We start from the raw sequence: 72089 nt of genomic DNA on the forward strand, positions 1-72089 counted from the left end.
TCTCCTCTACTCCTCCTCCTCCTCTACTACTCCTCCTCCTCTTCTTCTTCTTCTTCTTCTCCCCCTCTCCTCTCCTCTTTCTTCTGCCTCTCATCTCTCCCTTGCTGCACTCGCCTCTACCCCTACCTGTCTGGTAAGGTAAATACACTTGATAAACAAATCCGTAGGATAAAGTATTTGTACCCCTTCAAAGTTTCAGGGGCATTTTCATGAGCCCATAATCATTTTAAGACCAAAAGAAAAATTAGACAGCAACAATTAAGCAAACTTAAAACAACAACTAACCTTGAGTGACTCGACCTGCATATTTCTTGGGTCTGCCAACTGATCGTTTGACTCGTGCAGAGACCTCACGAGTCAACTCCCCACCAGTGTTGTTAAGGCCACTCTCTGTTGGACTACTGTCAAAATCTGGAACTAGAGAGAAGAGGGACAACAGGTAGACACAAAGAATCAAGCACATTAACGTAATTCACCTTATCAAATTTGGTCAGTTATTCAAATTGGGGGGGGGGGGGGGGGGGGGGGGTAAATGGTCAATACAGTGGGAAAACGCATACCTGTTGACCCAGCAATCTGAAAGTTTGTGTCATCATTATCTCGGAGATTGAACTGGGAGCTTGCAGATCCAAACATGGGATCTTTGTCACTAAGCATGTTCTTTAGCGAGTCTCCCAATTGATTGAGACTTGTTCCAAACACATTGATTGCTTCACATTCCAAGTTCTGGCCTATTAATAAGGAATCCAATTGGTCACTGGGAATTAAATGGTTAAAGGTGTCAACTATATCCATGAATGCTGTTGCCTTTGTGTTAGCTCTGCAGGAACAAAAGAACAGACTACAGATTAAAACATAGACAAAACAATAATTATATGATGACATCTGAAACCGCTCATGTACAGCAGCATTGAACAAGCCTGACTGCCAATCTGTATCTAATCAATGTTGATTACTAGAAATTTTTTGAACATTTGGTGCAGACAATTGAGCTAATGTTACAGCTATCAAATATAAAGCAGCATCAGTTAACCAGAGAGTTGGCATGCTAACGTTACATGTATGAGGATGTTCCACAGCTGTAGGCTACTTACTGTGATGACTGACACCTCCTGAAATCTTCATTACAGAACACCTAACACGATCAACGTGAAATTCCGTATATCTAAAAACGAATCGATGAACACAATAAGATTTAATGGATAAGTGTTTTTTTAACATGTTGCAAATATAGCACTAAACTTTGAGAGGCGGACACGGGTTCAAGGTAACTGCAGACAAACAATCCATCAAGTATCACTAGCAATGCATGGATATCCTAGCTAACGTTGCTGTAGCTAAGCTTGCTAAACCGTTAGCGAGTTGGGGGAGGGATATGGTTGTTCTCCCCCCCCCCCCCCCAAAAAAAAAAACGACACTTGGTGAATGCAGTGGCTTAATCGTTGCATAAAGTATTTAGCTAATGAAGTACATATCAAACGGTAAAGGCTGCATGTTGGCTAGTGGTGGTAGTGGTAAGCTGGCCAGCTAGCTTGCAAAGAAGCTTGTACAGGCCTGAGTACAGCAGCCAACATTTCAGCTGTGTTTGCTAGTAGTAGTAGGAAGCTAGCAGTGTATTAGTGTAAACAATAATAGCAAGGTTTATGAGGGGCTTAATTCTACAACAACACATTAAGACAATCCCACTACCCTTAAGAACACAAAAATAAATTATGCTGATGTAGTTTTTTAGCTGCTGTAATATGATGACAGACAAAAAGTTAGGCCGCTGCATGTTTGTTTGCAGCCAGCAATTAGCGTGCTAATGCTAGCTAGCTAGCACAGACGCAGCAATGATCATGCCCCCCCCCCCCCAGTTTCATATTCTATTCAAGAGATGCATCCACCGGAGTTTGTGAGTGACATGTATAATGGCACGAACCTATTACCTTTCTGTCAACGCCTGTACATTTCCGAGCGATTATATTAACTCTAGCACAACACAGTGCTAAATCCCCGATACTTCCTTGAGCTCCGTCGCCATTCGGTCAAGAAACGTTTGCCGTCACGTGGCTCGTGTTTACAGTGGGCTTGTTCACGAGTGTCGGTTCGATTGTCATGTCAGACAGCTGCCATCAGATCTAGTAAAATAGCTTTCAGTATTTCATAATCCACACAAGACTACAGGTGTTGTCCCTCCACAGACGTAAAACTGAGGCTGAAATTATAGTGCAATATTTTGAAACTGAATCTTCCCAATCTGGCAATGTTTGACTACTGGAGGGCATCATAGGCAAGGGAATGGCTTTATAGGGAAATCATATGAGCCACAGTGTGACATTGAATTCCATTTCTCAGTCATGGTTTAAAATAGTCTCAGACTTTCCCTCGTCTCGATTTAAAAAGTCTGATTAGGGCTAATCTAGACCTAAGTGAAGTCTTAAAGGTTTAACTTCAGATTAGTGCAGTTTGTCAATGGCAATATTGGGAAATGACCCATGAACACCACAGAGTGCAACCATTTTAGATGTGCAATCTAGTCTATGATTAAAAGGCTTCATCTGCTTTTTCATTTGTGTTGAATTCATGCAAACTGTAGTTCAGGTTTTCTTTTACCTGGCTACTGTTGCAGAATCATGCAGATTTTTCTCAATAATTATGTGTTTATACACACTTAGCTTCAAGGTTTGTTTATTTCAAATTAACTAATATTCAGTCAGGACACTTACATCGTTTAATGAAAATGGTAATACATTAGGTTGGCATAATTGGATGGCTCTACTCTGATATAGCTCCCCCATAAACTTTTAAAATCCCCCATAGGTAGGTAAAAACACTGAGCGAACCTGCAGGTGGAAGCTGGGGTGGTGGGTGGGATGACCAAAATGAACTTGCATAGCCAGTGGCGAAAACACTGTTGCATAACTCGGATCTTTTAAGCCTAGTCCTGTGAACATGTGATGTGTTGCTTTCTTTCATACGTGGATACAGCTGTCCATCACCTTCAGCTGTCTGTCACCTAAACTTCATTTCAGTCAGGACACTTAATTACACTTATTCGTTTTAATAGTGCTCTGAATATCCACTCTGATATAGCTCCCCGCCTGAAATTAAACAACATTAAATACAATATTATAAGGAGCCCAAAAACTTTTGAAACCTCAAACAGAACCATCCAACACCAAATGCAACAGTGTGTATCAGAAAAAACACCTTCTTCAGTGCAGGGCCAAATGAACTTTTGAATCCTGGATCAGACAGAGGTCATTCTAGCTTTATGTGAAACTGTGGTAGAAAATCCCAGAATGAGGATTGACAGAAAGTTCAGTGATAGCCTTTCTTAGAAATCGCTTATGACATAATGGTTAATAGGATTAAGATGTTGTTATTGATACAGGAGTAAGAAAAACAAGTTATTATGATGTTGCAACTATTATGTTTTTGCCAAAATTACAAGGATGTCAAAATTATAATGTTCTGATCCAATTTTTGTGAGCCAATGGGTTTGGGGCCAAAGGGTGGATATTGTTCACCTGTTTATGTATATAATGAGGAGACATGATCATAACTTCTTTGGGATTACTCTGCAGAGACCCCAGTTTGTTCGTGCAAATATTATTATCTGCATTAATAAAACAGTGTGAACCCTCTTGGAATAACTCTCCTCATTTGTCCACTTCCACCCTTCCGCAAAAATTGGTGACAGCCCGACGTGATATTGGATAGAGTCTGCTGCCAAAGCCAAAAAGGACGGGAGATTGGAGCTGGTTCTTCTGCACATAAAAAGTGGCCACAGGTAAGCATTTTTCCTTATTTGTAGTATAATCCTGTGCAGGTGAATTGCTCTGAATCCCTGTTCAGGCTTGGTAAGCATCAGAACTCTCCAAAAAGTGAATACACAATTGGTTATGTGGAATGGACGGTTTATTCAGAGGAGAACTAATGTGCATGCACTAATAAAGTCTTACTGCAGTAAGTAGCCTTGAAGAGACCCGGGGTTGTTTTTGTTTTTTGTTTTCTAAAGGAGGCAGAAGATAAGCCTTGGGGGTTTGTTTAACATTTGTTTTAACATTTGCACCCTAAAAAGGTGAGACTGCAAAAATCCATAAGATGGATCATAAAACTGTATGAGCTGAGTCCAAGACAGGGGTCTTGGATGATACAGACGTAAAAAAAGGCGTCTAGAGCTTGTCCCAAGTCGAGCATATCTTATACAAGTGTGAGGAAACTCACTAAATAGATGAACGTGCTGGGAGAGGCAAATGTGAAATTGCAAAAAAGAGATTCAAAAAAATCTGATTCAGCACGCAAATCTCGAAAAATACAGTGCAGTTTCTAGTGAGACGGGTCCTTATAATTGATGTTTTAGAACAAATATATAGAGAGTGGGTGTTGAAAAAATGCAGAGTTAAAGCCGACAGTAGAGAGGTCGATGTGAGATATAGAGAGAGCGTTTTTTCACACCAATGAGGGTATTTTGAGGGATGTTTTTGTGCAGAGTTGTTGTTTAGAAGGATTTGTGTGAGATAAAAAGAGAGTTGGGAGGGGCTGTTGTGTGTGCTCTAATGTGAGTAAGGGAATTGTGTGCCAAGCCGTGGCTACGGGCCGGCTCTCTCTCTCTCTCGTGCTCACTCACTCACTATTTCTTCACACACGCACATTCTAGAACTCACTCACACACACACACACAAGCATCATACATACACACTCATACACTCATGTACACACACATGCACATATACACACGTAAGCTGGCACGCACTCAAGCGTAAAGACAATATACTCATACTATAAGTCACAGGTTAGAGTATACAGTACACATACAAATATATCTGTATACAGAGCTATAACTACAGGGCTTGCCAGAAACGGCGTGCTGGAGGGGGAAGCGAGGAAATAGGGAGATTGGCAGGACGCCTGTCTGGTACCTGGTTGTAGGTTTGGTTTGAGCCACTCAATTGCTGGGGAGTTTGGTTGATGGGACAACCTGGCCAAGTACTAAATTTTCCGGTTGAACGGGCAATTGTCTGAGTGCTTGGGTGGCACGAAAGGCTGCGTGTATTGTGGATCCGGTACTGGATGGTGGGCTGTGGGGCAACATGGCCACTGCTATGGCAACAGCGGAAGAAATAATAATCAAAGCAGCTCCTCAGTTGGAAAAGAAGATAAGAGAGGTGGGCCAGAGATGGGAGCGAAGAACCAAGAATCTCACTACCCAATGGCCAAAGGGTGGCACATTTGATATATGCCTGTGTGAGGAGATGGCAACCCTCATAAAGAATCATAAAGTGAATGAAAAAGGAAGTAAACGACTGGAAAAGAGAAAAGACGAACTGGCTGTGATAGAAATGTTCCTGAAACGAGGAAAAGAGTGGGCGAAGACAACTAAGAAATGCAAAGAAGTGTTGAAGAAGGAGGGGGAAAAAGCTTCTCCACCACCGTATGGAGCCCAGATGCCGGTAACCAAGGTCGACATGATGGGAGATTATACGCAGTTGGAGGAGATTGGGGGACCTGGAACCATGCGTAATCTCAGATCCGGGAGACTATATCCAGAAGTGGTAACCCTACCGCGAGCCAAGAAAGGGGCAAAAGGAGGATTCCAACCAGGAGTGAAGAAAAAGATCCTCAAGGCAGAACGCTGGGGGGCCGGCGAGAATGCTGGAAGCGAAGAGGAGTCGTCGGACAGCCAGACAGAGGAGGAGGAGGCTCGGAGAGACCTGGACAGAAAAAGAGAGTCACCCAAAAAAGGAAGATGGAGCAGAAGGGGGTGATTCGTCCACGATCCACGATGATCATTGCTGTAGGAACTCAAGTTCATGATGGGGATTTGTTCAATAGGCAACGTGGCTTGCTGTGGGAAGAGCTGAGGCGACGGTATCCTGCCCGGATAAGACCAGGATTGATGGGTGGTGCATTATTGGGAGAGACAGAAAACCCTGGGGCCTATCTACATAAGCTGCAGAAGGAGTGGAGGTGTGAACTCGGTCAGAATCCCGAGGATGACCCTCTTCAGAGAGCCATGTTCTGGGAAAATGTGCTGAAAGGCCTACCTGGTCCAGTGCGCAGCAGATTGGAAGACATCGTGGGGCTGCTGGACATGGAGTATATCCTGTTCTGTGACCATGTGACCCATGCAGTGGAGAAGCTCAGGAGTCATGAACAGAAAGTGATAGAACTGAGCTGAGAAAACTCACTCAGCAGCAACTCAACGAAGGGAAAAAGAAAGTGGAAGGAGTGGTAGGAGCACTAAGTCAAGGCCCTCCCCTGCCAACACCTGCATCTGCCTATAGCCCCCAGCCTCAAGTGATTAACAATTATGGCTCTGTTCAGCCCCAAGTAGGGAGAGGAAGAGGATGGGGGCCACAGCAGAGGCAGAGTTCCAACAGACCGGGTTGACAACAAGGAAATGTCTACCAAAATCAAGGGCCAAATGGGCGTAGAGGAACGCCTGGTCAACTAGAGGTTTGTTGGGGATGCGGACGGCCAGGACACCGAAGAAGAGAATGTAGGATTAACCCTTGGATGTCACCGCCGCCGCCTGGAAACCAGCGGAACCCAAATGGGCCACGAGGCCCCTCCAACAGGTGGGAGGACCCCAATCAAGGTTACTAGGGGTGCCCAGAATATCTGAGGGGGGAGCATCAGCTATCCATGGTCTCGACAGCAGCTGATGAAGAACCTATGCTGCAGGTTCAAGTTGGAGGCAAAACAACACCAATGATGGTGGACACAGGAGCCGCGTACACTTGTGTGTCACCATCCTATGCCTCACATCTCCCCGGTCAGGACAATTTGTCAGGACAGTTGGATTCTCGGGAACCACGCAGCTGATCCCCAACTCAGAACCTGTCACCCTCAGGGTGGACTCCAGAGACATTACCAGTTCTGATTTCGGAAAATACTTCTATCAATTTGTTGGGAAGGGATGCCATGTGTAAACTCGGATGCAAAATACTCTGCACAGCTGATGGAATTGGCATGGAAAGTGGTGTGTATCAAATGACTTTGCAAGCCCAAAGCTGTGAAGAGTCCACTGTCTTCTGGCTGGGGGGCATCAAGGATGAAGTGTACAGCATTTGCCATCCGTGGGAGCCTTTCATAATGGCTCAGATCCCCCAGTCCAAAGAGCCAGAGCTGAAATCTCACTGCACGTTGCAATATTATAAGAAGAATGATGAAAAGAGAAATGAGCGCTGGCTGAAAGGACAGACACAGCGGGTGCAGATTGATTCAGCTTCAATAATAATAGGAAAACAAGGAGCTGCTCTGACTGTGTTAAATAATGAGTATTTAAAAGATCAATTTAAAATAGAACATGCAATCCCGCATGTTACGCTAAAAATAAATCCGGAATATGAGTCTAAACATTTGGGGCCCATGGTAAAAGAGGCAAGCGAACAAAAGTGGACTTCGACACAGTGTCCACAAATATGGCATCGTGAAGACAAAAACTACATTAAAATTATGATATCTTTTTCGGCTCTAGCTGTGCCACAAGTGGTTAGGTTGCCTAACAATGCTCACATTATGGTAGAAAGCGATGAGGATTTGTTTAGCGACATGCTGTCTCAAGTACCAACAGAGTTATGGTCTCAACACAACAGATGTAGGGCTCATTAAATCAGCTCAACCTGTAGAGATAGTGCTTAAACCAGGGTGTAGGCATAACATATGGCAGTATCCTATGAAGCCAGAGGCAGAGCAGGGTATTATAAGTACAATAGAAGGCCTGTTGACTGCAGGGGTGCTTATACATACGCGCTCGGGAGCTAATACTCCCATACATCCGGTTTTAAAAGCAGATAGGTCTAGGAAAGACACAGCCAATAGCTTACTATTCAACTGCCTTGTCACCAGTAGAACAAGGGCTGCCGCCTTGCTATCAGGGGCATACATTTGATGTATGAAAAAGCTTCCAGTATAACCATGGGGTATGACATTCACACACATCACAAGTTGGCAAATTTGATTGAGAGGGGTAAATTTGTGTTGACTAATCAGCGTCTGCAGGCATATACTAGGTTGTTGCAGTACCCAGATGTGACTATAAAAACATGTAGTACAGTCAACCCTGCAGACTTGATACAGTTGAAGTCGGAAGTTTACTTACACTTAGGTTGAAGTCATTAAAACTCATTTTTTAACCACTCCACAGATTTCATGTTAACAAACTATAGTTTTGGCAAATCTACTTTGTGCATGACACAAGTCATTTTTCCAACAATTGTTTACAGACAGATTATTTCACTTATAATTCACTATATCACAATTCCAGTGGGTCAGAAGTTTACATACACTAAGTTGACTGTGCCTTTAAACAGCTTGAAAATGTTCAGAAAATGATGGCTTTAGAAATTTCTAATTTCACATCATTTGAAACATCATTTGAGTCAATTGGAGGTGTACCTGTGGATGCATTTTAAGGCCTACCTTCAAACTCAGTGCCTCTTTGCTTGACATTATGGGGAAATCAAAAGAAATCAGCCAAGACCTCAGAAAAAACTTTTTGGACCTCCACAAGTCTGGTTCATCCTTGGGAGCAATTTCCAAACGCCTGAAGGCACCACATTCATCTGTACAAACAACAGTACGCAAGTATATACACCATGGGACCACGCAGCCGTCATACCACTCAGGAAGGAGACACATTCTGTCTCCTAGACATGAACGTACTTTGGCCCGAAAAGTGCAAATCAATCCCAGAACAACAACAAAGGACCTTGTGAAGATGCTGGAGGAAACAGGTACAAAAGTATCTATATCCACAGTAAAACAAGTCCTATATCGACATAACCTAAAAAGCCACTCAGCAAGGAAGAAGCCACTGCTCAAAAACCGCCATGAAAAAGCCAGACTACAGTTTGCTACTGCACATGGGGACAAAGATCTTACTTTTTGGAGAAATGTCCTCTGGTCTGATGAAACAAAAATTGAACAGTTTGGCCATAATGACCATCATTATGTTTGGAGGAAAAAGGGGGAGGATTGCAAGCCGAAGAACACCATCCCAACCGTGAAGCATGGGGGTGGCAGCATCATGTTGTGGGGGTGCTTTGCTGCAGGAGGGACTGGTTCACTTCCCAAAATAGATGACAAAATAGATCATGAGGAAGGAAAATGATGTGGATATATTGAAGCAACATCTCAAGACATCAGCCAAGAACTTAAAGCTTGGTCTTCCAAATGGACAATGACCCCCAAGCATACTTCCAAAGTTGTGGCAAAATGGCTTAAGGACAACAAAGTCAAGTTATTGGATTTGCCATCACAAAGCCCTGACCTCAATCCTATAGAAAATGTGTGGGCAGAACTGAAAAAGCGTGTGCGAGCAAGGAGGCCTACAAACCTGACTCACTTACACAAGTTCTGTCAGGAGGAATGGGCCAAAATTCCACCAACTTGTTGTGGGAAGTTTGTGGAAGGCTACCCAAAACGCTTGACCCAAGTTAAACAATTTAAAGGCAATGCTACCAAATACTAACTAAGTGTATGTAAACTTCTGACCCACTGGGAATGTGATGAAAGAAATAAAAGCTGAAATAAATATTTCTCTCTACTATTATTCTGACATTTCACATTCTTAAAATAAAGAAGTGGTCCTAACTGACCTAAAACAGGGAATGTTTACTTGGATTAAATGTCAGGAATTGTGAAAAACTGAGTTTAAATTGATTTGGCTAAGGTGTATGTAAACTTCCGACTTCAACTGTACATCTCCCTCATGAGGGTGAGCCGCATGACTGTGAATCAGAGGTGCAGTCATTTATTAAGTTGAGATCTGATTTGTGTGCTGTTCCATTACCGTTAGCGGAACTTATCTTTTTTGTTGACGGATCATGCTATAGGGATTTAGAGGGGGTGAAAGCAGGTTATGCGGTAGTACAGCTAAGTTCAGATGATACTTTAGTGACTAGACAGTCAGGACAGTGTGTGCAGCCATGTTCTGCGCAGTTAGCGGAGCTGGTGGCGCTAACGGAAGCTTGTAAATTAGCAAAGGACAGTGTTGTGAATATTTATACTGATTCAGCTTATGCTCATGGGGTTTGTCATTTGTTTGGGGCAACGTGGAAAGCTAGAGGCTTTAGGGAAACAGATGGTTCACCAATCCAGCATCATGACCAAGTAATAGCACTTATGGAGGCTATGATGCTTCCTAGAAAGATAGCTATTGTAAAGTGTCAAGCACATAAGAAAGATTCCTCCCTGCGGACAAGGGGAAATAATTTAGTGGATGAAGCTGCAAAGTTGGCGGTTAATGTAGACTCAAAAGCCATCATGATGTTAACTGCCGAGCTAACAACTGAAATTACAGAGCAAGATTTGGTTGATATTCAGGATGCGGCTCCCCAGGCCGAGAAAGACCTGTGGAAGCAGAGGGGAGCGTCTCAAGGCTCTGATGGTGTTTGGAGGAATCATAATGGGTTATTTGTGGCTACAACTGATCTATTGTCTTTGGTGATTCCCGATGCGCATGGTATGGACCATTGCGCAAGGGGGGAGGTAGTAAGGAAAATAGCAAATATGGGACTATGGTCTCCTAAATTACAAGCACAGGTAGATGCAATACTGGGCAGATGTCTGACATGCATAAAAAACAACATTCGAAAAGGGATAACCACCCCAATTGGGCATATACCAATACCAGAGGGACCGTTTAGACATATTACAATGGATTATGTAGATATGATTCGACCAATACAGGGAAAGAGATATTTGTTGGTTATTGAGGACAGGTTTAGTCGATGGGTGGAAGCAGTACCAGCAAAGCATAAAAATGCGGACACAGTGGTAAAAGAATTTTGTAGAGAGGTTATCCCCAGATTTGGCATACCGAGTATGATAAGTTCAGATAATAGAAGGGAGTTTATTGACAAAACGGTAAAAGGGGTTTACCAGAAATTGGGAATAAAACAGAGACTAGGATGTGTGTATCATCCACAATCACAAGGAATTGTAGAAAGAGTGAATGGTACGCTGAAGGCAAAACTAACAAAAATTTGTGATCACACTAAACTCAACTGGGTGGATGCATTACCTTTAGCACTCATGGCCTAGTAGAGTGTACCGCAAAACGCAACTAACACCGCATGAAATGCTTACGGGTCAACCCATGCCTGCGCCGGCATATAGGCATTTGCATAAGGGACCGGGGTTGGATGTGTTAGAAAAGGATATAAAAATCTTTGTGCAACAAATAGCTCACATCCACCGAGTTATATATTTACAGGAAAAGAAGAAGGAACCGGAGGAGCCAGAGGCACATCCAATCCAGCCAGGAGACTGGGTGTTCATGAAGGTCTTCCGGCATAAGTGGAACGGCCTCCGACGTTCAAGGTAATCCGGTCAACAGGGACAGCAGTCCAGGTAAAGGGTTCACCCACGTGGTATCATCTTAATCACTGTGTTAAGGCTCCGCCAGAGGAGGACGTAAGAGTTGCAGGTACCAGAGCCGAGGGGAAGGATGAAGCTGGTCCAGGAGCTGATCTGGAAGCCGTTCCAGAAACCGGACCTGGAGCAGCCGGAGTCAGGGGGCAGGAGCCGAGAGAGAGAGAAGAGGTTCTTGGTGGCGGAGGGAGTGATGGTGGCAGTTGCTGTCCTTGGGCTGGTAATGGTACTCCTCCGCTACACCTGGCCAACCGAGGCCGGGGAGAGTCTCGACAGTCTGACTATTCTGACCCCTCTTTCAACAGAAGCTCCTACCAACCAGACCCCACTGCCGAGCCTGGCTGGAGGGGCCACCAACTGCCAGACGCAGCCATCCCCCATACCACAGGTCATCCCAGCCAACCTGTGCCAACAAGGCCCGGGTGCGGTGAGGAAGCAGGGAACCTCACAGCTGAGTTCCCCACCATCAACTTTGCCGACCTTGGCTTCAGTTTTGGGTTGTGGTGTCGAAATTGAGCTCCCAGATGGTGATGCAGTCCAATGGTCAAACTCTCAAACAGCCTGACTTGTACCCCGTTCCTGACTGGGCTCCAACAAAGCCACGGTCAGAGGGGGGTGAGGACGATGAGGACACTTCGGTGTAGTCCTCCATGTTGTGATCCACTAAAGTGTGCTGGTGAAAATATTGAGAGTCGAAGGGTCTGTGGGCTGAGATGTTGCATGGACTGGAGGGACTTTGCGCCTGTTAGGACACTGGGGGACAATCATATCTCCAAGGAGAAGTGAAGAGGATATGCCACTACAAAGTTTCTATTGCTCTGGTCCGGCACTGCAGTTGCCTAGTGTTTTTAGGGCCAGTAGGTGGTGGAACCAATAAATTTGACATCTGAAAGAGGATGTTGACCATCGTCCGAAGACTGTTTCCAAGTGTATTTGTACTTACACTGACATATCCCACATAACATTTTCATAATTTGTTGTTTACTTTTGTTGTCAGTATTAAACTGGACTTAATATTGAGGGAAAGGAGTCATGCTAGGGTTTTACCTACTTCCCGCCAAACAGGGAGATGTTTCTCAGGCAGTGCTCATATCTGTTGTTAAACCTCCATCTTTTTGATGATCACTGATATCAGGGGTTAGCGTTTTGCTGCCCAGGTGGGATGGACTTTGGCAACAGATAAGGGATAGCTGATTGTTGAGTCTATTACTCTCATACACTCATTATTCATTACTCATATGTCATATCTGCAAATACCCAGCTGATTGCTGAAGCTATTTCTAGTTGTTTCATACCTTAATTTTTAATGATGAATGATTTCCGTGGCTGATGGGACTTTCCAGTCCCAGAAGGGGGAATATGTGGTAGAAAATCCCAGAATGAGGTGACAGAAAGTTCAGTGATAGCCTTTCTTAGAAATCGCTTATGACATAATGGTTAATAGGATCCAGATGTTGTTATTGATACAGGAGTAAGAAAAACAAGTTGTTATGATGTTGCAACTAGTATGTTTTTGCCAAAATTACAAGGATGTCGAAATTATAATGTTCTGATCCAATTTTTGTGAGCCAATGGGTTTTGGGCCAAAGGGTGGATATTGTTCACCTGTTTATGTATATAATGAGGAGACATGATCATAACTTCTTTGGGATTACTCTGCAGAGACCCCAGTTCGTGCAAATATTATTATCTGCATTAATAAAACCCTCTTGGAATAACTCTCCTCATTTGTCCTCTTCCACCCTTCCACAAAACTAAAACTGTGTCTGTGTTCTTACCCGGTACCTGCTTAGCAGGGTGACCCTCCCGGTGTCCCCCTGCACCTTCTTCAGTGTGGGGAAGAATGGCTTTACCACCTGGATCAGACGGGGGTCATTCTAGCATTATGTGAAACTAAAACTATGTGTCCGCGTTCTTACCCGGTACCTGCTTAAAGGGGAAGTTTACCCGAAATACCATTTTCATGTGTATTTCTAGTCAATCCACGATGCATACTGCTCATCGTCATTTCGCGTGTAGCTGCATCATAGCTATCGAAACGCGAGGTCTGTGTTTACGTTCTAAAAAAAAGTCTCATACCGTGTTAAAATACGTCAGACGAGAGTTTTTGCAATCCGACCCTGCTCTACAATGCCAGTGATTCCCAGAGAGCAGCAGGCCCTAGCTCTAGCTCTGTTCAACAGAAGGACCTCACGTGGGAGGGAGAGGGGAATCAAATGGGAAATTTGGAACATCAGGACTGATGAAGGCATTTAAAGCGAGATATCTTGACTCAGAGGTCGTTTTCAAACAAACATTTTTGTGAAAACAACAAATCCACAGGGTACAATTTCGCGTTAACAGGGTGACCCTCCTGGTATTATAGGGTAGGGTCTTTTAAATGCTTTACAGCCCTTTAGAGATAGCATTTTTGCTTCTTGCTTTTAAGCTATTCACACCATTCCAACTTTAAAACGTGCAGAGAGGTCTAACTTGAGTTGCTTACATTTATATTTTTCAAACTCATTATACTTTTTGAAATATTCAGCTTTTTGTAACTCAAAAAACTAGCTTTTAACATGGTGAAATACGTGACTGTTGTTGCTAGGCTACCTGATGCAGTGCCTTTGCTGGCAAGGTAGCTAGCAACGATTAGCGATTATGCTAACACAAACTTCGTAAGCATTTCTATGCTAGTAACGTTTAAGGGGGTAAAACACATTAAGAAAGTGTTTCTTTCATACAAACATTGTGTATATTTATTTCAGAAACTGCAGTGGAAGACATCATCATTTTCCAGTGAAGTAGCCGCCATCTTGTTGTGAAATTTGTTTGTCCCGCCCCTCTGTCAATTTGATTGGTTTCTTGGTCCAAAGAACTGTTATATGTTACTACATTGGGCCAATGAGACCATAAACGATGTGTCCCTCAATAGTAACGTCTACTATTCATTACATAAAAAAATTTCCATACCATTTATACTTTTTGCGCTGTACCCCATTTTGCCTGAAATCCTATTAATTCCTATGCTTTGCTCTGAATGGGGACATTTCAAAATGTATCCACTTTTTCATATTTTAAGCTTGACACCTCAATTAAACTTACATTTACATTTTTGACATTTAGCAGACGCCTTTATCCAAAGCGACTTACTTTAGACAAATGTACTTGTTGTAAGTGAATCATCTGTACATCAGTCATAAGAAAGAAAATCTATGCTACGACCAGGGGCCAGGATTATTATTTTTTTTTTAATTGTTATTTTTTATTTTATTATTTACATTAGATAAACTTTAAATGTGTAGGCTGACTCCAGTTAAATAACTCCCATTCATAGTTTTCATACTATTTAGACTTTTTAAACTTTACGCCTTTTTCAGTTGCATGAACGAACATGGGTTTCTATGAGGATCATTGGGTTCTTATGATACATTCTATCTATACCTCCCCTCTCTCATCTATCCAGATGAGAGACCAGCTTGTATTTATCTATCCTTCTCTCATCTATCTATCTTTTCCTCATCTACTGTATCTAACTTAATTTGTCTATCCATCTGCAGTATCTATCATCTATCAATTCATCCAACCAACCAACAAACCAACCAGCCATTCATTCAAGATTCAAGATTCTTTATTTGTCATGTGCATACAAGTATACAGTGAAATGCAGAAGTGACAGTGCCACAGAGTAGTGCAACAATACGTTTTAAAATAGAATAAAATAAAATAGAAGTACTATTTTTTTTAAATATATAAACAGTATGAACAGTATAAACAGTATAAACAATATAAACAGTATAAACAGTATAAGCAGTATAAACAGCGGTGAAGCAATGTACGCAATGGAATGGCAATATACAATGGCAATGACAGGTTGACAGTACAGATAATTACAGTGGAGGATGAGTCTGCAATGGATGATTATGTGTGTGCATATGTGTTATGATGTCAATGAGTGTGTGAGTGACTTGAGGGGGGCACTGGTGGGGTCATCGTTGATGATCCTGATGGCATGGGGGAAGAAACTCAGTCTTAGTCTCTCTGTTCTTGCTGCATGACAGCGAAGGCGTTTGCCTGACCGCAGCAGCTGGAACAGTCCGTTTTTCGGGTGGTGAGGGTCCTTCATTATCCTGCAGGCTCTGGTCCTACACCTCCTGGTGTACAGGACATGGAGAGGGGGGGTTGGAGCTCCCATGGTCTTCTCTGCCAGGCGTACCACCCTTTGCAGAGCTCGCCTGTCCTGGGCCGTGCTGTTACCGTACCAGATGGTGATGTTGCCAGCCAGGATGCTCTCCACAGCTCCAGAGTAGAAGGACTGAAGGATCCTCCGGGAGACTTTGAATTTCCTCAGCTGCCTGAGATGGAACTGGCGTTGCCTTGCCTTTCCCACCAGTGTACTGATGTGGGTAGTCCAGGTCAGGTCTTCTGTGATGTGGACTCCCAGGTATTTAAAACTGCTCACCCTGTCCACAGCAGTCCCACCGATGTCCAGCGGTGTGTAGGTCCTTGGATGTTGTGCTCTCCTGAAGTCCACAATCAGCTCCTTTGTCTTGGAGACATTCAGGATGAGGCTATTCTCCTGACACCAGAGTGACAGGTCTGCTTCCTCATTGTTATCTGAGATCAGCTGCACTACAACTGTGTCGTCCGCAAACTTGATGATGGAGTTGTCGCTGGACTTAGCCACACAGTCGTGGGTGTACAGGGAGTAGAGGAGGGGGCTAAGGACGCAGCCCTGGGGGGACCCTGTGCTCAGGATGAGTATGCTGGAGGTGTGTCTACCCACCCTGACCACCTGTGGCCTGGCCGTCAGGAAGTCCAGGATCCAGGCACACAGGGGAATGTTCAGTCCTAATCTTTTCAGCCAGTCTGGTGGGGACTATGGTATTGAACACTGAGCTGTAGTCTATAAACAGCATTCTCACATAGCCCCCCTTCTGACTGTCAAGGTGAGAGAGAGTGGTGTGGAGGACCTGGGAGACTGCATCGTCTGTGGATCTGTTTGGTCTGTATGCGAACTGCAGTGGGTCCAAGGTCGGAGGGAGGGAGGAGCAGATGTATTCCTTAATCAGCCTCTCAAAGCACTTCATGACCACTGAGGTTAGAGCCACGGGTCTGTAGTCATTCAAGCAGGCTGGGGAGGTGATCTTGGGCACAGGGACGATGGAGGATCTTTTAAAACAGGTGGGAACTACTGAATTAGCCAATGATAGGTTGAATATGGTAGTGAACACAGGAGCTAGCTGGTTAGCACAGGTCTTAAGTACTCTCCCAGGTATGCCATCCGGGCCAGCAGCTTTCCTAGTATTCACCTTCAGCAGAGCCCTCCTCACGTCGTGTTCCGTCACGGAGAGTGCTTGCTCTGCCCCAGCGTGTGAACTCCCATCAGCCGCGCTAGCCAGCACTCTGACGTTGATGTTGTTAGCCGGCGCGCTAGCGGTGGTGTTGCCAGCCTCAAACCGTGCATAAAAAGAGTTCAGGTCTTCTGCTAGGGAGGCATCTGCACTTCCGGTTGAGGGGTGTGTGTTCCGGTAGTCTGTAATAGACCGTAGTCCTCGCCATAGGCCCCTGGTGTCGTTGTTCTCCATCTGCGCCTGCATTCTGTCTGCATATCTCCTCTTGGCGGCTTTCACCGCCCTCCGCAGTTTGTAGGACTCCGCTTTATACTCCTCCATGCTGCCGGATGCCAGGCCGGAGTTGTAAGCAGCGGTGCGGGCTCTCAGAGCGGCGCGGATGGAACTGTCGACCCAGGGTTGGGGTAGATCTTTACCGTTCTTGTTGGTACAATGTTATCGGCTAATGTTGAGATGAAGTCCAAGACAGTATCTGTAAACTCGCTGACATCGCTGGAACTTGATTGAAACATATCCCAGTCGACGTCACTCAGCGCGTCTTGTAACACGGCCTCTGATTGGTCGGACCACCGCTTTCCCTCTCTCTTCACGACCACTACCTGTTGGATCCTCTGTTTGTAAACAGGCATCAACAAGATGGCGGAGTGGTCTGATTTCCCAAAGGGAGGGCAGGAAACAGCTTTGTACCCATTCTTAAACTGAGTATAACAGTGGTCCAAAGTTCTATCTCCCCTGGTGGCACACGTGATGTGTTGGCGGAAGTTAGGCATAACTTTTTTAAGGTTAGCCCTGTTGAAATCACCTGTTACTACCATCGCCGCCTCAGGGTGGTTGCTCTGATGCCGGCACAGCGTATCATGTAGGGTCGATAGCGCTGCCTCTGTGTTGGCCTGTGGTGGAATGTAGACGGCTGTGATGATAATTGAGCTGAACTCCATCCAACCCACCAATCAAACCATGTTTAACTGTATCCTCTACTAAAATAAGACTCTCACTTTCTTTCAACAACCCAGCAAATCTATCATCCAAACTATCTTTAAACTTTTTCTACTACCAACATAGGACTTTGCCCACAGAGTTTCTTCCGGAACTTGTTTTTCTAGTTGCCAATATTGTTGGGCTGGGTTTAGGGGCTGGTGAATTTTGATACAAAATATTTTACACCCTCACAATTGGCTCATTTTACTTTTGGCAATTCAATTAGCAATGCACCAGCAACTGGGTCTCCTCTTGCCATTGTGACATGATGGTTTGCCATGGTCTTTCCATTGTTGCAAAATCTAATTATTCTTTGACAAAACCTTATACGCAAACACAGCTGAGTGTCAGATTTAATATTGAGAGGTGGAACTAATGTCAATTACAGACGTGTCACAATAGGAATTGCAAAATTAATAGTTAATTAGGTTACATTCCCCTCTTAATAGTTTCCGTTAATTAAAGCCATTTTGTGATTTAGCTCCTCTTAGAGCAGAATGTCTGGCGACTGAAACTTTAGAGGACTTACTGTAAATCATCTCCCGATTATAAGAAAAAATGATAAGAGGCAAAGCTCTAAGATTTTGCAAAGTCAATAATCGTATCTGGCTCACAGCGCTGAGAAACTCTTGAAATTGTAATTGAGTGTAGTTTTTTTTGTGTGTTTTGTGCTGCACTGTGCAGTAATATAGATAGGGTGAATTATACTGCTTGTTCATTAAAAGGGTATGTGTTTATTACAATAGGTCCCCTCCATTGATGGTCCACTGTGTTGGAAAGATGAAAAGATGTTTATGAGTGAACCCTGCCATTCTAATGGCACACAAAAAATTAACGTTAACCATAAACTTAACACAACCCAACTCAACCTATACATAACAATTGAACCCTTGACACTGAGATAGGACATTTGTCCACTCCAAATAGCTATTCTCCATGATTTCTTTCTTTTGAAATAGTGCTCATTCTTTCATCTGAAATACATTATTGCCACCCGATGTGGATTGCCACAGTTAACCGGATAATACATTTACACAAACATCAACTTCTGTATTACCATGTTAAATTAATGCAAATGCTGTGAAGTTTTGACATGCCTATTGACAATCAGTTTAATTGGTGAGCAGTAGGAGGAGGTGATTGAGCAGACTGCGGCTGTAGTTCTCTGATAAATAAGGCAGTGTCTGTGGAGGGTCAGTGGGGGCTATTGTTTGTTGGAGTGTCCTGGCTGCTCTCTCTCTCTCTCTCAGCTGTTTCTTTCTTGGTCAAATGCACTGTTCACAGCTACAGTGCAGTTCCATTCGGCTTTGAAATGTTTCCAGTACTTTACGGGTAGTTACGGGTGGTATGGGTAGTCTGGCTTTCATAACATGTTTTGACAATGGTGTCAGTATGGCTTAAGTTTTATTCAAATCAATGTAAAACAATGCCACCTGGAAATATAGGAATGTAGTTCTGCTATAGACTTACAGTTTCGACTACATACCTTTTTATGCTTGCCTGTACTTAGGTAAATGTGACAGGACAGCGATGTGTCGCACAAGTGCTAAGTTCATTAGTCAGGTTTACTTTCTGATTTGTATTAGGTCATGATATGGTTTACTTCTGACCTCTTAAGCTGGACGGGACCAATTGCGAGCCTAATCTCTGCTTTAATTTGATATGTTTAGATGTCTGATCTGTTAGTCATAACACAGTAAACTGCATAGGCGAATGCCATATATCACTGGAAAGGTGGGGATCTTGGCTTGCCAATGGTGCTATAACATCTTTGTTTTCGGTGACGGCACAAATGACATCACCTTCCATACATGGGCCGCGCTTCCACTCGCTTATAAGCCAAGATGGAGACTCCCAACGAGCGAATTGTTCTGAATACTCGAAAATATTAGAGAACATACACATTTGGTACTGGTTGGACGGTATACTGGTTATAAGTAGCAGGTCAGTGTTGTTTTCTGTGAAAGTCAAGTGAATCTACAGCCCAAAGTGAATCTACAGCCCAAGTGTCTGTGTTTAATCAGGCCTCATATGTGGGGTCAACAGGTTGTGATTTTCCAATCAGGAGGTGTGAAGGTGATTATTGTTCATATTACTGTGCTTTATTGTATATAGTTCATTTCTGTGTTGTTATTTTTTGATAGTCATCCAGAATTTTCTACAGTTGGGTGGATTGATAGGTTTTATTGATTGTATTATGTTCTTTGCACATTTCTATAGTTCTTAAAGAAAGTAAAGCATTTGGACACTTTGGAGAGATTTCACGACACCTGTGTCACGGTTCCATCTGGACACTAGGGGGTGGCAGTGACCATCCCATGAACTCTGACACAACAGGTGCAGCCTATCAATTAATTAGTGACATTCTCCATTTAAGTTGTGTGTTTTCTGTCTCCCAGTGTGGCATCTTGAAACTTGTTAGAGGTTTGTTGCTCATGACCCTCTTGTGGCATATTGTAGAATCTAGTTGCCAATGTGCTAGTGATTTAAGTTGAATAAAGTACTTTTGTTTGTTATTTTTCTGAAGTCCATTCTTGTCTACTCTGTGGATTACTGCAAGTAAAGTGGCTTTACCTTTCAACTGCAATCATTCATCTGGTCTCCTCTCTGCGCCTGGGTGCTACCCCCCACACCTTACATCCTGGGAACCACTCACAAAAGGCCTTAAAACTTCTGTTCTGTTAGCAGTAGCAACACAAATCTTTTGCACATGTTATTCAAAAGTTGCTGAGGCACTGTCTTCAGCTCTTGTGATCTATAATAGACTTGTCAATGTTCTGTGGAAGATGACTTTGAAAATGAGAGTACATTTTAGATATTTTATTTGCACTTTGTCTTGTCGTGTAGTATGTTATTCTGAACTATGATCTGAGCATATCCACACAAACTTCAAGGTGTTACCTATCAAATGGCATCATGCTTCTGCATCTAATCATCATATTACTGATGTTATAAGCAGTTTAGTTTGTGTATGGTTTTTAGGTGGAAATTAGTCAAATAGGGCCTTCAGCTTCAAACATATGTATGCATGTGTGACCAATGTATTTTCTTAACCTTTTTCTCTTTAAACAGGTAAAAATGGGGGTCTCTCTGCGCTGCATGGATAATCGTGTCCAGGTGGGAGGAGGTGCCATAGTGGTTTCCCAGACGGGAATGGGCAGCTAAATTCACTACAAAGCGAATGGCCTTGCCAGCAGTGGAAGGAGAGGTTTTGTGGTATGGTGTAAACCCAAAGGAAGAGTTTAAGGAGACATTAACACAATAACTGCTTTGTTTGTAGGTTGTTTTGTGTGGTTTTTTTTTAGCAAAAGTGCTTTTAGTTGGCAATGCCTTCCCTATGCAACTTAACCTTAACCACTCAAAATGAATGAGTGTGTTCGAGAGCATCGATTTTGAGCAGTTGATCAGTGCCTTTCAATACCTGTGGCATAATTAAATGTCAGACTTGCTAAAAAATGTAGACTGCATGAGATTTAGAGTCATGAAATTGAAGTTGCGCTGTGCAGCCCCACATGTGCTCTTCATTGACTGCATGGAGCTGTGAGTGACTTCATTGTGGGAGGCACTTTTCATGACCAATCATAGTAATGTTTTATTGATGTGTACCTGAATCAGGAATAGCCCTATATGCCACCATTTGTAGACTGTGGTAGAATATAAATCATTATGGAATTATTTGAGACATCTATTGATTGCACATGTACAGTATATTCAGTTGATTGTGTTATGTGACGGTTATTCAAACAGACTTCATGGAACGTTCTATTGACGATTTTATAAACAATAGCAGCCATGTTCTCACTACCATGTTTTCAAGCCATGCTCTCAGAATTTCACTCCAATTGTCCAACTTGATACTGCACTGCCCCCGCCTGGTCTTGTCTGCTTTCTCGTCAGTTTGGCTTTTCGATTCAAACACGCTGAATGCCTAATAGTGCCTAACTCTAACTAACTGCCACGTAAGTCAACATACTATGTTGTTGCATCGTGTTTCTTTTAATGTATAATATATTTAAGTCGTGCTTCTTGGAAGCGTGCGCTTTCATGCAACAGTAACGTGCAGATGTGCATGTTATGGTGGCCTTGTACTATCGTTTCTGCCTACATGTTTTGCTAGGAGACTGTTGGTTCTGCTTATATTATAATTTGGAAAAACAACTAACATCAATAAAGCAATTAATTAACCAATCAAGGCTATTTCTTTTTACTGAGATAAAAGGAAACATCCTACAAAATAGACTAGGCTCAACTCTGTGAGTAATCCTCCTCAACCTGCTGCTTCCTCCACTGGCTACCAGAGGCCGCCATGGACTCCTTTATTGTTTTCCTTTTTTTATCTCTTAGTTAATTGACTACACCTGTGCCTAGTTTTAAGTCCATTTTATAATCCTGGTGTGTCCACCACCTTTTGTTCAGTCTTGAGCTTTCACTCATGGATGTACCTGTGTTTCCCTCCATGTTAATTAAGTAAAGATTAAGTTCGATTTTGCAACTGGAGTCCTGCCTCCTTTCTGCACTTGGGTCTGCTTGAACCACCATTACAATTTATTCATGTCAGGTGCGTACTGGGAAGTCATTTGCCTTAGTTCCCTTTATGGCAACAAGTACTTGACCTTTATTTATCCAGGGAAAACACACTGAGACCAAGGTCTCTTTTGCAAGTGCACCCTTTTTGCAATGCAAATACAATTACAAAACAACACAGTAAATATACAGTACAACACAGTAAAATCCAAAATGTACACTAATTATTCAAAACAAGAGCACGCCTCTGTGAGCTGGTCCCTAACCAAAGACTTACAATGACTGTGCTCCAACCTCAGTCTACCCTGCAGCTAGTTCCAAGTCTGAGGAACACCTAGCTAAAAGCAGTTTTTCCTAATTCTGTGAACACCTGTGGGACATTAAAAGGTAGTAAGTTCTGAGAGTGTGTCTGTTCACCACAAGGTCACCATGAAAGCAATGATGTGAGGTAAAATGGGAGTTTTGAATGAACTGCTTTATATACAAATAAAATACAATGAAAAGCCCTTCTTCGAAGTCAAAGACTCCCAACCCACAGACCGATACAAAAGATAATGGTGGGTGCGAAAACTAACCCTAGAAATGATAAACCAAGTCTAGTGGTTTAAGAACGGAGGCTGCAGTGTGCATGTACAATTTCACCATAGTCAAGGACAGGGAGCCAAGACAATCTTACTCGTATTCTCAAAGGTGAAGCAGGACTTATTTCTATACACAAAAACAATTTTAACTCTCATATTCTTGATCAGTTTTTCAACAATCCAAATACCCAGGTACTTAAAATGAGGGACTTAAAATTAGGGAAATGAGGGAGTTTTGTCCAACAACAAAAGACCTAGAATTGAACCTTGCAGAACACCTTTATTAATATTGAGAAAACTAGACTGAACTCCATCAACTGAGATACATTGAGTCATATCCTGCAGATAGAAAACCAATTACAGGCTGACTGATGCTAACAAATAGCAGATAACCTCTGCAATAGGAGAGCATGATCAACAGTATCAAAAGCCTTAGAGAAGTCAATATGAAGAGCTGCACAATGCTGTTTCTTATCCAGAGAGATCACAATGTCATTCATAACTAGGGAAGCAGCAGAGATGGTGCTATGTTTTGTCCAGTCCTAAAACCTGACTGGTGCGCATTTAAAATGCAATATATTGTTAATTGATCAGAATTGATCAGGGACTCACTTAAGCTAAACAAGCTAGGGCAGTAATTATTCAAATTGCTGGAATCACCCCCCTTAAGTAGAGAAAGTACATTGGCCATCTTCCATACATTGGGAATGGTACCAGAGAGAATTGTCATGTTAAAAATATGAGCCAGAAGTTCAGCTATTAATAGAGCAGAGAGCTGCAGGAGATACAGATTTTAATCTGTAATCTTACACAATTCATCAAGCACTACCTTAAACACGGGTGGAGAATATAGGGTCATTGTTAGCACAAGGGGCATCTATCAGTCTAAACAGGCTACCTAGCCAGATTATCAGAATCTGAATTCTTTTTTTTGGCCAAGTATATTTGCACATACAGGAAATTTACTTGGTGAGGTTGGTGCATGGGACATAATAAAACAATACATAAGAAAATATTAACAACAATTTACAAAATAGCAAAATATTAACAAAATAGCAAAAACAAATTTACAAAATAGAACAATAAAACAATAAATTGTGTAGGCTGTGCGAGGCTAAGTGGCAATGAGGCTAGAGGCTATGAAATGGGTATGGGGCATGTACACTATAAATTAGAATAATTTTAAATAATTATAAATTACACTGTCAGTGCAGTGCAGTGTGTGTGACAGGGTGGGGGGGGGAGTGGAAGTCCCAGAGTCAGTGAGAGGCAGGGAGCTTGTTTGTGAGCCCCACTGCCATGGGGAAGAAACTGTTCAGGTGGCGCGAGGTTTTGGTCTTGATAGACCGGAACCTTTTGCCAGATGGAAGTCTATGGAAGAGGTGGTGACCAGAATGGGAAGAATCAGCTATGATCTTTCCTGCTCTCTTACTGGTCCTGGAGTGGAACAGGTCCATGAGAGACGGCAGGTTGCAGCCGATGACCTTCTGGGCTGGCCAATCAGTCTGATCAGGGATATTTAAATCATTGTTCTTTTATGGTAAATTTAAAGACAATATAAGGGTGGTGATCCCACACCTAGGGGAAAAGGTCACAAGGACACCAGAGGGTCTTGGAACATCTCAGAGGGGTGAGATCAGATAAGTGGGGTACAAAGCCACACAGCTGCAGAGTGATCTGGGGACAGGATAAGATGGGTAATAAACACAGTTGTAAACAGCCAGGACAAAATAGCCTAAGTCAATTGATCTCTCAAGTAGACTGACAGACGCCAAGTCAAAGGGGGAGTAGCCCCTGGATGACGAAATGTAGTTCTTAAATATCATTGGTATAAGTAGACAGGAATTTGAATGAAGGGCGTTGACCTGTGTGATGTTTATAAAAGGACAGGTAACGGAAGTGAAAGGGGTTCAACTTTGCAAACCTGACCCGGCTTCGTTCTCTGTGAATAAAGTCTCTGAATGAATCAATAGCTCTGGTTAACGGTATTTTATTTCTAAATACTATGATTTAAATTCTACTACACTTTCAAATAGAGATACAATGTTGGTAAAAGGCTTCACTTATTCTTTTTTTTTTTTTATCTGTAATGATATTCAAATTGGATAAAACGTGTTATGGTAAAGAGGGAGAGGAACTATTACGTTTCAGTGATTTTAACTGGGACTCCCCTCCCCCCCCCCCCCCCACCAAAATTGGACAATAGAAGATTGGAAAAACGTTGCCTGGTCTGATGAGTCTCGATTTCTGCTGCAACATTCAGATGGTAGGGTCAGAATTTGGCGTAAACAACATGAAAGCATGGATCCATCCTGCCTTGTATCAACGGTTCAGGCTGGTGGTGGTGGTGTAATGGTGTGGGGGATATTTTCTTGGCACACTTTGGGCCCCTTAGTACCAATTGAGCATCGTTTAAACGCCACAGCCTACCTGAGTATTGTTGCTGACCATGTCCATCCCTTTATAACCACAGTGTACCCATCTTCTGATGGCTACTTCCAGCAGGATAACGCGCCATGTCACAAAGCTCACATCATCTCAAACTGTTTTTTTGAACATGACAATGAGTTCACTGTACTCCAATTGCCTCCACAGTCACCAGATCTCAATCCAATAGAGCACCTTTAGGATGTGGTGGAAGAGATTCGCATCATGGATGTGCAGCCGACAAATCTGCAGCAACTGCGTGATGCTATCATGTCAATATGGACCAAAATCTCTGAGGAATGTTTCCAGCACCTTGTTGAATCTATGCCACAAAGAATTAAGGCAGTTCTGAAGGCAAAAGGGGGTCCAACCCGGTACTAGCAAGGTGTACCTAATAAAGTGGCCGGTGAGTGTATGTGCCACTGCAATGCAATGTTCCCCAATGCAATGTTCCCCAGGCAATGCAAGCTGTGCAGAGCCAAAGTATATGAATTAGGGCTGTCAATCGATTAAAAAAAAAAAAACTAATTAATCACACAATTTGCTGTGATTAATCGCGATTAATCGCTATTTTTCTTCTTAAGACTGAAGCTTGTAATAATGGATATTTAAGGAAGTATATTTAAATTCAAATACTATTGTTTAATAGCATCTTTTTAACTTTGAACACAGATTATCTCCTGTGAACTACAGATTTCCAATAAAACCATCAAGGCCATCAAAATTGACTGTCAGCTTGAAAGGCATATTTCTTATATGCACTAACACAAATAATAACAAAACCCAGGCCTATATGTTAAAGGGGACATATTTTACTCTTTTTTGCCTATTCAAAACTGTTCCCTGGGGTCTTTATGTTATTATGCTAATTGGGCGGCAGTTTTTCGCTATCCACTTAGCCAAAATATTAGTTCTCACTTCGTTATTCGCCCACGAGTACCACACTCCTGTAACGTAGATTGGCGAAGCCCTGTAGAGATAGTTTGGGTAGGGTGTTTTGCTTTGAGGGGATATTTCAAATACGAATTACTTCTGTGATAATTAAATTCGGCTTTGCAAACTGTGCAGATTACTTTTGTTTTCTCCAAAGATCCGTTGGGCAATTTTTTTAAGGGAAACATTCCTAAAACCTTGTCCCTCTCCATCTTTAGCCAGGATGGCTAATGGCTAACAGTTTGGTGGCACACGTCGTCACATAATTTTTAACGCATTAAATATTTCGAATTAACGCAAAAATTAACTCGTTAACATAACATAATGCATTTCATAGTCCCACCTAGCCAGATCATGGGGAAAATGAAGGTGAAAATGTAAGCAGACAATCGGCCCCAGACCCCTTGGTGCTCACATGTAATCTCACTGAAAGCATGGCCTGAGGTGGTGGAAGAAGTAGTAGCCACAGTGTTTGTGTTATAGGTGTAATGGCAAAAAATGTATTTGTACTATTTTGCTTAAGTCATACATGAAATGTATTGACCTTGTTGTGACCCAATTATGTGACTGAGGAAGAACCAAAACCGACTGCTCCTTCTATCATACAATAGACAGTGTGTAACCTTGGAACACTCCTAACTGCAGGCTGAGACATTGTAATAGTGGCTCACAACGCCTACGCTTCTTTCCCAGCTTCTTTATCAGCAAACAGGTGCAAGATATGTTTACCCCTAGACCTATGACGTACGAGCATTGGAGTTAAGGACGGTCCTCTCTTCAGCCACAGCATCAGTATCTGAATCCACACTGTTGGTGAAGGAATGCTGATCTGGCCGTAAGCAGAATTGTTTAAACTTTTATGCATTAAAACTCTCAACTGAGACCAAACATCGTTTATTGTTGTTCACTGAAAGATTTCCACCACAATCTTGGGGGCTCGCCCGGGATCGCTCAACTGAGGGGACTCTGACCAGGCGCCGGCGGTGACCAACCGTCCTGAAGAAACAGTCTTCGGCCTTAAACCTCATTAGAACCGAGTGACAAGGACCAAGGGCCCTGGGACAGACTTCACTCAGCGCTGCGATCCCTTGAACCTGGTGAGGAACTTTCAGTTTATTCTTTGGCAACAATTTAAATTGACCAAAACACAAAAAAATGTATTATTGGTTTTGAGAGTAAAAGAGCGAAGGTGTTGTGTGAGATAACATAGGAACGGGTTTTTTTTGGGACCGGGCGAGGCTCCTGAGTATTTTTAACCAAGGTTTAGTAAAACCTGGAGTTGTACTGACGAGCGCGCAAGGTATAAATCACGTTCCTATTGTTAGATCGCCAATACCAACCTAAATGACTAAAATATTTTATTTATAGAAAAAAAAAATATATATATTTGTAACGTTATCCGTTGTACACAGAGGCAGACGCAGTGCTTGCGATTTATTTTGATAGTTCAATTGGTCGACTTTTCAGTCGTCGTTGTCCTCGTCTCTTAGCTTTTCAGCCATTTCTCCTGGTCACCGTCGTTCCCAGCCCACCTACTGAAAGCAGAGGCACACACATCTTAACCATTTCGTTAACGAGGCTTCATTCGCACCAGGTGCGCAACAAAGCCTCGCTTCCGTAACCCTGGCCACGGTCCTGTAACTCCCTCTACAGGCCGAACGCTGCATGTCCCCCCACAATATAATACTGTCCTTTACAATACTTTGGGTAATAAAAAAAAAAAAACTGAAAGAAAACAAAAATATAATACTGTCCTTTATAATACTTTGGGTAATAAAAAGAAAAACAAACAAAAATATAATACTGTCCACCAATACCAACCTAAATTACTAAAAGATCATTTATAGAAAAAACATAAAAGAATAATAATTATGTAATACTGTCCTTCATAATACTTTGGGTAATAATACTTGTTGTACATTGTGTTTAATTGTCCAACACTCTTGTATGAACACCTCAAGTCAAAACTACCTAATTCTGACAGACCATTCACACAGACTGTGGATGAAAGGAGAGGTTGTATGACATCTGTGCTCCTACAGGAACATGGTGGGAGACTTAGGCCAGTGGCTTATTTCTCAGCCAAACTTGACCCCGTGGCAGCTGGACTCCCTGCATGCTTAAGGGCAGTGGCAGCTGCAGAAAAAGCTGTGATGGCTTCAAGGGACATTGTAGGATATTCTGATCTTTTTGTCCCACATGCTGTGTCTATGATCTTGCTTGAACAGAAAACATCCCATCTCTCGGCAGCACGTTGGCTGAGATACACAACGACCTTACTAGACATGGCTAACATTTCAGTAAAAAGGTGTACTGTTCTTAACCCTGCTACTCTTCTCCCAACAGAAGACGACGGCGAACCACATAACTGTGTTGCTTCCATTTCACAGATCTGTTCCCCAAGGACGGACCTTAGGGAAACGCCCATCCCTAACGCCGATCTAGACCTGTTTGTGGACGGATCTGCATCACGTGACCCAGACACAGGCATCAATAGAGTTGGGTATGCAGTGGTAACATCACATGACATAAAATCTGACTCCTTACCATCAAACCTCTCTCTCTCGCAAGCTGCAGCACTAATTGCACTCACAGAAGCATGTAAATTGGCTGAAAACAAAACTGTCAACATCTATACAGACAGTAGATACGCATTTGGCGTAGTACACGATTTTGGCGCCCTGTGGAAACATAGACAGTTCTTAACCTCCACAGGGAAACCCATAGCTCATCACAAACTGGTGTCTGCTCTCCTCGATGCTGTTCTGCTTCCCTTATCAATTGCAGTGGTCAAATGTGAAGCTCACACACGGAACACTGATGAGGTTTCATTGGGTAACGCTCATGCTGACAAACAAGCAAAGGCTGCAGCCCAAAAAACATATGATGACTCTTCTTTCTCTCTCCTAAATGACAGCACACCTGTCACACCCTTCCTTGACTTACAGGAAACCCAGAGGAAGGCTCTACCAGGCGAAAAGTCCACCTGGAGGAAGAATGGCTGTGTGGTAACAGAGGGTGTCTGGTATGGTCCTGACAACAAACCATGTCTGCCTAAGTATATGTTTCCCCATTTTGCTAAATTGACACATGGTCAAGACCACGTGTCAAAAGGGGGGATGTTAGCATCCATTAACCAACACTGGTACACAAAAGGGTTTGCAATATTCTCACAAAAATTCTGTGAAGCATGGATAATATGTGCAGCTCACAATCCTGGCAGAGGGGTTTCCACCCCGCAAGCAGCACACCCACCTCCAGACAGACCATTTGACCATCTCCAAATGGACTTCATTGAACTCACCCCAAGCGAAGGTAAAAAGTATTGTTTGGTAATGTGTGACATGTTCTCAAAATGGACAGAGGCCTTACCAACAAGTAAAGCTGATGCAGCAGCAGTTGCCAAGGCTCTGATAAGAGAGATGGGGTATGCCAACAACAATTTCGAGTGATAACGGCTCACAGACCAAAATATGGGCTAAACCCATTTGAAATTCTATTTGACCAATAGAAACAGGCATTGGACCACACCAGAGACAGCTCCCGTCCACAGACCAATGTGAAGATGAAATGTTAAGATACTGTGCTAACCTCTCTTCTACCCTTAGAGACATTCACAAGCAGGTAGGAGACGGCCTACCCAGATCAGCTGAGGGTCCACTCCATGACCTCAAGCCAGGTGATCACGTGATGGTGAAAGACTTCAGACGAAAGAATTGGGCTACATGTCGTTGGCAAGGACCATTCCAAGTGCTCCTGACCACCCACACCACAGTAAAAGTTGCAGAGAGAGCTACGTGGATCCATTGCAACCACTGCAGACGAATCAAGACAACACCAGAGGAGCCAGACCAGAATAATGACGCTTTCAAGCCAACAGGACAGGGAGACAATCGGTCGTGCCCTGGTCCCAACAAGTGGAGTGCCAATCCACCAACCGCAGAGAAAACTACACTCTCAACCAACAGGACAGGGAGACAATCGGTCGTGCCCTGGTCCCAACAAGTGGAGTGCCAATCCACCAACCGTAGGGAACTCCCTGCAGCAACAATACGTCCAGATACCCCAGCAATATGAACAAATGGCATCACCTGACCTTTATCCAGATCTGTATTCCACTCCTGAGTGGATTCCTCCCTACCATGACAATGATGATAACTATGATGACACTGACACAGTATAAATGAACAGTATAAAATGTGTTCCCTTTTGGCAACCCCAGTATAAAATGCTTGCTACAACATAGAGTTTCTTCAACTCACAAAAACAGCCAATGCTGAAATAAGTTTTTCTGTTTGTTCGACTATGAAGTGATTGCCGAAAACTGTTTTCCAGAAAGGTAATTATGGATGCAAATGAATAAATTACAGTGCCTATCCATCTCCCCCTCCATTTTAGCTTGTGAAACTTTATTTCAACTACCAGCTTTATTTCAACTACTAACTTTATTTCCATCATACCCTGTGAAATCTTTACCTTTTGTCACATTACACCCTGGAAATTAAAATAAATCAAATCTAACTTTTTTGAGCTGTATGTACACATTATAACCCTCATCATCAAAGTGAAAATACAATTTTTAAAAATTCTGGACAATTATTAAAAATTAATTAGTGAAATACCTGGTTTGGTTAAGTGATCAGCCCCTTAGAGTATACCATTATAAACTTGCTCAGGTGCAACCAATCAATTTCCAGATCAAACACCAGGCTAATTGCCCCCCACCTGACATTAATTGTAGTGGTTTTGATTACTTCAGAATAAAACCAGCTGTTTCTTGAGGATTCCACTACTAGAAGTGCATGGTTCTGCAAAGAATTCACCATGGTTGGAAAAGTACTTTCAAAAGGCCTCCAGGATAAAGTTGTAGAAAGGCACAAGTTAGGTGAAGGCTACAAAAAGATTTAGAAAGCTTTAGCTATCCCTCTGAGTACCGTTCAGAGCATCATTAAAAAGTGGAAGGCGTATGGCACCACCAACACCTTGCCTAGATCAGGTCGTCCGTCCAAACTGGATGACCGAGCCAGGAGGACATTGATCAGAGAAGCTACCAAGAGGCCAAAGGCAACTTTGAAGGACTTACAAGTCTTTATGGCTGGGACTGGTCTGTCTGTGCATGTGACAACAATCTCACAAGCTTTACACAAAGCTGGCCTGTATGGCAGGGTAGCAAGAAAGAAGCCTTTTCTGAAAAAGTGCCACACTCTCGTTTGTGCTATGCAAAAACACACCTGGAAGATTCTGTTGCCATGTGGAAAAAGGTCAGACGAGACTAAGATTGAACTTTTTGGACTGAACTCCAAGCGCTATGTTTGGTTAAATAAAATGAGAAATTAATATTTTTTTACTAAATCAGGGGCGTCGCTAGAGGTTTTGGGCCCTATGAAAGAATATAATATCCCCCCCCCCTCCAACCTAAACCACCCACCAGCCTAGAAAACCCATTTGACGACCCGTAGTTTAATAGACTGGTAGCTCTAGTGTAGTCTAGTGTTAATTACCCAATACTTAGCCTGCTGTCATTGACCATTGATGTATGAATGTCAGAGGTACATGAGTGGCATCTCTCATTACTGTTGTTTTCTGGGAAAAAGACATGGGAATTCAAAATCAGTTTTGAGGAATTCATTGGAATTCAGTGGTATTTGAAATTTTGGTCAACATGTTTCCAAAGTTTGTCAAACGCCAGTAATGCCCCGCTGGCTCTAAACACCTCTGTAAAATGTCACAGAAAAGACACAGAGCTACTTCATACCCTGCTATTACTTTTCACCACTAGGTGTCAGTATTTAGTTAGAGACCTACCCTGGCTGTAGCTAGTAGATAACTATAAGAAATTGAGTGTAGGCCTTGCTGCTGCAAACTTCCTCAGCAAACAAACTTCCCAGTTCATCCACCTGTCTCCTTCATTTATTGATTCATACTGTATATATATTGAATTTCATGTTTGATGAAGAACTATTTAATTGATATAAGATGCAAGAAATCCACTAAAGGCTTATTTTGATGTGTACATTTAATTGAAAAATATAGTATATACAGTAACCAGCAATCCAGTAAATAAATAAAAAAACATTCAACAACTTATTAAATTAAATGAAGATTTGAACAACACAAGCAACAAAAATGCAACACAAAAATGCAACACGAACAACACAAAAATGTCAAATGGGAGAGAATACAACCCCTTAACCTCAGTGCACTAGAACAGCTCTAAATGAGCTACATAAACACTGTTCAACAGCCCCAAATGAGGTAGATATAAATATACAGTTTCAGTGACTTAAATGCCAAAATCCAAACGCCGGGCCTTCTTGCTAGCAAAATCGTCAATCAAATGCTTGAAATCTCGTGATAAAGCCAACTTGCTTTTGATTGACAATATCGCAAGGTTGTTCAACCTCTCCTGAGACATTGTTGATCTCAAATAACTTTTGATAAGTTTCAGTTTGCTAAATACCCTTTCTCTGCCCGCAACGGTAACTGGGAGAGTGCAAAAAATCCTAAGGGCAATGCAAAGCTCTCCAAAAATGCTCTGGAGTTGCATTTTATAAATTGCATTTAGGAGAGCAAGAGAGGTACAGTCAGAGGGGAAAGTGGCAGAAAATATCTATTTGAGATGCCTGACTTCACTCTCAAACTGAGGTGTGAGGTCCCTTGTGTGCTTAATTAACAATGGCTGACACACAGAAGCAATAGTACTGTCACTCAACTGCCCAACTTTAAGTATGGCCTCTACAATTCCTCTACAATATTTGCTGTGGTTTGGAACCGAGTGTCCAACTCACTTATTATCTGGTCCATGGCAGTGAAAAACACAGTGTTACGAAATGTTGTTTCTGTCCTGTCCTCTTGACCTGTTTCTTCAGGTGTCTCGTCATGGAACCTCTTCCTCCTCCTCTCGCGGCTAAGTTCTTTTTTAAATTGAGGTGGAACCCCCATTTGATTAGCAATCAATGATGCCTCAGAGAAGAGAGCATCCCATCCATTTCTCAGAGCCTGCATCTCCTCTTTAAGTGCATTTACTCCTCTTTAAGTGCATATTAGCTGCCTCCACCTCAAGTGAGATTTTCCCTGACTGGAGTATCACATTCCTGTCATCAATGCATTGCAAAACCTTTAACCAAATGGTGAGAAGGACAATGGCATCAAATGGCCAGGTGACTCTGGCCTCACTTGAGAGACTGCATGAGCGAAGTATGGTGGCAAGGGCCTCAAGGACATCAGGCAAGTGCTTTGCAACAGGTTTAACAGCATCAATTCTGGCACTCCAGCGAGTGTCAGATAGGCTATGCAGAGAGCAGCTTGTTTGGTCTTTGTATATAGCCCATCGCTCTGGGCTTGCACTTACAAATGTATAAAGGCGATTGACGTAGCCAAAAAATGTTGACACTTCAAGGCTTGACCCTGCTGCAAGCACGTCTACAAGATTTAATGTGTGGGAGGCACAAGGTGAGAATGTAGCGAGATTGTTTTTTTTAAATATTTGGGCTTGGACTCCTTTGACTTTCCCTGACATGTTTGCCCCATAACCTTGCCCCCTGCAATCACCTATGTCTATTCCTAGATCTGAAAGCACACTCTCTATCATCCCTGCTATTTTGCTTGAAATTTTTGAATTCTACGAACCTTTCAGTGATCTCCCATTCCTCCGTGTCAAAGGGTAGCCTTTGAAAACCTGATATTCATCAGAGCTCAAACAGTGTGTAATATTCAGCTGTTTACTGCTTAGTGTCTAATAAGACAATGACAAAAGACAGATCCCACCGCCAAGTCTTACCTCAAGCTCCTGGAACTCATCATCGTCATCTGTCATAGGACAATGTCTGGATCTTTGAATCCTCCACAGAAAGGTTCAGGAACTTCCATCAGCAAACGTCAGTGACGGAGGCGGCAGAGGAGCTGTATGCCAGGTCTTCTATGAAGGTGGTCTCACAGCATGCCCCCGCACTCCCCCCAGGTCCTCAGCATTTTCTCAGAGTACAGAATGAGATTTGGTCTGAAGCGGGGGTCCATGGCCTGGGGCAGAGCACTGAGGTTGAGCAGCTGTGGAGGTACCTGGGAGAAGGACACCTGCTGGGGAGACAGGTTGACCACCACATGGCCCTGGTACTGGGGTGGGAGTACACTGACACCAGACCTTCCTTCGTCTCCTCCATGAGGCCATGGGTGTTAATCAATCCATTGCACTTGCAGGGGTCCAGCCCTGCATCCCCTCCCCCTGCTGGTGATGTCTTACTCTGGCTAGGGGGCGCAGCCTCCTCAGCCTGGTCGGAGCCCAACCCCGCTCCCTGTCCACTCTCCATCCCAGCTTACAGAACTGGATTGTTTGATCAAATCCCCTCCTCTTTAGAGGCATCTCTCATAGGGGCCTTTGGGAAGGCATGAGATGGTATGGTAAATTTCTATAGCAAGTAAAGAAAGAACATTCCACATAGGACAGGACAAATAGGCCAAAAGTGAGTTATGAAAACCAATTATAAATGTTCCATAAGAAAAGAGGTTGATGTACAAAGGGAGTAAAATCAAGAGATAACCAGATGATTTATGAAGGTAATGATATCAAGAGGTACTTAGAAGTTGATATTATCAAGAAGGTGCATGAAAGGATCAGAACCTAGGGGAAGTAGATACCCAGAGCATAAAAAATAGGAATAGGAAATAATAATAAGGAGTACAGGGGGTGATGTAATATTAACCAATTATAAACATTCCATATAAGACAGGACAAAGAGGCCAAAAGTGAGTTATGATTAAAACCAATTATAAATATTCCATGAGAAAACAGGTTAAGGGATAGAGGGAGTGATGATTTATGGAGGGACTGATAACAGGAAGTGCCAAATGTCGGTACATGAAAGGGTCAGATCCAAGGGTACCAAGCACTAGAAAACAGTACTAATCAGTACCAAGGATGATGTAATATTCTTTTTGATAATTACGATGAGCTCACCACCAATATTGTAGCAACCCGAGAACTATCTTTAGAAATGGGAGGGGAAACCAAGCCGTGACGAGGTATAGGAACCGGGTGAATGATATTGGTGGCGAGCAGCCAGGAAGTGTAAATGATTTGCATATGAGGGATGGAACCTAAATTTGAATTGTATAAACATGTTCTGTGTACTGAAAGAAAAAAGAGAATTGCTTCGCGAACCACTTCGGCTTTTGTTACTTGTGATAAAAGTCTCTGAATAAACCATCAGCTCTAGTCTTTGGCATTTTATTTAGTCTTTAAGTATTTTAACTTAGAATTCCACCACAATGGCAGGCTGCACTCTCCTGTGGGAGGTCAAATTAAAGTGGTTGAGTAGATAAAAAGGTATTTTGTATTTAACATTGTGTTTCCCATTCAAAAACATTAGAAACACAAATAGAGCTTACTCTGTCTCATGTAGAGAATTGATTAATTATTAATATTCAAATTACTGATAGATTACTGATTCAAATTACTGATTGAAATTACAGATTGCCTCTATTCAAATCAAACAGTAAACAGCTGTCCTTTGTTTACATCTGGTGGATCAGTTGGGGGGGGAAGGACTTTTAGCTTCCCAGGTGACGTGGCCACGTCAATCCTGAGTCCGCATGTCTCTGGGGATGTCTTGTGACGGCCCTGTCTTATAGTCTCTGACAAGGGGAGGTGTCTTGGTCAAATTTTATGACCTAAATGGACCTTGATTGGTCAAAAGATCAGGGACGTCACATTTCAACATCCAATTCTAAATGTCTTTGTTCCTATTATTTGTTATTTTATGGAACTGTCACGGTTCCATCTGGACATTAGGGGGCGGAAGGCACAACAGGTGCTTCTTATTATTTAATTAGGACCTGCCTATTTAAGTTGTACGTTTTGTAATTTCTGTGTGGTAGCTTGACTCTCTTGACTGGTATGTTCTCATGGTCCTCGAGGATTCTCTAGTTGTTCTTGTTAAGTCCTATTGTTTGTTACTTTCTAAAGTTGTTCCTGTCTACCCTGTGGAAGACCTGAAGCAAAGTGGCTTTGCCTTTGAACTGCATTCCATTGTCTGGTCTCTTCTCTGCGCTTGGGTCCTACCCCACACATCCTCACAGGAACATGGTATCTCATACCTTTGTTTAATACATAGAATCAACTGGACAATGATTTCTGAAATGTTTTCAGACCATCTATTGAAGGTACAGTTTATCACATGGTGAGTGTTTAGGGGGGGGTCTGAAAATCCCTTTGTTTGTCTGCCATGTGGCCTTGGAACCCCATGTTGTGGGAGGGGGGGGGGTTCCAACTATCCTATAACTTATCTCCCACCTAAGGAAGGAAAGGTATTTGTGTTGTGTGTGTGTGGGGGGGGGGGGAGTGAAGATCTTCACTCAAGGCATATCTACACTCATCTGTTCAGCTTACTGCTGTGGTATTTCAGGTGAGAAATAATCACAACACAGTTATTTTCTGTCAGTGTTTGGCATTCTGCCTATTTTCATACGATATTGGATTCAGTTCATGCCAATTTCTTTCGTAAATCCAGCACATTCAGAAGCATGGCCAAGAGGGGTTATCATAAAGTGAAAAAAATGTCTATGAAGATTTAATGCCACAGATGCCAGTAAGAAAACATCAACCCTGCTGGGTGTTAAATACTGGGGGTTCTCTGTGCTGCCTAAGCCATTTCAGATTCCCAGCCTACATCACTTTGCATTTCATCTGGTAGTTTGTGTACCAAGAAACATGCGTGCACACACGCACACACACCCACAAATACACTTGGTCTCTCACATGCACACACAACGCATTGTGGTTCTACCTTTTCTACAGATTGTGTAAATTGCATGGTTTTCTTTTAGAGCAAAGGCAGGCCCTACCCAGTATTAGTATAGTGTTCCTAATAAAGTGTTCATTGAGTGTATAAGCACACGTTAAGAATATATCATCTGATATATATAATATCTTCCTTTGGAAGCAAAGCATGGCAAAAAGGTAGAATAAGGCCAACCACATTGATGAAACAGATGATAAAATCATCACTTCGTCACATTTTGTTCTGTAGAAAGACAATGCATTTGGGATGTTTTGTGAATTGATGCATGAGAGACAGAATTGTGAAGCTGTGGAGGTACCTGGGAGAAGGACACCTGCTGGGGAGACAGGTTGACCCCCCCTGCGTTCCCACTGTCACTGTTTCGGACATACACTAACCAGAAGCCTTGGGTTAATGATGAGATCCCTGCTCTGTTAAAAACACGGACCAACGCATTTAACTCAGGCGATTTCGGTAAGTACAAGAAATCCAGATGCGAACTGCGTAAGGCCATCAAGACCGCAAAAAGGAATTCCAGAGGCAAGGTCGAAACACTATACCAGGGCGCTGATGTGAGAGGTACAGTTAGGTCCGGAAATATTTGGACAGTGACACAATTTTCATAATTTTGTCTCTGTACACCACCACAATGGATTTGAAATGAAACAATTGAGATGCAATTGAAGGGCAGACTTTCAGCTTTAATTCAAGGGGTTGAACAAAAATATTGTATGAAACGTTGAGGAATTGCAACCATTTTTATACACAGTCCCCCATTTTCAGGGGCTCAAATGTAATTGGACAAATTAACATAATCATAAATAAAATGTTCATTTTTAATACTTTGTTGAGAATCCTTTGCAGGCAATGACTGCCTGAAGTCTGGAACCCATGGACATCACCAAATGCTGGGTTTCCTCCTTGGCCTGTGCCAGGCCTTTACTGCAGCTGTCTTCAGTTGTTGTTTGTTCGTGGGTCTTTCTGCCTTTAGTTTTGTCTTCAGCAAGTGAAATGCATGCTTGATCGGGTTGAGATCAGGTGATTGACTCGGCCATTGCAGAATATTCCACTTCTTTGCCTTAAAAAACTTCTGGGTTGCTTTCGCAGTATGTTTTGGGTCATTGTTCAACTGTACTGTGAAGCGCCGTCCAATCAACTTTGCTGAATTTGGCTGAATCTGAGCAGACAGTATATCCCTAAACACTTCAGAATTCATCCGGCTGCTTCTGTCTTCTGTCACATCATCAATAAACACTAGTGACCCAGTGCCATTGGAAGCCATGCATGCCCATGCCATCACACTGCCTCCACCATGTTTTATAGATGATGTGGTATGCTTCGGACCATGAGCAGTTCCAAGCTTTCTCTATACTTTTTTCTTCCCATCATGCTGGTACAGGTTGATCTTAGTTTCATCTGTCCAAAGAATGCTGTTCCAGAACTGGGCTGGCTTTTTTAGATTTAGTTTTTTGGCAAAGTCTAACCTGGCCTTTCTATTCTTGAGGCTTATGAATGGTTTGCACCTTGTGGTGAACCCTCTGTATTTGCTCTTGTGAAGTCTTCTCTTTATGGTAGACTTAATGATATACCTACCTCCTGGAGAGTGTTCTTCACTTGGCTGGATGTTGTGAAGGGGTTTTTCTTTACCATGTGAATCCACCACTGTTGTGTTCTGTGGACGTCCAGGCCTTTTTGTGTTGCTGAGCTCACCAGTGCGTTCTTTTTTTCTCAGAATGTACCAAACTGTTGATTTGGCCACTCCTAATGTTGCCGCTATCTCTCTGATGGATTTTTTGTTTTTGCAGCCTAAGGATGGCCTGTTTCACTTGCATTGATCACTCCTTTGACCGCATGTTGTGCGTTCACAGCAACAGCTTCCAAATGCAAATGCCACACTTGGAATCAACTCAGAAGCTTTCACCTGCTTAATTGATAAAGGAATAGCCCACATCTGTCCATGAAACAGCTTTTGAGTCAATTTTCCAATTACTTTTGGTCCCTTGAAAAAGAGGGGGCTACATACACTCACCGGCAACTTTATTAGGTACACCTTGCGAAAATGCCTTGTTGATGCCAGAGGTCAGAGGAGAATGGCCAGACTGGTTCGAGATGAAAGGCAACAGTAACTCAAATAACCACTCGTTACTACCAAGGTATGCAAAAGACCATCTCTGAACGCACAACACGTCGAACCTTGAAGCAGAATAGGACAATAGAAGATTGGAAAAACGTTGCCTGGTCTGATGAGTCTCGATTTCTCTCTGAATTAAGGCAGTTCTGAAGGCAAAAGGGGGTCCAACCCGGTACTAGCAAGGTGTACCTAATAAAGTGGTCGGTTAGTGTACATATACATATAATATAATATAATATATATATATATACACTCACCGGCCACTTTATTAGGTACACCTTGCTAGTACCGGGTTGGACCCCCTTTTGCCTTCAGAACTGCCTTAATTCTTTGTGGCATAGATTCAACAAGGTACTGGAAACACTCCTCAGAGATTTTAGTCCATATTGACATGATAGCATCATTGCTGCAGATTTGTCGGCTGCACATCCATAATGCGAATCTCCCGTTCCACCACATCCCAAAGGTGCTCTATTGGACTGTGGAGGCCATTGGAGTACAGTGGAGTACATTGTCATGTTCAAGAAACCAGTTTGAGATGATGTGAGCTTTGTGACATGGCGCGTTATCCTGCTGGAAGTAGCCACCAGAAGATGGGTACACTGTGGTCATAAAGGGATGGACATGGTCAGCAACAATACTCAGGTAGGCTGTGGCGTTTAAACAATGCCCAATTGGTACTAAGGGGCACAAAGTGTGCCAAGAAAATATCCCCCACACCATTAGATATTTGCGTTAACGAGCAGTTGAACAGGTGTAAAGTGGCCGGTGAGTGTATAAAAGAGCTGTAATTCCTAAACCCTTCCTACAATTTGGATGTGAATACCCTCAAATTAAAGCTGAGAGTCTGCACTTTAAGCACATATTATATAACTGTAATTTGAATATGTTTTGGTAAAACAGCTAAAATAACAAAAATTGGGTCAGAGTCCAAATATATATGGACCTAACTGTATGTGGCGGGACTACAGACTACAAACAGAAAGCTGACAGCTTGGGTAACGATTCTACCGTTGTATTATCTGAACACTCTGTCTTGCCAAGGTCCAGAATGGAAAGGATGTGTTTGCCAAGTTCAGCAGTAAAGTCTGAGCAGAATGAGAGGTGGCTCATGCAGGGGAGTGTCTGATGGACATAGCATCCTGGTCAGCTCTACAGTGCTGAGCAGCATCCTGTGACCAAGTAGACCCAAGTACCTCAGGGGAAGTTATCCACCGGCTTTTAAGCTCATGCTTCAATTCAATTCAATTCAAAGTGTTTATTATCATATGCACAGCAGAAAACATGTTTCACTGTACAACGAAATTCTTGCTTTGCTGTCCGCAGAATGCCAACCAATGTAAAATATACAATACTAAAGAATATACAATATATACTAAACAAATGTACAAGACAGCAAAATTTAAGGCATAAAATAAAATAGCAGCAATAATAATAATAAAACAGTGCAAATGTAGCAGTGCAATTATGCAAACTGGAAAGTTCAGTTATTGAGGTAGTACGGTTATATTAATCTCCTATGGGTTGTTTAGGAGTCTGATGGCAGTGGGAAAGAAGGAGTTCTTCAGTCGGGTGGTCCTGCATTTAACACTTCTGTACCTCCGGCCTGAGGGTAGAAGTGTGAACAGTCCGAGCTGGGGGTGGGTGGGGTCCTTGAGGATGGAGGCGGCTCTCCTGTGGACTCTGCGGTGGTAGATGCTCTGCAGAGAGGGCAGTGGAGTCCTGGTGATTTTCTCAGCAGTCTTCACCACTCTCTGCAGGCGTCTGCGGTCCATAGCAGTAGTGCTGCCATACCACACAGTGATACAGCTAGTTAGGATGCTCTCAACAATGCAGCTGTAGAAGTTGCTGAGGATCTTGGGCGACATGCCAAACTTCCTCAGCCTCCTCAGAAAGTACAGCCGCTGTTGGGCCTTCTTAACCAGCTGAGTGGTGTTAAGTGTCCAGGTGAGGTCCTCGCTGATGTGGACGCCCAGGTATTTGAAACTGCTCACCCTCTCTACTTCAAGTTCCCGGATGTACAGTGGCCGATGAGGTCCCCTCTTCTTCCTCATGTCCACTATCATCTCCTTCGTCTTGTCCGTATTGAGGGTGAGGTTGTTGTCCTCGCACCATGTTACCAGACTGGCCACCTCCCTCCTGTAAGCTGCTTCGTCCCCGCCAGTGATGCATCCTATCACTGCGGTGTCGTCTGCAAACTTTAGGATGATGTTGTTCTTGTGGGAGGCGACACAGTCGTGGGTGAACAGGGTGTAGAGAATGGGGCTGAGGACGCATCCCTGTGGGGTGCCAACATTTGTAATAATGCTGGCTGAAGTCCTATTGCCAATCCTGACAGACTGGGGCCTGCCAGTCAAAAAGTCTAGGAGCCAGTCACAGAGGGTGGGGTGCAGGCCAAGTGTGGACATTTTGTGGATGAGTCTGTGGGGGATGACTGTATTAAAAGCGGAGCTGTAGTCTACAAAGAGCGTCCTGATGTAGGAGTCTTTGTTTTCCAGGTGGGAGAGGGAATAGTGGAGGACAGCAGCGATAGCGTCTGAGGTGGACCTGTTGGGCCGGTAGGCATACTGCAGGGGGTCTAGGGTGTCCGGCATGCTGCTCTTAATGTGTGCCAGTACCACTCTCTCAAAACACTTCATAATGATTGGAGTGAGTGCTACTGGCCTGTAATCATTCAGGCAGGCAGGTTGGCTCTTCTTGGGAAGGGGGACGATGGTTGTGGTCTTGAAGCAGGAGGGAACAGTGCTGTGACTGAGGGAAAGGTTGAAGATGGAGGTGAGAACATCAGCCAGCTCGTTAGCACATGCTCTGAGAGCCCGCCCAGGGATGTTGTCTGGTCCTGCTGCCTTGCGGGGGTTGATCTTCCTCAGGGCTTTGTTTACCTGGCCTGATGAGATGGTTAGTGGAGGGGAGGGGGGTCGGGTGGTCCCGGTGTCTGTGTGCCTCCTCTCTGTGCTGTGGCTGGAGGTCTCAAAGCGGGTGTAGAAGATGTTAAGGTCGTCCGGCAGGCTGTCTGTGGAGCTGATGGTGTTGGTGGTGGTCCTGTAGTCTGTGATGTGCTGCAGGCCTTGCCACATCCGCCCGGAGTCAGCAGTGGAGTAGAAGCCGTCCAGCTTCTCTCTGTACTGCCTCTTGGCCGCTGTAATGGCTTTTTTCAGTCCATACTTCGCAGCTTTGTACTCCATCTCATTGCCTGATCTAAATGCAAGAGAGCGAGCACGCAGCATGTGGCGTACCTGACTGTTTATCCAGGGCTTCTGGTTGGGAAACTTCTTGACTTGTGTGGTGGGCACGATGTTGTCAACACAAGTGCTAATGTACCCAGTCACATACTCAGCATAGTCCTGTATGCTGACAGAAGAGTCCTCCAGCGTGGCTGCAGCTTTAAACACATCCCAGTCTGTCTGAGCAAAACAGTCCTGCAGGGTGCTCTCAGTCTCTGGGGTCCAGAGTTTGATTTGTTTAGTGACAGGGTTTATCTGTTTCAGTCTTTGTCTGTAGGCTGGATACAGGAACAGCGAGATGTGGTCCGAGTGTCCAAAGTGGGGGCGGGGTGCAGCCTTGTATGCACTGCGTATACTGCTGTAAACATGATCCAGTGTATTCTTCTCACGGGTGGGAATATCCACATGTTGGAAGTATTTGGGAAATACAGTCCGTAAATTGCACTGATTAAAGTCGCCGGCGGCGATAAAAACAGCATCAGGATGAGCAGTTTCTAACGCGCTGATAGCTTCGTGGAGTTTGCTGAGCGCTGCCGTGGAGTTAGCTCGCGGGGGGATGTAAACAGCGGCCAAAAACACAGCAGTAAATTCCCTCGGTAGATAGTAGGGACGGCATTTCAGCAGCAAAAACTCCACATCTGGCGAACAGTGCTTGTGAACGGTCTGTATGTCGCCACACCACGAGTTGTTGATAAACACACACACACCTCCCCCTTTGGTCTTACCGGAGGCTGCAGTCCTGTCTCCTCGGTGAACGGAGTGAGTCTGTAGCTGACGTTTAAATGCAAAATAAAGTTTAATTTGGGTGCTCTTATTTTGAAGAAATCCTTATTTACATAAATGTAGATTTACCGGAAGTAGATGCTATCGAACACGTTGCTTTAATCAGCTAATTAAAAGCTCCACTGGAATTAAAATGTACTCCTGCTATTCTCTTTATATCCCCTTCATTGCTCCAAGCTGGTCAAAGCTTATGCCTATAGCAAAGATAGCCAAAATTGGTAGGCTATTTACATCACATCACTGTACAGAGCTATTTTTCAAAGATTTCAATACATCTTGGGTACCACTCTACTCTGGAACACTTCTAGAATGCATATCAGGTGAGGTTGAATCTAAAGCGATGTCATTGCAAATGTTGCTGGCTATTTACTCCAGCCATACAGCTCAAATTACCCAATCTGCACTGTGTAGGACACATATAATGGACTGTACAAAATTATTTTTCAAAAATGTCAATAGAATATATGCATATATGCATTCTAGAAGTGTTCCAGAGTGGTACCAGGGATGTATTGAAATCTTTGAAATCTGCATTCTAGAAGTGTTCCAGAGTGGTACCAGGGATGTATTGAAAAATAGCTCTGTACAGTCCATTATTCTGGGGCAATACCATTTCAGAATAATATGTAAGATATAAGAACAATTACAAACCCTTCTGGGGCAATACTATACCAAATATGATATGGTTATGACTGATATATATTTGTTAAAATATATATTATATTTTTTGTAGTTCCTTGACCTCTATTTACCACGTTTAAATGCAAAATAAAGTTTAATTTGGGTGCTCTTATTTTGAAGAAATCCTTATTTACATAAATGTAGATTTACCGGAAGTAGATGGGCGGAGTTCCACTATAGGAGCTCAGAGAAGCCGACTAGGATTCTCAGCAAAAGGCGGCAAAGAATTTCCCTGGGTCCACTAATGTTTTGTACTGGGTCCACGATTGGAGCTCAGAGAACACAGATACACAGATCTACCTACCTCAGACCTACTCTGATGTGTTCTCTGAGCACCAATAATAGAACTCCGTCCACCTACTTCCGGTCAATGTAAATGTATGTAAATGACGATTTCAATCCACACACAATACCTCATTCATGACAAAGCGAAAACACGTTTTTAGAAATTTCTGCAAATGTATTAAAATTGAAATACATACACTCACCGGCCACTTTATTAGGTACACCTGTTCAACTGCTCATCAACGCAAATATCTAATGGTGTGGGGGATATTTTCTTGGCCCACTTTGGGCCCCTTTACCAATTGAGCATCGTTTAACCCTTGTGTGGTATTCGGGTCAAATTGACCCGTTTTAAATTTTTACTTGAAGAAAAAATACACAATGAAACAATTTTTCAACCTGAAACTCCATGGCCTTGGCTTATTTACTGTGAAGAACATGTAAAAGAAAAAAAAATTATCAATTTGACCCGCATATACACAGAGACACACAGACACACAGAAACATGCACACACTCACTCACACACATACACACATACACACACACACAACCTGCACAATGTTGTTACAAAACATTCAAAACATTTCACATTTTCTCGCACCGTACCCCTCACACCTGCACATCGGGGGAGGGACAAAACAGATAAACCTCCTACATTTTTATAATGCAAGCACCGAGAAGCCGTCTACTTCTACTTTCCCGCTCTCTTTACCCTCTGTAGTGTGGGAACCTGCACAATGATGTTACAATACATTCTAAACATTTAACATTTCTCGCACTGTACCCCTCACACCTGCACATCGGGGGAGGCTCAGAGGGCCTTGGAGCTAATATTGGAAGAGAGTGAGACACATAGTGAAGTGGAAGAGGGGGATGTTTCAGAATATGAGGATAATGTAGAAATCAATTCTGAGTATGACAGTGAATTTGAAGATGAGCATGCACCAGAAGGAGCCCCACAGCCAGCCGAAGGAAGAGCCCCACAGCCAGCCGAAGGAAGAGCCCCACAGCCAGCCGCTGGTGGAGCCCCACAGCCAGCCAGAGGAAGAGCCCCACAGCCAGCCGGAGGAAGAGCCCCACAGCCAGCCGCTGGTGGAGCCCCACAGCACACATACTATATGTCCAAGAATGGCCAGATTGAATGGTCTTCATCGCCAATGAGAGAGCCCCCCCGCTCAACTGCTAACATAATAAGGATGGTACCAGGGCCCACACGAATGGCAGTGACTCATGTTCATGATATCAAGTCATCCTTTGAGCTGCTGATTCCTGACTCAATTCAGAAAATAATTCTGGATATGACCAACCTTGAGGGGAGACGCGTTTTCAGGGAGCAGTGGAAAGAGATGGACAATACACATTTACATGCCTACTTTGGGATCCTCATCCTTGCAGGTGTCTATAGGTCAAGAGGGGAGTCGACTGAAAGTCTGTGGGATACTGAGACAGGGAGAGCGATTTTTGGAGCCACAATGTCTTTGAAGAGCTTCCATATATTCTCGAGGGTCATCAGGTTTGATGACCGGGAATCAAGACCTGCTAGACGGCGGAGGGACAAGTTGGCAGCAATCCGCACTGTGTGGGACAAGTGGGTGGACTGGCTTCCTCTTCTTTACAACCCTGGGCCCAATGTAACTGTGGACGAACGGCTTGTGGGGTTTAGAGGCCATTCAGGCAGTATATTCCCTCCAAACCAGCAAGGTATGGAATCAAAATCTGGACCGCTTGTGATGCTGTTTCATCTTATGCATGGAACATGCAAATGTATACAGGGAAGCCAGAGGGAGGAGACCCTGAGAGACACCAGGGGACACGGGTGGTGCTGGATATGTCACAGGGCCTCAGTGGCCACAACATCACTTGTGATAATTTTTTCACATCGTACAGCCTGGGACAGGAACTTCTCAAAAGAAAGCTGACAATGGTTGGAACAGTCAGAAAAAAATAAGACAGAGCTCCCACCTCAGCTTCTAACTGTAAAGAACAGGCCAGTCCATTCCTCCCACTTTGTGTTTACGGCCAACACGGCCCTGGTATCCTACATACCCAAAAAGGGCAAAAATGTGATGCTTATGAGCACTCTACACAGGGATGGAAGGATCAGTGGCCGGGAGGATCGTAAGCCAGAGATCATACTGGATTATAACGGTACCAAAGGAGGGGTAGACAACTTGGACAAGCTGCTCTCCTGCTACAGCTGCCAAAGAAGAACTTTACGGTGGCCACTTGTGATATTCTTCAATATACTAGATGTCTCAGCCTACAACGCTTTTGCAATCTGGATGGAAATGAACTCAGACTGGAACCTAAAGAAGCTCTAAAGAAGACGCATTTTTCTCGAGGAGCTAGGGAAGGCACTGGTGACACCGCACATACAGAGGAGACAACATGTGCCCAGGAACCCAGCTTCTCTAGCCATAGTGAGGAGGGTGGAGGAGGCTCCTGCTGTCCCACCTGCACGACCCACACAACCACAACCTCCAGTGCCTGAAGTAAGTGTCCTGTTGTTGTTGTTTATGTGTGTGTGTGTGTGCATGTTTCTGAGTGTCTCTGTGTGTATGTGGGTCAAATTGAAATTGAATATAAGGAGATGTGATGGGAAAAAAATCCTGAACTAATAAAGTATTTTCATTATTCTAGATTGCAGCTGGTGGCAACAAGAGGAAGCGCTGCGAGGTGTGTGAACCCTCAAAGGACTCAAAGACACAATCCACATGCAGAAACTGCAAAAAGTACATCTGTGGTACACATACTCTGAAATTCTGTGCATCATGTGTTGTGTAGACAGGCATGCCCATGCACACACACCATTTTTCTAATTCACATGTATCCAATATTATTTCAGAATTGTTTGAGATGTATTTTTCAGACTTGTACTGTATTTCAATGACAGTGAATAAAGCAGTGTACATTTCGTTCATGTTTTGTGTTTCTATTTATTGTAAGTCATCTCAAATTATTTTTGAGACATTTTTGAGAAATGTATTTCGTATCCAGTGACTAAATCCATCTAAGTTTGGTTCTCGTGTTTCTATTGTCGTTCATCACCTGTATTTGCTTTTCACAGCTTTGATTATAATAAGATAAAGATGAAAATCAATTGAGAATATCTCTTCAAAAATAATAAACATCAATGAAAACATTGTTTCATTTCAACTTTTTAGAGATAAGCATGATTTATTCCACCCAAGTCCTTATTATAGCAGATTTTTTACATAAATTATAACTTTATCACAAACAACGAATTACACTTCCACTGTTAAATATGATCTAGCAGAGATTAATTGCAAATATTAATCATACATGTTATCTATATTGTTTGGAATTGAGATAAAGACAATATATGTTAAAGAGTATTTAATGGACATTTTTATTTTTGTATTGCTTTTAAAGCCCCAATAATGTCCCGGGTCAATTTGACCCGAAGAGTTCCAAAGGGTCCAAAAAGTGAAGACAATACGAGGGTTAAACGCCACAGCCTACCTGAGTATTGTTGCTGACCATGTCCATCCCTTTATGACCACAGTGTACCCATCTTCTGATGGCTACTTCCAGCAGGATAACGCGCCATGTCACAAAGCATCACTGGCGGGGACGAAGCGGCTTACAGGAGGGAGGTGGCCAGTCTGGTAGCATCGTGTGAGGACAACAACCTCACCCTCAATATGGACAAGACAAAGGAGATGATAGTGGACATGAGGAAGAAGAGGGGACCTCATCGGCCACTGTACATCCGGGAACTCGAAGTAGAGAGGGTGAGCAGCTTCAAAAACCTGGGCGTCCACATCAGCGAGGACCTCACCTGGACACTTAACACCACACAGCTGGTTAAGAAGGCCCAACAGCGGCTGTACTTTCTGAGGAGGCTGAGGAAGTTTGGCATGTCGCCCAAGATCCTCAGCAACTTCTACAGCTGCATTGTTGAGAGCATCCTAACCAGCTGTATCACTGTGTGGTACGGCAGCACTACTGCTATGGACCGCAGACGCCTGCAGAGAGTGGTGAAGACCGCTGAGAAAATCACCAGGACTCCACTGCCCTCTCTGCAGAGCATCTACCACCGCAGAGTCCACAGGAGAGCCGCCTCCATCCTCAAGGACCCCACCAATCATTTGTCCCCAGAGGCATACAACTTTACAATATGTCAATCAAGGGCAAAGAGATGGACTTCTCTGCATAACCTCCATCCTCTGTATCACATCACTATCATGCATCATGTCACTGTTTCACCTCATTAACTACAATGTTTACTGGCTATGCTAGGCCTCATACACAGCCCCTCCCTCCACCAGCCTGGACTAAATGCACTTTAAAAATAGTCCATATTTATGTAGCCCATATTTAGTATTTAGTTTTTAGTATTTAATGCTATAATTGCACTGTCCTATAATTGCACTGTCTGCCTTACCTTTTTGCACTTCACCTAACTGCAAAGACGTTTACAACTGCACCTCGCCTGTTTACAATCCTGCTGATGTTGTATGTTGTATGTGTATGTTATGTGTGATACCTCTATGTCTGTACGCTACTTGGAACCTGAATTTCCCCCTAAGGATAAATAAAGTTTCTATCTATCTATCTATCCCCCACCCCCAGCACGGACTGTTCACACTTCTACCCTCAGGCCGGAGGTACAGAAGTGTTAAATGCAGGACCACCAGACTAAAGAACTCCTTCTTTCCCACTGCCATCAGGCTCCTAAACAACGCATAGGAGATTATAATCATGGACTACCTCATATAACTGAACCCGACTGTTAAATTTTCAGTTTGCACATGCATAATTGCACTGCTTACATTTGCACTGTTTTATTATTATTATTGTTGCTTTTTTATTATCACATGCTGCCTTAAATTTTGTTATCTTGTACATTTTGTTTAGTATATATTGTATATTTTTTAGTATTGTACATTTTACATTGGTTGGCATTCTGCGGACAGCAAAGCAAGAATTTCATTGTACAGGGGAACATGTTTTCTACTGTGCATATGATAATAAACACTTTGAATCTTGAATCTTGAATCTCACATCATCTCAAACTGGTTTCTTGAACATGACAATGAGTTCAATGTACTCCAATGGCCTCCACAGTCACCAGATCTCAATCCAATAGAGCACCTTTGGGATGTGGTGGAACGGGAGATTCGCATCATGGATGCGCAGCCAACAAATCTGCAGCAGTGATGGTATCATGTCAATATGGACCAAAATCTCTGAGGAATGTTTCCAGCACCTTGTTGAATCTATGCCACAAAGAATTAAGGCAGTTCTGAAGGCAAAAGGGTGTCCAACCCGGTACTAGCAAGGTGTACCTAATAAAGTGGCCGGTGAGTGTAAATACCTCATGTACATAAGTATTCAGACCCTTTGCTATGACACTCTTAAAATTAGCTCAAATGCAAAAATGTCATCAACAAATCACTCAAAAAGTTGAATTAAGTCCATCTTAATGCAAGGATAATAGTTCATGTGATTTTGGAATTAATATATTTGTTTTTATCGGGTCTCTGATTTGCATAAGAATCAAATACACACTGTGTGGATCAGGTTGTCATTACAAACTGAGAAAATGGAGAGGAACAAAACTGGAATGGAATGCTACTCTGAGGACTGGGGAGACTTACACAAATCTACAAAGTTGAATGGCTGAGAGGAAAAAGCACAGTCAATGGGACATAATCATCTCAGTCACTCTACAAAATTGGTCTATAACCAAGTGGCCAAAAATAATCCCTTAATGGAAAATAATCTCTCATATCCATAATTGTGTTTGCAAAAATGAATTCAAGTGATACAGCAAAGAAAGTGGCTGGAAATTTGCTTATTTGGTTTTACAACAAAGCATTAAGTTTAGTGCAAATCCAGCACATACAATGCAGTTTCCGCACCATCCCTCGTGTGAAGAATAGTGGTAGCTGCATCATGTTATGGGTATGTTTGTCACCGGCAGGGACTGTGGAGTTTGTCAAGATCAAAAGAAAATGATGAAATTTGCTGAGTTGGTAGTGACATCCTAATCTACACAGTGTGTAATTGATTCCTATGCAAACCAGAGACTATAAAAACAAAAGATATTCATTCCGAAATCACATAAACTATTATCCTTGCACTCAGATGGATTCAATTCAACTTGTTGAGTGACTTGTTTAAGACATTTTTGCATTTGAGCTCATTTTAAGAGTGTCATAGCAAAGGGTCTGAATACTTATGTACATGAGGTATTTCTGTATTTCAATTGTAATACTGTGGGGGGACATGCAGCGTTCGGCCTGTAGAGGGAGCTACAGGACCGTGGCCAGGGTTTGGAAGCGAGGCTGGTTGCGCACCTGTTGCGAATGAAGCCTCGCGAAAGAAAGGGTTTAAGATGTGTGTGCCTCTGCTTTCGAGGGGGAGAGAAACGGTAACTGAAAAGTTGCTGAGTGTTTGGGAGGGCTGAAAAGCCAGAGACGAACATTAGTAAAAACTTTTATGAATAAACGGGACCTTTCCCTCACCACATCACTGCGTCTGCCTCTGTGTACAATGGAACTCGTTACAGTGGCGCCCAACGAGGGACACAGAGGAATGGAGGCGTTAAGCGCGGCCATCGGAGGGATGGCCCTCATACTGGAGCGGCTGGCCCAACTCCAGCAAGAGCAGCAGCTAGCTATGGGAGAGATGGCAACGGCGAGGGCTGAGGACCGTGCCCTCCTCCGGGAGCTCGTCGGGGCCATCAAAGCAGGACCGGCGCCCGGGTCGCCACAAGGTCCCCCCAAGGTACACCTCCAGAAGATGGGGGACCTGGACGACCCGGAGGCGTTCCTGGCGGTGTTTGAGGGGACGGCGAGGATCTCGGGGTGGCCGGACGGCGAGTGGGCGTACCATCTGCTGCCCCTCCTGTCGGGCGAGGCGCAGCTCGCTGCCCACAGCCTGCCAACGGCCGCGCCCAGCGGGAATATCCCTCCCTCGCCCGGGCGATTTGGGACCGCCTGGGCCTCACCCTGGAGGAACACCGTCGCCGGTTCCGGGCCCTGACAATGGAGGAGGGGAGCCGGCCCTTTGCCTACGCCCAGCGGCTGCGGGACAGCATGCGGCGGTGGCTGGATCCAGGAAACAGCTCGGCGGAGGAGGTCGGGGACCGGGTGGTGTTGGAGCACTTCCTCACGGGGCTCCCGGCCCGGACCGCCGCCTGGGTCCAGTACCACCGGCCCCAGGATCTCGCGGCCGCCGTTACCTTGGCGGAGGACCATCTCTCCCTCCCGCCGCAGGATCCCCGGCGACCAACCCCAGAAGGAGCCGTGCTGCCGGAGGAGGAGAGGCCGGTGCCCGCCCCGAGGACGAGATGGCAGGGGCAGGCATGTCTAGAACCAGCCCTGGCCCCACAGGAAGCACCCCGAGCGACAGGGGGGGTGTGTTGGCGATGCGGACGGCCGGGCCATGTACAGGCGGAGTGCCCAGTGAGGGAGGTGGGGCAGATCGTCCGCATCGGCGACATACCGGGCCCTCCCCCCGGACCAGGAGCGGCGTATCCTGTTCCGGTAAGGATACAACATGATACGCACCAGGCGTTCTTGGATTCGGGCTGCATGCAGTCCATGATCCAGGAGCACCTGGTTCAACAGGGGGCATTGTTAAAGGCATCGAGGGTGTTGGTGAAGTGTGTGTATTGGGACATTCACGAATATCCTGTGGTCGCGATCGAGATTCATTTTGAAGGGAAAAAGCATAGTGTACAGGCGGCGGTTAGCCCGTGCCTCACGCATCCCCTTATTCTGGGTGTAGATTGGGAGGGGTTTCCTCAAGCGGAAAAGCGGGCTACCGGGGTGCGTGCACGACAGAGAGGGAGGTGTGAGGCGTGTAATGTGCTCTGTGCTGAGGCGGCGCCTCGCGACACTGCCGAGGAGCCGGAGCCGGCGGGGGGGTCTCAACCCGAGATTTCCCCGCCGAACTATCCACTGCTAGGTGACTTCCCCCTCGAGCAGTCTCGTGACGTGACCCTACGATCGGCCTATGACCAAGTGATAGCGATTGATGGTACTTTGGTACGGCCAGACACAGTACGCGCCCACCCCTATTTCACGATTATCAGCGACAGGTTGTACCGAGTAAGTCGTGACTCACATAGCCAGGAGGAAGTAACCCAGTAACCCCGCGCTTCTTGTCGCGAATGTCAGTTGGTAAATCCCCCAGCCATTCCACGGGCCCCCTTGCGGCCCTTACCATTGGTCGAGAACCCATTCGACCCCATTGCCATGGATATTATCGGGCCATTTGATCGGTGTACACAGGGATATCGATTTGTGTTGGTCTTGATAGATTACGCAACGCGATACCCCGAGGCAATACCGCTGCGCAATATCTCTGCCAGGAGTGTAGCGCAGGCATTGTTTCAAGTAATCTCCCGCGTGGGAATCCCAAAAAAGATTCTCACCAATCAGGGCACTCATTTTATGTCACGCACCCTCAAAGAACTGTACGGCTTGTTGAACATCAAGGCGGTTCGAACCAGTGTTTACCACCCGGCCACTGATGGCCTTTGTGAGAGGTTCAATCGGACCTTGAAGTCAATGATCCGGAAGTTTGTACACGAGGATAGTCGGAATTGGCATAAATGGCTAGATCCCCTGCTGTTTGCGGTACGGGAAGTCCCCCAAGCTTCCACCGGGTTTTCCCCGTTTGAATTACTCTACGGGCGTAAGCCCGGGGTGTCCTAGACCTTCTTAAAGAAAATTGGGAGGAAGGGTCCCCATTCAATACGTCCTGGACTTGCGCACAAAGCTCCACACCCTAGGGGTTATCTCACGCAGGCATTTGCTGCAAGCCCAGGAGCATCAAAAGCGCCTATACGACAGGGGAACTAACCTGCGAGAATTTACACCGGGAGACAAGGTGCTCGTACTGTTACCCACCTCCAGCACGAAATTACTCGCGAAGTGGCAAGGGCCGTTTGTGGTCACACGTCGCATGGGGGACGTGGATTATGAGGTAGTACGCTCGGACCGGGGGGATAGCTTGCAGGTGTATCACGTAAATCTCCTAAAAAAATGGAACGACGTGGTCACTGTTGCTCTGGCTACAATAATTCCAGAGAGAGATGAGTTCGGTCCGGAAGTCCCAAAATCAAAAGTTAGCACTCCGGTCGGTATTGATAACCATCTCTCTGCTAGCCAGGCCACGGACGTTGCAGATTTGCAAGCTAAGTTCGCCGACGTGTTCTCTCCCCTGCCCGGTCGGACTACGCTTATCGACCACCATATAGAAACGCAGCCGGGTTTAACGGTGCGCAGGCGTCCCTATAAGTTGCCGGTGCACAAACGAGACATTGTGTGCAAGGAATTGAAAGCCATGCTGGAGCTGGGTGTGGTCGAGGAGTCCCGCAGTGACTGGTGTAGCCCCATCGTGCTTGTCAACAAGCCGGATGGGGCTATACGGTTCTGTGTGGATTATAGACGGGTTAATGCGGTCTCCAAGTTTGATGCCTACCCGATGCCCCGGGTTGACGAGCTCTTGGACCGGCTTGGCACGGCCAAATATTTCACGACATTGGATTGCACGAAGGGATACTGGCAGATTCCACTCTCGCCGGTATCCCGGGAAAAAACTGCATTCTCCACTCCGCTCGGGCTTTACCAGTTCACGGTGCTCCCTTTCGGGTTGTTCGGAGCCCCAGCCACTTTTCAGCGCCTCATGGACCGCATTCTGCGGCCGCACTCTGCCTATGCTGCGGCCTACCTGGATGACATTGTCATTCACAGTGACACCTGGGCGCAGCATGTGCAGAGTGTGGCTGCTGTTCTGCGGTCCCTGAGGCAGGCGGGGCTGACGGCCAACCCGAAGAAGTGCGTGATCGGGCGGAGGGAGATCCGGTATCTGGGGTACCACTTGGGTCGAGGGGAGGTGCGGCCGCAGATTGAAAAGACTGCGGCCATCGCCACCTCTCCACGGCCCAAGACGAAGAAGGAGGTGAGGGCCTTCCTGGGGCTGGCTGGCTATTACCGGCAGTTCGTGCCGGGATTTTCAGAGCTGGCCAGTCCCTTGATGGACCTCACCCGGAAGGGTGCCCCGGATCCGGTCCAATGGTCGGGCCAGCCAGGGGTCGTTCGAGGCCCTTAAGGGCGCTCTTTGTGGAGAAACGGTCCATTTTAACCTCCCTTTCTCCCTACAGCGAACGCGTCGGATAGAGGCCTGGGAGCAGTGCTGACTCAGCAGGTGGAGGGGGCTGACCGGCCGGTGCTGTACCTGAGCCGCAAACTGTCGGAGAAGGAGTGCCTGGCCATCAAGTGGGCGGTCGGCGCCCTCCGCTACTACCTGCTGGGTCGCGCTTTCACCCTCTACTCCGACCATGCTCCCCTCCAGTGGCTCCACCGCATGAAGGATGTGAACGCGAGGATCACCCGGTGGTATCTCGCGTTGCAGCCCTTCAACTTTTCGGCCGTGCACAGACCGGGGGCGCAGATGGTCGTGGCAGACTTCCTCTCCCGTGCAGGGGGGGGGGAGTAGGTTGTCGGCCGTCGTGTCCCTGGCGGTGGGGGTTGTCTCCCGGGAATTTAGGCTCTGTACAAAACCCCCGACCAACCCTCTGAAAACAGGTTATGGATCCTCAGCCTGAGGGGTCTTACCCTGTCAGATGCTGACTGGTCCTATGTAGGTTGGTGTCGATTAGATTCACTCCGCTGTTAATGGTCTACATCCCATAGTTCCTCCCATATCTTCCTCTACCCACCTCAGCTGCACTGAAAAATCACCCCAATCCTAAAAACTGTACACAGAAGTGGGTAGTCTCTATGGTTAACGACCGCTCTAATCTGATATGAGTGCCAGTTGGTGTGGTTGCGGATAAAGGGTTTATCGGTAAGGATAATTTACCCAAAGGAGGTAATAAGGGGCCAGATATAACCCTTCAGATCCTAAGATGTATTATGCACAGTAGTCTATAATATTTTATGTTACCAGGAGGAGGTAAAAAGGCTTATGAGGGATGGAATGACTAAAAAAAATAAAAATAAAAAATAAAAATAAATAATAAAAAAAATAAAAATAAAAATTAAGAATTAAAATTGAGAAAACTGTTCCTTTAAATGCAGGTTAAATTCTTTAATGATGGCTTAAAACATTGCAGCATTACAGGCAGAGTGATTAAATGGTAAAATGCTAGTATTCAAAAATGATAAAAATTAGAAGATCAGTCTGTCCCTACTCTGCCTGTGAAATTTAGAGAAGTCCCAGTTTCACTTGGCCCGAGCGTAGCCGGTTCCTCTTTCCGCCATATCTGTTGTTGTACAAACAAAGGTCCGCCAAGGTCCTCCGTTGTACTAGTGTGGCGAGGCCGACAGTCAGAATTCAATCAGAGTGTGAGCTCCGGACGAGGAGAATCTGCTAGAGTATGGAGGCTCCAGTTTCCACTTCGAGGTAGTCTTCAACACACTCAGTCCTGCTCCGGGCCTCCAGGTGTTACGCTCTGCAGCGGGGAATGACCGTTGTACTGCTCCAGGGAGCTCTTTTTATAATCTTGCAATGGGGCTTTTTGTTACCCCCACCCTTTCTTATCTAGTTCATTTTGTCAGGCATAGAATTCGATCTAGTTCATTACATCACCCTGAGTTCGCACCCATGCTTAGTCATGGGCATAAGGGCACCTGTTGTTATGTCTACTAGACATACTTATCACTCTCATGCTCAAACATGGACTCAAGGACACTTTTTATTGTGGACTTCTGCAACCTACACTATTAATCCTTTTTGTGCCATACTAATCTAGGCATTTCTCAAAGTTAACATTTAGTACATATGGTATACAATCAACATTAGCACACATGATCAGCCTACTTCAGTAATCATCCCTGAGTAAGAATTATACAGTCAAACATTAGTATGGTGGCCTACTTCAGTAATCATTTCTGAGTAAGAATTATACAGTCAAACATTAATGCATTTGGTTGCCTACTTCAGTATCAGTTAAACCGTTACGAGGTCCAACCAGATATGTTGACCCGGAGTCATACACTACCCTTATAATTTCTCTTATTCAGTTTTGCCTTTTGCACATATTTGAACTCATTTATCATTAACCAATTATATATATTTGACTCAACTTATCATTAATCAGTTTCACACATTTGAATCAACTTATCATTTCAGTTACACACTTTTGAATCAACTTATCATTAATCAGTTACACACATTTGAATCAACTTATCAGTTACACACATTTGAATCAACTTATCATTAATCAGTTACACACATTTGAATCAACTTATCATTGATAAGCAGTAATGCAGTTTACACCTATTTTAATCAACTTATCATTCATAAGCAGTTATGCAGTTGCACCTATTTGAAGGATAGATCAAAGATAAAATGTGTTTCAGGAACATCCGCAGCCGCGGTGTCCCTCGTCAGGTTGGGCCCCCAGCTGCTAAGCTTTTTCTCTTTCTAGCAGTGTCATGGTGATTCACCAAGATTGCTCTCAAACCTCGGGCCAATCCTGCTATGCTTAACTGGGTAACATTGGGAATGGTGTTTAGGCCGGGAAAAGGCCATACTAATCTCGCCCTCGGCGACAGGGTATGTGGGGGGACATGCAGCGTTCGGCCTGTAGAGGGAGCTACAGGACCGTGGCCAGGGTTCGGAACCGAGGCTGTTTGCGCACCTGTTGCGAATGAAGCCTCGCTAACGAAAGGGTTTAAGATGTGTGTGCCTCTGCTTTCGAGGGGGAGAGAAACGGCAACTGAAAAGTTGCCGAGTGTTTGGGAGGGCTGAAAAGCCAGAGACGAACATTAGTAAAAACGTTTATGAATAAACGGGACCTTTCCCTCACCACACCACTGCGTCTGCCTCTGTGTACAATGGAACTCGTTACAAATACATTTGCAAACATTCCTAAAAATATGCTTTCGTTTTGACATTATGGGGTATTGTGTGTGGATTGATGGCAATTTTGTTTTATTTAATCCATTTTAAATTGAGTCTAAACACAACAAAATGTGGAAAAAAAGGGGTCTGAATACTTTCCAGAGGCAAGTATTGCAATCTAGAGGTGGCACTTTTAACTGTTGGGCAACAGTAAAGGGCCAATAATTCTTTGTATGACACCCCTCATGGTTGAAACTCACTTGATATGTATACTAGAAGTGTTGTTGAGTAGATTGGTTGTAAAAATCATGTTTAGCCTTGGAATATTATTTGTGTACAGTCCATTATGTGTTCCCTATGCAATCTAGATGAGGCACTTTTAACTGTTGGGCCACAGTAAAGGGCCAAGAATTCTTTGTATGACACCCCTCATTGTTGACACTGACTTGAACGCTTTTATTTTTAAGCTGTGAAAATGGTGAAAAGCGAAACTGTACGTTTTAATGGAGCTATATGGAGCTTATTAGAGCTCAGAGAACACAGATCGCTTTTTTTTTACCATTGATACGTAAGTGAGGTACGCCAGAAGTGTTAAAATCCCGGAAATCTGAAGCTATTGGGGTATGGAAATCAAGTTTACCCATTGACCCTCACTACAAATAGCTTACCGTTGGCCACTTTCGACATTCTCTGTTGTTATTTTTATGTTTCAATAAACTTTTTCATGAGTTTGGAGTGTCATTATCAAAATAGGTAGCAGTCATCACCATCAAACACCTGCACCATAGTTAGAGGACGATTGGAAAACGCATTGGAAACCCCATTGGAAACCGCACTTCCATACCCCTATAGAGTATCTATAGAAAATGTTGCATAATACATTTCGTCGGGAGGAAGAGAAGCCAGAGGCCGAAGTCTTGGTGCTGCCAGTGATCACGTGCTATATATGTTTCAGTCACCTGTGCTTCTCCCTGTCCTTGACATTTTTATAGTTTTTAATTAATGTCTTTTCAATGTTACCTTCTTGTTCGCACTGTGGCGCCCGCCCCGTGCCTAAGCCCATGCGCGAGTGTGGGACGGTGGTAAATGGAGTATATATCTCGCCTCGCTTTGTCTCTGCTGTTTCTGCTGTCCCTCTCTTGCCCCGTGTTGTCTTTGGCAGGACCATGTATGGAGTTCCTGCGCCCCAAGGGGCCACAGCTGCAACCCGTGGAGATAATCACCGTATGCCCATACATGGAGTTCCTGATAATCAAGGCACAGCTGAAGGGCATCAGCAGGAGCAGCAGAGACCGTACAAAAGGAGCCAACGGAGCACCCAGTGGAGAGGAGTTGCTACGGCGAACCACGGAGCAGTTGATGAGAGAAAGAGTAAGCCAAGTCACCGTTGTCCTGTGTTTGATCCCTGACCATAGGAGAGCCCCCTTTGAAGCCCGACCCCGAGATCGACTGAGAGCCCGCTACGTTGCCAACCTTCGCCTGTCTGACTACCCCGCTGCCGCCCCGACCTGGAACGTAAGAGGACTACCCACCGTGTACCGAACCCCCTGCTATCTTCCCGACGACGGATCTCCTGCGAGGCCCTTGAACGACACGACGCCTTCTCACCCCCACCCTCTCTCTATCATTTCCCTCTCCCCGCTAATCGAATAAATATTGTTGACTGTAATTCTGGTGTGGACCTCTCTGATTACACTGTGTTTGGGTCCGTGACGCGCCCGCACACCCCGGCGGCCGTCACAGCACGTTTTAAGTATTTCATGTTTACAACTGTTACCTATATCTGATTTCCCTGGTGCTACTGGATAACCTGTGTGTTGTGCGTGTGGCAGCACCCCCCACTGATCTACAGTACCAGTCAAAAGTTTGGACACACCTTGCCAAGAATGTGCAACGCTGTCATTAAAGCAAAAGGTGGCTACTTTGAAGAATCTAAAATATAAAACATATTCTGGTTTATTTAACACTTTTTTTGTTTACTACATAATTCCATATGTGTTCCTTCATAGTTTTGATGTCTTCAATATTAACCTACAATGTAGAAAATAATAAAAAAATAAAGAAAAACCATTGAATGAGAAGGTGTCCAAACTTTTGACTGGTACTGTATGTAGATTATTTATTCCCACAGTAGGGGTGTATGTGCTACTTCCTCTTGACAAATAATAGGGAAATACACTATACAGTAACTGGCCTGGGTACCAGTCTGTCGTCTGATCACTTCGACTGCGCTGAGGGCCTAAGAAGGGGGCCTTGAGGCTGTTATTGAACACCAGTCAACATTCAAGCACCATAGGCCATACTTGTGCAAAATGTTGCCCCCAATTGTGGAGCGTATGTTGCAATGTATAAAAACTGATTATATCTGTTCAGGTATCTGTAGCACAATCTTGTTAATACATAACCTGCAATGTAGCACTATTTGAGAGAGAAAGAGAAAAGGAACAAATGTGCTAATTGAAAAATGTACCATTATTTATCACTTAATCACTCGCAATCAGGCCAGTTGAATTATGGCTCAAAACTACCGAGGTCATGTATTTGGTGTCCTCAATGGTAGCTACAGAATAATGCCAGCTTGTTGTTACTTATGAGAAGAAAAATACTTTAAAAAGGTCCATAAACTTTATTTCCATTGTATATTTCGGTTGAATAACCCTATACATAATAGTTCACATGTAAAACCAAAAGAGTGAGGGGAGGTTACCTTGCATCCCAACAAAAAAATTTTTTCAGAAGGACAAAGAATAAAAGCACATAACACAATGACTGGATGAAAGAAAACCTGATTAGGTGGAACTGTGAGGGGAAACAGATTTCTCATCTGTCATTTATTATATTGTTATAATCAATATAGCCAAAGAATAATCTATTTCAATCAGTATAACCATGTCATGATGATTATATTTTCTTCAGTCATACACCGTTTACTTATTCTGTTATGATCAGTCTATATACACTGTTGGATGATTCTGTTATGATCAGTATATACACCATGGTAATTTGTTGGGATCAGTATTATACTCATTTATGATTGTGTAGAACTAGAATGACTATGTAGTAACGGTACGAATCAAGCTAGTCAGTCAGTATGGCACCATTTATGGTATCTGTCCCCTGGGCTCTGTCTGTTGGTGAGAACACGCTGAGTTAGGTGCAAGACCACACTGACCTAAAGGGGCCCTTTTGTTATTGAACTGCGCATGTGTTGCTGTCCCTGAGAAAAATCCAGTATAAAAGGGTTGCTCGAAAACACCTTATCTGAGAGAGTTTAACAGAGAGATTGTGCACTGCCAGAGGAACCGGTCCCTGCGCAGACAGCCGTTTTTGACTCTCTCTTGCAGATCTGTAATAAATGGTAAACCTTGGTTGAACTCTGGAATTTAACATGTCTTCTTTTATTTAAAGTATTAAAGTTGGGCCCAAGAAATTTCCTTGCACCCTAACAGAACAATGTTAATAAGTTAATGCACTATTACATATCTCATATGACATTTCAACTGCAATTCTGGTACTGTGTTTTGAAAATAAAGTTACCGACAAGTGATTGAAGGAGCTGCATTGTTTAAAACAAGAGCAAGAAAGTTACCCCATTTCATACATACATGATATCATAAATCCGTCAGAGCACACAATAGAATGCTCCACACAGTCACAGTGAGGTCTCACGCCTCCAATCATACATTTAGACTTTTAAAACATCTACTGATGTTATCAACCTGTTATCAATTCATGTAGAAGGTATTTAGTTGGAGATGAACTTTGAACTAAAATTGAAGACAAATGCTGACAACTGCCTCTGTACATTCATGCTGCCTCTATGAAAAGGCAGGAGAATTTTAAAAGATTTACAGTAAAGAAAACTTAATCTCACTCCACCATTATGTGTTTTGACTTGGTACAATATAAACAACCAGATGAAATTCCCCATGGAGACCATAAACATGTAAGTTGTTGAGAAGTGATGACACGTTTGCTGAGACTATTTGTTGCCATGTAACGAGGAGGATGAAGGCCTAACGTCAATTTCAATCAACATGGTCTTTGAGCTTCACTTCAGACTTCATTAACTATCCACCACTGCCATGGAATTCAGGCATGTGGTCTGGATGTTGAGCACACAATCATTGTGAATGCAGGATCATGGCAAGGGTTTTCACTGTGGCATTCACAGCAGCGGTGACCACAACAGGTAAATCTCTGGCCACTCTCTGAATGGGTAGCATATTGGGTCCTTCCAAAGTGTCCAGGATACCTTCATACAACAGTGTAAAGACTTAGTACAACAAGCCCATACAGAAATGCCTTAGAAACATATTATCAGCTATTAACAAAACCATTTTCTAAGAAAATGACTGGTTTACAAGTTTCTCTCGTTTCATGCCTAAATATCATGAAGTAGTGAGTTGTCTGAGAATTTCCTGGCCATCTTTTATATGCCTCTATATCCACTCTTGAAAGTTACATCTCAGTTTGGGGTTTAAAAAAACAAAAAAACAATGCTATCCAGGAATCTTACCTTCAACAATCTTATGGTAAGCAAAGTGTAGATAGAGCAGAAAAAGCATGTGCAGAGCAGCAAGGGTCCCACAGAGAATGAGGCGTGGTGTCTGGCCCACAGTGCGAGAGATGAGAGCAGCCACCTAGGAGGAGAGCTAAGGTTCAAATGTTTTCCAAAACACCAGTACAAAACTGCTACTTCATTTTTGTTTATTGGAATGAAATTGAATTAATTAGCAGCACACAGAATTACCTTGTTGTTTTCTAACACAACCTATAAAGCTCTCTGATAGATCATTGTTCAGGTAACAGGGGGAGATCAACCTTCTTTCTTACCATCCGCAATGTGGAGAGTCCTCCCATCACCAGCCACAGGATGTAGAACAGGGAGTGAAAGTGGACGTTGTAGGTGACGAAGAGGACCACGCAGTGCCCAAAAAGACCATAACCCTGGAGCACAAAGTAGTACAGATGGGACTAGAGCAGTTAATACTGTATTTATCATATAGGAATTACACAGGGAGCCTGTGACGGGAGTGATGTTCACTCACCAGTAGAGACATCATCTGGAGCATGGTAATCTGGGCATTGCACAGGTAAGACAGGAAATAGATTAAGGAGGACACTCCCATCCAATAACCAAAGCATGTCCCTATGGCCGTTCCCATCAGAGTACCCTCTCTCTGCCACGAGAAAGAAAATCAATTGGTCAAGGTATCATATCAAAGTCAAAGTCAAAGTGGCTTTAATGTCAATTCTTCACGTCAAGACATACAAAGGAATCGAGAGGACGTTTCTCACTCTCCCACGGTGAGACAGATAAAGTGCACAGGCACAACAGATAAGACAAGACATACTAAAAGTAAAACATTCAATGACAGACAATAAAAATAATTTAAACAGTGCAAAAAGAACAGTCAGGAGGTTGTTGTCTCTGCACCACGTGGTCAGAAGGTTGACCTCCTTCCTGTAGTGGGTCTCGTCGTTCTTGGAGATGAGACCCACCAGAGTTGTGTCGTCCGCAAACTTCACCATGTGATTGGTGCTGTAGGCTGGTGTGCAGTCGTGAGTCAGCAGGGTGAAGAGCAGGGGACTGAGCACACAGCCTTGGGGGGCCCCTGTGCTGAGTGTGATGCTGCTCGAGGTGTTGTTGCCGACTCGTACTGCTTGTGGTCTCTCACTGAGGAAGTCTATCAGCCAGTTGCAGAGGGAGGTGTTGAGCCCCAGCTGGTCCAGTTTACAGATCAGTTGTTGTGGGATTATGGTGTTAAATGCTGAACTAAAGTCTATGAAAAGCATTCTCACATATGAGTCTGCTTTTTCCAGGTGGGTGAGGGCTGGGTGGAGAGCAGAGCAGATTGCGTCCTCTGTGGAACGTTTTGCTCGGTATGCAAACTGAAAGGGGTCCAGGGTGGGGGGGAGGATGGACTTGATGTGAGACATGACTAGCCGTTCAAAGCACTTCATGATGATGGGGGTCGCTTCATGATGATGGGGGTCTTAAAAATGCAGGATTTATTAATAAGTCTCAGAAGCATGATCTAAACTTTTTGCTGTCATGATATCAAAATGTGTGATAGCTCCCCCCATATATTGCACTCAGAAGCGTCCATCTAACCATATTGTACATTAAAATGAGTAAGAGATGAGTTCTTACAATAACTGTTCCAGAGGTCTTCATTCCATGCAGGAGAATGGCCACCAGGGTGAACACCAGCATCATGGGCCCATATAGCTCTCCCGCAATTTTCTGAAGTTCGAAAAAAAGAGAACCTCAGACTTAAATATCATATTTCAAGTTCTCAATGACTGCATTTTTAAATGTATGTTTTGAAAAATCAAACTACAGTGTTTGGTAATTTTCTATTTGTATACTAATCACTTATTCCCCCTCCAAAAAATAGAACTTCCCCCTCCAACATAGTATAATAACATCAGAAGAAAAGATGCCACTCACCTGTGGAAAGTTGATCATGCGGACGGGTATTATTGATTCAATCAACCTATTGGGGAAAGAAATGTCCATGTCAGTGATATTGTCATTCACTTTAGCTGCAAATCAGCTTAAAAGTTTGGATAATAATAGGACACTCACCTGTTCCTAACTTGCATGGGTTCTACATCAAAGTATGGTCGTAGAATATCTATGTTGGCATATAGGTTGAAGGCCTTGGAAGCCTGCCTTTTTCCTGCTTGCCACACCTGAACGAATATGAAAACGATAGGTGTAAATCACATAATGATACAATGATAGACAATAGTCAAAAAGCCCAGAACCCATTTAGGTACAGTAGTACCAACATCTTTATCATGTTATCCATCATCATCATGATTTTTGCATTCGCATCTACAGCCCTTACTTGATCTTTGTTGCTACTGGGGAGAGACTAAATCGACATTCCTATATATTTTGCCTATGTGCTACATAAATAAAGTTTGATTTGATCATCACAAATAATTTTTGTAAAGACAGTGTAGATGTTATGCTCTTAAGCTCACCTCATCTGCAACCTGTCTCCCCAGCTGGCCCTTGATGCCCTTCATGCCCAGAAACTCGCCATCCTCTTGAGTCTCTTCTTCAGCTGCTGCTGCCTCGGCAGACACCTCCTCTTCTTCTTTCATGCGCTGATGCATCTCCCCCATGTCCTCAAAACTGGACCCTGATGTGTCATCCATGTTCTCCATGTCAATCACTGCTGACCCATTGGTCTGGTAAGAGAAAGAGTACAAAAGAAACAGAGCATATATTTACACAAGATCAATACATTCATGTCAAAGTGTCAAAAAAAACATTGGCTGTAAAACTCAGGTCAGCAACAAAGATATTGACACATTATCAGGAAAGAGGATATAATAAAGGATCTCTATGATCACCACAATTGTAGGATAGAAGGATAGCAAGATATAGCAGTGCTATGATTATTTTTTGCATGGTTGAATTGTCGCTAACATATTTTAGCAATCCTACGATGACAATAGCTGCCTCTCCATCAGATGACCAAGATGTTATTCCTAGCTAATATAGCAAGCTACTATTTCTGTATATTTCAGACAGCAACGTAGATTTTTCTAGCTAGCTAGCTACCTGGATGATGTTGTCATCAAAGCCGCCCCATGGTTCCGTGTTCGTGTTTTTGTTTCCATCAGACGCAGACATCTTTTCGAGTAGGTGGAAGTGTTCTTTGTCCCTTTAAAAAGAAACTGCACTTTGAATAATCTCGGTCCAGCCAACTAATGATTGTCAATCATACCAATAGGGACACACATTAAAGAAAAGTGTTCGGTTAAAATTCGATACACTGTAGGATAAATCTATGTTCCGTCGTGACGTGAGCTCCAATAGTGGAACTCCACCTACTTCCGGTGAATGTAAATGTATGTAAACACACTAAGACCAAGGCCTCTTTTGCAGGTGCACTCTGTCGACAATATCAATACAACACATATACTGCCACTACTCTTCTATCTGTACTCCACCACCACATACACATTTGCATCAACACACAATGAAAAATACAGTCAATCCAAACTCAGTCAAGTTTTTTATTGAAACTTGAAAAATTATTTCGACCAAGGTCCTTCTGGAATCAATGGGTCTGCGGGGTGAAAGCAAAGTGGCACAGGTTGACAAGACAAATGGTCAATATGTTTGTGACCACTAGATGGCAGCAATGCCAGCAATTTGAATGCACCCTGAAAAGATGTGATGGCGACGAGACGAAAACAATTTGTGACCTAAATACGTGAAAGCATTGACGTTCTTTCACGTCTGGTTGCCTAACATTGAAGGTGTAGGCGATTTACAGGCTCATTATTAAAAACACTTGTCTTAAATTGTACATTGTATTAACAGAAAACAACCATAAGGTTGATGTCTTCGAAGTCAAGAGCGCATTTCAAAGGGACAAGGTACATTCTCTTGGTGGCACTGCAATTTAGCTAATATGTATAAAGGTAGATTTGGGTCAAAACTCGAGAGGTTGTAGATTCGATTTGAGAACAATACATATTTGCACTTGTACAGTGCCGATAGAAACTCACCAGGACTGCAGCCTCCGGTAAGACCAAAGGGGGAGGTGTGTGTGTGTTTATTAGATTAGATTAGATTAGATTCAACTTTATTGTCATTGTGCAGAGTACAAGTACAGAGACAACGAAATGCAGTTAGCGTCTAACCAGAAGTGCAAAATAGCAGAGAGTGCAATGAACAGTATATACAGGTAGTGCAATATATGAGCAGTAAGTAGTGCAGTATAGTATAAGTAGTGCAGTGTAAGCAGTATATGAGTAAGCAGTAGCATTAGCAGAATAAATAGGTTGCAGTATGAACAGTGTAGCAGCATATGAGCTGTATAGGTAATGCAGTCTAGCAGTATATATGTATTAACAGTAACGTTAAGGTAGATAGCAGAATAAATATAAATATGGAATGCCGTATGAACAGTATAAACAGGTATGTACAGTATGTACAGATATGTGCAGTGTATTAACAGTAGTATTAAAGAAAATATAGGGATATGTGCATTATGAACAGTATAGACAGATTATGAACAGTATAGACAGATATGTACAGAAGAGCAGTGGTATTGAGTAAGAGCAGTGGTACAGTAATAGTGCAATTGTGCAATTGTCCGGGTGGGGGGGGGGGGGGGGGGTTGCAGGGGTTGGTAGGTTGTCACCTAGGTGCAGTGTTCGAGTTCAGTAGGGTGACAGCCGCAGGGAAGAAGCTACCTCTGAACCTGCTGGTTCGGGTGCGGAGAGACCTGTAGCGCCTCCCGGAGGGGAGTGGGGTGAACAGTCTATGGTTGGGGTGAGAAATGTCCTTGACGATGCTGCGTGCCTTAACGCAAGCATTGTTTGCCCTGGACAGCCTCAATGGAGGGGAGTGAGGAACCGGTGATGCGTTGGGCAGTTTTCACCACCCTCTGCAGTGCTTTCCGGTCAGATGCCGAGCAGTTGCCATACCATACTGTGACACAGTTGGTAAGGATGCTCTCGATGGTGCAGCGGTAGAAGTTCACCAGGATCTGAGGAGACAGGTGGACCTTCTTTAGTCTCCTCAGGAAGAAGAGATGCTGGTGAGCCTTCTTGATCAGGGTAGAGGTGTTGAGGGTCCAGGAGAGATCCTCAGAGATGTGGACACCCAGGAACTTGAAGCTGGTGACTCGCTCCACCTCAGTCCCGTTGATGAGGATGGGGGTGTGTGTGCCAGCTTTTGATTTCCTGAAGTCCACAATGAGCTCTTTGGTCTTCCTGGTGTTGAGAGCCAGGTTGTTGTCGTTGCACCACATTGTTAGGTGCTGGACCTCCTCCCTGTAGGCCGACTCATCGTTGTTGCTGATGAGACCAATCACCGTTGTGTCGTCTGCAAACTTGACAATGGTGTTTGAGCCATGTACAGGTGTGCAGTCGTAGGTGAAGAGGGAGTAAAGGAGGGGGCTCAGCACACAGCCTTGTGGAACGCCGGTGTTCAGGGTGAGGGTTGAAGAGGTGTGATTGTGTAGCCTAACAGACTGCGGCCTGTTGGTTAGGAAGTCCAGAATCCAGTTGCAGAGGGAGGAGTTGATGCCCAGTTGACTGAGTTTGGAGATCAGTTTGGAGGGGATGATGGTGTTGAATGCTGAACTGAAGTCAATGAACAGCATTCTCACATAAGAGTTGGTCTTGTCGAGGTGGGACAGGGTGGAGTGAAGTGCCGTTGAGATGGCATCCTCTGTACTCCTGTTCTGCCGGTAGGCGAATTGGAAGGGGTCCAGTGTGGGTGGTAGACAGGTCTTGAGTTGAGCTAAGACCAGCCTCTCGAAGCACTTCATGATGATGGGCGTGAGTGCCACTGGGCGGAAGTCATTTAAGCTCGTTGCCGTGGAGTGTTTTGGCACCGGCACGATGGAGGTGGTTTTGAAGCACGCGGGGACAGCTGCTTGGGCTAGGGACAGGTTGAATATGTCAGTCCAAACCTCAGTCAGCTACACAGCACAGGCCCTGAGGACGCGTCCGGGGATCCCATCAGGACCAGCAGCCTTGCGTGCATTAGTCCTGCTCAGTGCCGCACACACGTCGGTGGGGGATAGAGTGAGGGGCTGGTGATCCGCAGGGAGCACAGCCTTGATGGCCACCTCCTTGTTGTCCCTGTCAAAGCGGCCATAGAAGTGGTTCAGCTCATCAGGCAGGGAGGCGTCGACGGAGAGGGGTGAGGTGTTAGTCGGTTTGTAGTCAGTGATGACCTGGATGCCTTGCCACATGCGTCGGGGGTCAGAGTTGTTCTTGAAGTGGTCGGTCCTCTATCCTCAGCTTGTGGTTGTGCTTGGCCTTTTTGATGCCCCTCTGCAGGTTAGCCCTGGATGAGCTATAGGCCCGAGCATCCCCTGATCTGAAGGCAATGTCGCGTGCCTTCAGCAGGAGTCGGACCTCACTGTTCATCCATGGCTTCTGATTGGGGAAAGTGGTGATCCGTTTGAGTGTAGTGACACTATTGATGTTGGAATTGATGTAGTCCAAAACAGAGGAGGCATATGAATCAATGTCCGTGTGGGAGTCATGGGTGGCCTGTGTGGCAAACACACCCCAGTCAGTGTTACCGAAACGCTGCTGGAGCGCTGAGTCAGCACCCTCTGGCCAGACCTTGACTGTCCTCACTGTAGGTTTCACCCGTTTGATGAGTGCTGAGTACTTGGGCAGTAGGAATAATGAGAGGTGGTCAGATTGACCTAGGTGGGGGAGGGGAACGGCTTTGTAAGCATCAGCCATGCTAGTGTATACCTGGTCCAATGTCCTGTCTCCTCTGGTGGGGCATGAGACATTTCGGTGGAATTTGGGCAGTACAGTCTTTAAATTGGAGTGATTGAAGTCACCCGCGACAATGAAGGCTGCCTCGGGATGCAGAGTCTGTTGTTTGCTAATGGCAGTATGCAGTTCTTTCATAGCAATCTTAGCATTCGCATCCGGGGGGATATAGGCTGCCGTGATAACAGTTGACGTGAACTCTCTGGGCAGATAGAAAGGTCTACACTTAACCATGAGAAACTCCAGGTTAGCTGAGCAGTGACTCTCGGTGATGGTAGTGTCCGTGCACCACGTCTTGTTCACATAAATGCACAAACCTCCACCTCTGGTCTTACCGGAGTCACCCGCTGTTCTGTCTGCTCGGAGAACGTAGCGCCCTGCTAGCTCGATAGCGTTGTCGGGTACCTCGCTGTTGAGCCAGGTTTCCGTGAAAACCATGATATTACAGTCCGTAATCCATTTGTTGTTTATCAACAACTCGTGGTGTGGCGACATACGGACTGTTTACAAGCACTGTTCGCCAGATGTGGAGTTTTTGCTGCTGAAATGCCGTCCCTATTATCTACCGAGGGAATTTACTGCTGTGTTTTTGGCCGCTGTTTACATCCCCCCGCGAGATAATTCCGCAAACTCCACGAAGCTATCAGCGCGTTAGAGACTGCTCATCCTGATGCTGTTTTTATCGCCGCCGGCGACTTTAACCAGTGCAATTTGTATTTCCCAAATACTATCAACATGTGGATATTCCCACCCGTGAGAAGAACACACTGGATCATGTTTACAGTAGTATACGCAGTGCATACAAGGCTGCACCCCGACCCCGACAGACAAAGACTGAAACAGATAAACCCTGTCACTAAACAAGTCAAACTCTGGACCCCAGAGACTGAGAGCACCCTGCAGGACTGTTTTGCTCAGACAGACTGGGATGTGTTTAAAGCTGCAGCCACGCTGGAGGACTCTTCTGTCAGCATACAGGACTATGTTGAGTATGTGACTGGGTACATTAGCACTTGTGTCGACAACATCGTGCCCACCATACAAGTCAGGAAGTTTCCCAACCAGAAGCCCTGGATAAACAGTCAGGTACGCCACATGCTGCGTGCTCGCTCTCTTGCATTTAGATCAGGCAATGAGACGTACAAAGCTGCGAAGTATGGACTGAAAAAAGCCATTACAGCGGCCAAGAGGCAGGACAGAGAGAAGCTGGACGGCTTCTATTCTACTGCTGACTCCGGGCGGATGTGGCAAGGCCTGCAGCACATCACAGACTACAGGACCACCACCAACACCATCAGCTCCACAGACAGCCTGCCGGATGACCTAAATATCTTCTACACCCGCTTTGAGACCTCCAGCCACAGCACAAAGAGGAGGCACACACACACCGGGACCACCCGACCCCCCTCCCCTCCACTAACCATCTCATCAGGCCAGGTAAACAAAGCCCTGAGGAAGATCAACCCCCGCAAGGCAGCAGGACCAGACAACATCCCTGGGCGGGCTCTCAGAGCATGTGCCAACGAGCTGGCTGATGTTCTCACCTCCATCTTCAACCTTTCCCTCACTCACAGCACTGTTCCCTCCTGCTTCAAGACTATAACCATCGTCCCCCTTCCCAAGAAGAGCCAACCTGCCTGCCTGAATGATTACAGGCCAGTAGCACTCACTCCAATCATCATGAAGTGTTTTGAGAGAGTGGTACTGGCACACATTAAGAGCAGCATACCGGACACCCTAGACCCCCTGCAGTATGCCTACCGGCCCAACAGGTCCACCTCAGACGCTATCGCTGCTGTCCTCCAGTATTCCCTCTCCCACCTGGAAAACAAAGACTCCTACATCAGGACGCTCTTTGTAGACTACAGCTCCGCTTTTAATACGATCATCCCCCACAGACTCATCCACAAAATGTCCACACTTGGCCTGCACCCCACCCTCTGTGACTGGCTCCTAGACTTTTTGACTGGCAGGCCCCAGTCTGTCAGGATTGGTAATAGGACTTCAGCCAGCATTATTACAAATGTTGGCACTCCACAGGGATGCGTCCTCAGCCCCATCCTCTACACCCTGTTCACCCACGACTGTGTCGCCTCCCACAAGGACAACATCATGCTAAAGTTTGCGGACGACACCGCAGTGATAGGATGCATCACTGGCGGGGACGAAGCGGCTTACAGGAGGGAGGTGGCCAGTCTGGTAGCATGGTGTGAGGACAACAACCTCACCCTCAATACGGACAAGACAAAGGAGATGATAGTGGACATGAGGAAGAAGAGGGGACCTCATCGGCCACTGTACATCCGGGAACTCGAAGTAGAGAGGGTGAGCAGCTTCAAATACCTGGGCATCCACATCAGCGAGGACCTCACCTGGACACTTAACACCACACAGCTGGTTAAGAAGGCCCAACAGCGGCTGTACTTCCTGAGGAGGCTGAGGAAGTTTGGCATGTCGCCCAAGATCCTCAGCAACTTCTACAGCTGCATTGTTGAGAGCATCCTAACCAGTTGTATCACTGTGTGGTACGGCAGCACTACTGCTATGGACCGCAGACGCCTGCAGAGAGTGGTGAAGACCGCTGAGAAAATCACCAGGACTCCACTGCCCTCTCTGCAGAGCATCTACCACCGCAGAGTCCACAGGAGAGCCGCCTCCATCCTCAAGGACCCCACCCACCCCCAGCACGGACTGTTCACACTTCTACCCTCAGGCCGGAGGTACAGAAGTGTTAAATGCAGGACCACCAGACTAAAGAACTCCTTCTTTCCCACTGCCAGGCTCCTAAACAACGCATCGGAGATTATAATCATGGACTACCTCATATAACTGAACCCGACTGTCAAATTTTCAGTTTGCACATGCATAATTTAGTATTGTACTGTGGGGGGACATGCAGCGTTCGGCCTGTAGAGGGAGCTACAGGACCGTGGCCGGGGTTGTGTCGGCGAGACTTTGTTGCACACCTGCTGCAAATGAAGTCTCGTCGGCGAATGTTTAAGATGTGTGTGCTTCTGCCACTTCAGTAGGAGAGGTGAGCTGGGAACGGCGGAACGAGAGAGAGAATGGGGCGAATGCAAAGTCGTCGAGCGTGCGTTAAGGAGGCTGGAAAGCCAAGAGACATTGTCACAAAAAGACTTCATGAATAAACGGGAGCAATCCCTCATTGACATACTGCGTCTGCCTCTCTGTGTCAAAGGACCTTGCTACATGTACATTTTACATTGGTTGGCATTCTGCGGACAGCAAAGCAAGAATTTCATTGTACAGGGAAACATGTTTTCTACTGTGCATATGATAATAAACACTTTGAATCTTTGAAACTTGAATACCCCTTTGAAATAGTTACTATATTTGTCGTACAGCCTGAAATCAAAACCCATTAAAAAAAACTTTTTCAAGCTTTATGTACAAATTTAGCCAAACAACATCAAACAAATGAAAAAAAAGGCGACAGTTCTGAAAACTTATAAAAAATGAAAAACAAGAATAACAGGGTTGGAAAAGTCATCAGTCCCCTGATTTAATACCTTGTAGAGCCACCTTTTGCTGCAATTACAGCCATCAATCTGTTTGGATATGTCTCTACTAGTTTTGCACACCTAGATTGGAGAATATTTGCCCATTCTTCCTTGCAGAATTGTTCGAGTTCAGTCAAATTCCGTGGTGAGCGGCGATGGACTGCTCTCTTCAAGTCCATCCACAGGTTTTCTATTGGATTTAAGTCAGGGCTCTGACTTGGCCACTCAAGGACATTCACCTTTCTATCCTTAAGCCACTGCGTTGTTCTTTTGGCGGTATGTTTAGGATCGTTGTCGTGTTGGAAGGTGAATGACCTGCCCATCTTCAGCTGTCTAGCAGAGGGACGCAGGTTGTCCTCAAGAATTTGGGTGTACTTGGCAGCATCCATTTTCCCTTCAATCCTGACCAATTGCCCAGTCCCCGCCACCAC

At 44.4% G+C, this 72089-nt stretch overlaps 2 protein-coding genes and 1 pseudogene across 5 annotated transcripts in view; all 3 read right to left on the reverse strand.

Annotated features, from left to right (window-relative positions):
* LOC310824241 (PHD finger protein 3-like) overlaps positions 1-2044 on the reverse strand; it is a 15310-nt gene extending 13266 nt beyond the window's left edge. For both annotated transcript variants that reach the window (XM_083697074.1, XM_083697073.1), the window contains exons 1-4: positions 1929-2044; positions 1095-1165; positions 561-820; positions 286-417 (exon numbers count right to left, since the gene is read on the reverse strand). In XM_083697074.1, the coding sequence (XP_083553200.1) occupies positions 286-417; positions 561-795 (367 nt within the window). In that variant the 5' untranslated portion in view covers positions 796-820; positions 1095-1165; positions 1929-2044. The remainder of the gene's footprint in view (positions 1-285; positions 418-560; positions 821-1094; positions 1166-1928) is intronic.
* A 9867-nt stretch (positions 2045-11911) lies between these two features.
* Positions 11912-34449, reverse strand: LOC310824065 (synapse differentiation-inducing gene protein 1-like; annotated as a pseudogene). The gene is made up of 3 exons: positions 33924-34449; positions 13146-13223; positions 11912-12109 (listed from the first exon to the last, which is right to left on the reverse strand). The product of its transcript is annotated as a synapse differentiation-inducing gene protein 1-like (transcript).
* Positions 34450-60233: 25784 nt separating this feature from the next.
* LOC310823800 (protein YIPF3-like) lies at positions 60234-64675 on the reverse strand. 2 transcript variants are annotated; one of them, XM_083696667.1, is made up of 9 exons: positions 64440-64675; positions 63854-64063; positions 63450-63556; positions 63312-63357; positions 63012-63104; positions 61906-61935; positions 61691-61804; positions 61374-61497; positions 60234-61109 (listed from the first exon to the last, which is right to left on the reverse strand). In XM_083696667.1, the coding sequence occupies exons 1-9, from the start codon at positions 64509-64511 to the stop codon at positions 60979-60981; spliced, it is 927 nt and encodes a 308-aa protein (XP_083552793.1). In that variant the 5' UTR covers positions 64512-64675; the 3' UTR covers positions 60234-60978. The 2 variants fall into 2 exon arrangements, with proteins under 2 accessions (XP_083552793.1, XP_083552792.1); XM_083696666.1 differs by having other exon boundaries at positions 61906-62037.
* Between the last annotated feature and the right edge of the window lie 7414 nt (positions 64676-72089).

The sequence above is a fragment of the Argentina silus genome (genome assembly GCF_951799395.1).
Source record: "Argentina silus genome assembly, chromosome: Y".
Lineage (NCBI taxonomy): Eukaryota > Metazoa > Chordata > Actinopteri > Argentiniformes > Argentinidae > Argentina > Argentina silus.

What these genes read in the sequence shown, in the direction of transcription:
- LOC310823800 (XM_083696666.1), bottom strand. Translation starts at nt 64,511, where the DNA reads ATGTCTGCGTCTGATGGAAACAAAAACACGAACACGGAACCATGGGGC. An exon ending in CCCATGCAAGTTAGGAACAG is followed by an intron (nt 63,358 to 63,449) that starts GTGAGTGTCCTA and finishes TTTCCCCAATAG; the next exon opens with GTTGATTGAATCAATAATAC. An exon ending in TCCAGATGATGTCTCTACTG is followed by an intron (nt 61,805 to 61,905) that starts GTGAGTGAACAT and finishes TTTGTGCTCCAG; the next exon opens with GGTTATGGTCTTTTTGGGCA.